The sequence below is a fragment of the Lissotriton helveticus genome, chromosome 5_1 (assembly GCF_964261635.1).
Source record: "Lissotriton helveticus chromosome 5_1, aLisHel1.1, whole genome shotgun sequence".
Classification (NCBI taxonomy): domain Eukaryota; kingdom Metazoa; phylum Chordata; class Amphibia; order Caudata; family Salamandridae; genus Lissotriton; species Lissotriton helveticus.
Window position 1 is genome coordinate 691,162,951 of NC_136065.1, and position 72,089 is coordinate 691,235,039.

Sequence of the window (72,089 nt, forward strand, 5' to 3'; positions counted from 1 at the left end):
TCTACAGAGTAGCAGTCTAATTCTTATGGCAGAAAATTGGCTTGCATATTGGCGGAAGTAGTTTGTCATGCATGCACGCAGTTCCAATATTGGCTAAAGCCATTTAAGTACAGCAGTCGGTGAGGAAAGGTGAGAGTTTGTGGGCTTAGCATTGGAGTGTATTGCAGTATTGTGGTGAGAATATTCTGAGGTGAATTTTGATGGTTTTTTCTTCATCATGGGGAAATATTCATTAAAAAAGAGGCATGCCCTTCCTCTTCTCCATCATCATTGTCTTCAAGGGTTTCCAGGTCTTGTTCTTTTTCACATAAGAGATATTTTTCACATAAGAGATCTAAGAAGAAGGGGAAGAGAAGTCTAGAGAAATGGGCACTCTGGAAACTAATATCTATTCAGATATTTCTAAATTAGAGGACTCTGATGATTCTTCTATCTCAATGTCTGACTTTAAAAGAAATTTTTTTCCAGGGATATGTTGCCGGAAATAATAAATCATGTAAAGGGAAATTTGGGGTTCGCAGTGGATGATATTCCAAGCACCTGTAAGGATATAGTATTAAGATAATTAAAAAAACTTCCATGTACTGGGATGCCTATTTGTCTATGTTATAGAAATGATTTTAAAAGAATGGGAGGATCCCATTAAAATCAACCTTGCAAGATTCATGGTGAAATTATATGGTTTTAATGGAGGGCATTGTTCCTGCTTCAATACATGTGGATTTAGTGGTGGCAAGTCTTGTTGGCAGATTCTCAATATTAGAGGCAAATATCCTGAAAGACCCTGCAAAAAAGAACATTGATGACGCTCTCAAAAAGGTGAACTGAGGACCACATTTGTCATTGTGGGCAGAGGTGTACGCCTCCCAGTCTCTAATAACAGGCTTAAAAAATTTTACTGGAGAAAATAGAACGCCAGATTGAAGACTTGTCAGATATCTCTTTTGATTCAGTGAGAGCTTCAGCATTGGCCTGTGGTTCATCTGTTGCAGCCCGTCGGAAATTGTTTCTCAAGATTAGAACATGGATGCTGCATAAACAGCTACAGCACTGAGAATGCCTTTTGAGGGAAAAAAGTTATTTGGCTCCAGCCTAGAAGAAAAATTGCACAAAATATTTAAAGAAAGAAAACATTCTTATATTGTCTGGATCAGTTTGTTCTTCTTCCTCTTATAACAACAAGGGTTCCTTTTGCCCACAGTCAAGAAGACAGCATTATGAAAGTTCAAACCTTTTAAAAAATATTTTAAAAAGCAGATCAGGTTGGAGGTAACAAAGAACAATGGTCCTGATTGTGCTGAGGTCCAGAATGTATTGGACAGGATTTTCTGGTTGGTGGAAGAATCCACAATTTTCAGGAAATATGGAAAAAGATGACAACAGATACTTGGGTTTTGCACATTGTTAAAAACATAGAATTGGTGCCCAATCCAGAAGATTAAGGAATAATTCTGACTCCTTCCCCTTGATCTCCAAAGATTAGGGGGCCTATTAGGATGGCGGACGGACCTGCGTCCGTCCGCCACCCCGAGGTGGAGGGACCATCCGCAGGGGCAGCGGCGGTCCCTCTGGTGCAATTAGGATGTGACCGCCACCCTGGGGGTCACATCCCGTATCTTTAACCTTGCGGCGGGTGCTGCTTGAAGCAGCACCCACCGCAAGGTTAAAAATGCATGTTCGACATTTACATGCACAAAGCGGCAGGCACCGCGCGGTGCCTGCCGCTTTGTGCGTGTAAATGCTGGGGGTACCATAGGTACCCCCCATGTGCACCCCCCAGCCCCGACACCCTGGGGGCCCGCAACCGGCCCCCAAACACCAAAGACCACATGCTTTTCCACGGCGGAAAAGCCACCGTGGAAAAGCATGTTTCCCTGCACATCGTAATTTGGCTGACGGTGTCTTGCAGACACCGCCACCAAATAGCCCTCCACAACCTGCGGATCAGCGGCGGACGGACCTGCCATCCGCCGCTGGTCCCACCACAACCCCACCGCCATCCTAATCTGGCAGTGGGTGTTTCCTGTGGCCGCGGCGGTGAATCCGCATCCTCCAGGCCGGCGGTGGCTTCCGCCGGCCCGTAGGATGCGGATTCACCGCCATCCTAATCGGCCCCTAAGTTAGCTCTGAAGGAGGGAATTTGTACCCTCCTGGAAAAGAGAGCTATTGTACCATTGCCCACATCCCAGAGGGGGACAGGTATTTACATAATTGCTTCCGTGTTCCCAAGATGACAGGAGAGAGTCATTAATCTAAAAGCCTTGAACAAGTTTATTAGGAAGTTTCCTTCATTAAGGAAATCTTACAGAGAATAATTTGTTAAATACAAAAAGATGATCATACACTAAATATAGACTTCATGGATGCGTATCTGCATGTACCAATGGTGGAGATTCATAAAAAAATATATATATTTTAATTAGTCTTTTTATTAAACATTTGCTCAGTATGCATTAATGATTAAAAATGTGAGAGGCACATAGCGAGTCGGTGTAAAGAGAATCCAATCATATTCCCTTTCAGTTAAGAAAGTAATCATCTATTACGGGGCTGCAGGCACAAAGTAACATGGAGAACAATGCAAAGGAAAGTCGTCCTCCTCCCCCTACTACAGAACCCCTGGGAAACACTCAGGCCTCTCCGTATTGGCTCCTTTGCACCAAATGTTCTTATAGTTTCGAGAACAGCCCAACTCTGATAGACCTCACAATCTGCCAGCTGACAGAAGTCTAGATCATTCTACCAGTCCTGGATGGCCGCGGTTCCACTCACCCCTCACTTTTATGCAATATTTGATTTGGTTACCCTGCTGGCAACATCAACTAGCCCACCAAGCTACAAACACCTGGGACAGAACGTTTGGGATGTGCATTTGAAAGCTAAAGAGAGAGAGGTGTGGAATGTACTTCTTGGTCTCGAAGTGCAGTGTTTTAATCAGTGGTGCTCAAATGTGCTTCATGTTGTACATTGGGAGATGAGGTGTGCACTGCTATAGGCAGTCGTGCATAAATGTGCATTGTGGTGTACATTGGGAAGCATTATGAAGTTCTTACTATTGGCTTTGACATGCCCTCCTGCCATCTTGAATTCTGACTCTGTCTAGCGTATCTATATCATGGGTCCTTCTTAGCAAACCAAGTTCCAATCAACTTGAAGCGTGCCGCGACTCCTTGAAGAAATTACGAGACTCCGTGAAGGGCGCTTAATGATGTAATTGACTGGGGTAAGCTTGTGGAACAGCCCTTGATGTATATAAGGAATACATTATTTATAAGTTGATTGGAACTTGGTTTGCTAAGAAGGACCTGTGATATAGATAGTTTGATGATATGCTGGGATCAGCAATTCTTGCCTCTCAAGTGACTCATCTTAAACAATGTGTTAGAACGCCGAAAAAACGAGTACTTCAACTGAAGAAGTACAAGCTACAATGTTATCCGGGCTTATTGAACAGGATAGCGAAATATGATCTAAAGTCTGGCAAGTCATAAAAGAGGTAGTGTGGTTCTTTTGACTCGTTTTGTGTTGGATATATTTAAAATTGGATGGACCCTCACAAATATTAGAAGACTCATTAGTTGCATCTTTTTCCCTGGTTGAGTAGACGCCCCTTTTTATAAGGTTCGATATCTGGCAGGTCCTGAGGAAGGTGGCATGTCATCGTTGTTGTAGCCATCAAAATGCATCGACCGGAGCCTTGTTAAGATCCTGCTAGATGCAGTTGCTGGACGTGGTCTACTAAACTACTATATCATTCTGTAGCAGAGCTTCCCAGATTAATGTGATGTGTGTGAAGGTTGGTTTGGGATGGTGAGAGTGTGGTATGAAAGGTGTTGTGTGAACTTGGTGTCTGTCTCTCTACCTGGGGTTGTTATTTGTTGTGTATGTAATGTTTTTTGATACTTCCTTTTGCATATGTGTACTTCGATTTTGGATAATCTGTATATTATTGTCTAATAATTGTAGACATTTTTTTTTTTTAAAAGAGAATAAGATGATGAAAACATTTTTGATTAAAGAAATGACTTAAAAGAATATTTTTTTTGTGAACTGATTGTGTCTTTGAATAGTTTCTTGGTGCCTCACATTTAAGAATTGAAATAATGTTAATGTAACAAGATCGTAGGTCGCGAGGGAGATTATTGTTCTGAAATAAGGAGCACAACCAGACACTAGCCTGAGCAGGGGGCCAGATGACCCCCCCCTACCCCGCCGACCATGTCAAGGCCTGGAGCCCCAGATCCTCAGCCATGAGAGCCCAGTGCGGCCCCTGAGCAAGCAGTGAAGGTCCCTGAGATACTTGGCCAGCTCTGACCCAGGATCCGACCCAGTGGCCCCCGCGAGTGGGCTTAATGTGGTAAGGAGAAGGATACGAACTGGGTAACAAGGAGATCAATGCGAGGACCCGGGCCCTGGGTTGAAATGAGACCGTGGGAAGCCTTGTAATCCTGAGGACCCATAGGTGGGATCCAATACACCGGACAATTTGAACACGCTGCCACAAACCTGTGCACACTTGGAGGGCCCAACAGGGAAGAGGTGAAGAACCGAGATCGAACCCCTGAGATGACTCCTTCCTCCACCCTAAATCTCTCCTTAATAGCCTATAAGTAACATAAGATACAGAGCACTGCATATACAGAACAGGGTCAAAGATTGGCGCCTTGATGCCCTTGGGTTAAGTTGCGCGTTACAAGACTCTATTCATTCATTCATTCATTCAAAGATAGTGGCAGTTGGGAGGAGCGGGTTCCAATAAGCTTAAGTAATTTGGGTGTTCATTCCACACACCTCCTCAATATGGAATCAATCAAGCCTTTCCTAACAGTGGGTGCTTGTCACCAATCTAGGTCCAACCACTAATTATAGGCAGTGTGCACGTAGGTGTACGCCAAGAATCAATAGATACCCCCCTTCAACTCTCACCTGGTACACCATATACAGATTTTGGGGAGGCCTGCAGATCCTGGACTGAGACAAGATGCCTAAACAAAAGCCAGGGGGAACACAGCCAATCACTAGAGAAACACCTCAGCACTGCGAGAGGTTCTACAAGAGACAGGAGGGGGGAAAGCACTGGAGCGGACGACTCTCTACATTCGCACTTGGACAGAGTACTGGCGGTCATCGCCAATACTAAAACAGCCCAGCAGCAGGATATTGGGGCGGTCTCCGTGGGCTTCGGCCTTCTACAGGCGGAACACCACAAACTTCAGCAGGAAGTGGAGACTGCAATAACAGAAATGCAACCTGACCAAAAAGCGAACACTTCCCGTATAGAAGAGCTCACCTCCAGAGTGACAGTTTTAGAACGTAGAGCAGAAGACGCGGAGGTAATCGCCGGAGAAATAACATACAAGTCACAGGTGTCCCAGAGAATGCAGAGGGAACACACATGGTGGCCTATCCGGAAAAATGTCTACACTCTGTGGTAGCTCCCGAACAGCTTTCACAATTCTTTGCCCTTGAGAGGGCACACAGGGTCCCAGCTCGCCTCCCGGCTCCAGGAAGACCTCCCCATCCTGTGATAGCAAGACTCCTCCACTATAGGGTTTGTGACAATATATCACAACAAGCCCGCACTCATGGCCCCTACATAATAGACAACAGCAAAGTGTTAATATTTCCAAACTTCACTGCCAAGGTTCAGGCCCAGCGAGATTCTTTCCTGGAAGCCAAAAGAGCCCTCCGGGAGGCAGTGATCCAATACTTTCTAATGTCTCTTGTGAAGCTGAGAATCATTTTAGATGGAGCCACGCACTTCTGCGATTTTCCTGGAAGAGACCTGGTCCTGGCTGGAAGCATATAATGCAGGCACACCTCTACCTAGAAAGAAACAGGGCCCTCAGACACTCCATGTTTAAATATCGATGTAAAAAATATAGTTTACAAAAATATCGAATACAAAAATATCGACTCCCTATACTTAAACAGGTAAGTACAATAATATTGAATCAAAAATATCGAAGTAAAAAATATAGATGTAAAAAATATCGACTTGAAAAATATATATAACTTTACCAAAATATATTAAATAATATTAATATTAAATTACATTTTATATATATATATATATATATATATATATATATATATATATATATATATATATATATATATATATATATATATATATATATATATATACATTTTAGGTAAATATAACAAATAAACTTAATAAAAAAAATATAAACACACACAAATGTGTACATATACACATATTTACTTAAATACATTTTATCAACTATTATCTTTATTTAATTTATAAACTTTTCAAATTATATAAAAATAAAATATATACATATATCAATAATTTAAAATTGAATTAAACATCTTATAATAAATTAACACATTAAACTATTAAAAAAATAAAACATGCATTTCACAACACAATAATTACATAGCAGGAAAAATGCAACAGCCGGGAAAGTGCTGGATATCGGAGGGGTAAAAATGACTGTTCCCACTCCAGTGAGTGCAAAAGCAGGGAAAGTGTTGAATAGCGGAAGGGTAAACATTACTATTCCCACTCCAGTGAGTGCAACAACAGCGAAAGTGTTGGATAGCGAAGGGGTAAAAATTACTATTCCCACTCCAGTGAGTGCAACAGCAGGACAAGTGCTGGATAGCGGAGGGGTAAAAATTACTATTCCCACTCCAGTGAGTACAACAGTAGGGAAAGTGTTGGATAGCGGAGGGGTAAAAATTACTATTCCCACTCCAGTGAGTGCAACAGCAGGAAAAGTTCTGGGTAGCGGAGGGGTAAAAATTACTATTCCCACTCCAGTGAGTGCAACAGTAGAGAAAGTGCTGGATACCACACCAATAAAAAAAATCAACTTTTTTATTAGATTTAATTTCCATTATTAACATGAATAATATTGAAATTTTAATATAATATTATTAAGAAATACAATAAACATTCATTAATTACACATTGTTTAACACTATAATATCCACAATACACACCTAAAATGTATTACACAATTACAATTATTAATGAATAATTAATTAATACAAATTAATTAACAAATAATTATTAATTCATCAATAAAAAATAAATTACTTCCCACCCTTCCCACCACTTACACCTACAAACACAACAAACACCTAAAATTAATTAAACAATTACCGTAAATAATTAATAATGAATGAATTTAAATTAATTAACAATATTATCAAACAATTATTAATAAATTAATGAACACATTTAACTCAATAACATCCCAATTATACAATTATGAATAAATTTAAATTATTGAATACATTTCCTATAATTAAATTACTTTCCACTCTATTCCCATATAAACTCACAACCCGCTCCAGAATTAAAAACGCAAAATTAAATTAAAAAAATTGTATTAACTACTGTAAATAATAAATCAAATCTATATAATTAAATTACTTCCCACCCTATTCCCCTATAAACCCACAACCCACTACGGAACTAAAAACACTAAATTGTATTTAAAAAAAAAAATATTAACTACTAAAATGTTAACACATATACTAAAAATAAAAATAATTCTCTTACAAAATACTAAATACATAACATTAATAATAAATAGATATTTTTAACAACTATGGGGCTCATTAGGATAGCGGTCGGAAAATCACCCTAACCGCCATGGAATGCGAAAAACAACCGCCTGCCGGGACCATGGAAAAACCGGCGGTCAAATTAGGATCATCCACCAAAAAAGACCAACCGCAGCGGAACTGGCCCAAGAAAAATCGCCCGTAGCGGGCGGTGATGTCCAAAATCTGACCGCGGCGGCGGAAACGCAGCGGAAAAACAACAACCCACCGCAAGCATAGCGGAGACATCGCACAGGAAATTAGGATATCCCTGATGGTCCCGCGGTACGTTCTGCTGTTTCCGACCGCCGCGGTCTCACACTGGAATGAATGGTAGAACCAGCTGAAGAGCTGCAGCATAGCCACCGCTGTGGATGATCCGTGGAAAACATGACGGACGATGCAAAAACCCCACAATAAGGCCAAACATTGCACAAATAAAGAAGCCATACCCCCAAATACACAAAATCACATCCCAATGACACAACCATATGCCAAAAAGAAAAGTACAATTCCCAGGGCAACACCACTGACAGGAATACCCCATTTGGACGCACCCACATAACAGTATAAAACCAGCCCCTTCCCTGACCACAATACTCTGCAACTCTCCAGAAGAGAAGGGCATAAACCAGATCTGAGAGGAGAGGCAAAAGAACACAGCACACACACATCACCACCACTACCACCATCACCATCACACCAGCACCACCAACCTCTAGCACAAAACACACCACTCACACCCCTGCACCCACAAACACTATGCACACCACACACCATGTCCACATATAAAATGCCCAAATTCACAGAGAGTGAGTTGACAGTCATGGTAAATGAGATAGTCAGAGTGGAACCACAAATGTTTGGTAGCCTGGTCCAACAGACACCATTAGCTACAAGGACACAGATTTGGCAAAGGATAGTCCAAAGGGTCAATGCAGTAGGGACCACTCCGCGATCCAAAACAGAGATCATGAAGCGGTGGCATGATTTGAAGAGGGTGGTTAAAGAGAGGGGAAGCAAGAACTGGGAGCTGGCTGACAGGACTGGCGGTAGCCCTCCCATTCCACCAAAACCATTCACTCAATGGGAGGAGAAGGTGCTTGCCATACTGCATCCAGAGAGTTTCACAGGAGTAGAGGCTAGTAAGTACAAACAAATGACTACCACCACACTGATATGTACTGTCTTGCACAACTATAAAGCTACACCACCTAGGACAAATACCATTCATCTGCACCACACACTCACAAAAACATGTCTCACAGATCCAACATTCACCCACTCCCATTCACCCCAAACGTAGCCACCAACATCACCATGGGGGCATGTGTACAGGCAGCCAGCACTACAACTGCCACCAGGCGCCCTTGTCCCACAGCCTAGCAGGATGGAGCACTCCACCCACCCCACCCAGAAGCACTTGGAAGCCATTGCAGTACACCAAACGACATAACAGGTAGGTAGCCATCTTCCCTGGGAGAGTGTTTGTGGGTGGGAGGCCTGTACAACCACTCCCAGCATACCCCCTGGCCACACCTGATCAGGAAGGAGCACCAGCCCCACCCAGAAGCAGCATGCAGCCATTGTATGGATCACCCTCACCTAACAGGTAGGTAGCCATTTTCACTGGGAGGGCTGTTTTTGGGGGTGGGAGGCCTGCACTATTACTCCCACCATGACCCCTGTCCCACAGCCTCAGCAAGATGGAGCCCTCCCCCACCCCACCCAGAAGCACTTGGAAGCCATTGCATTGTTCACCTTCACCTAACAGGTAAGTAGCCAGCTTCCCTGGGAGGGTGTTTGGGGTTGGGAGGCCTGTACCACTACTGCCACACACCTCAGCAAGATGGAGCCCCCTCCCACCCCACCTCGAAGCATGTGTCACCCATTACACAACCCACATCAAACTAACAGGTAGGTAGCCATCTTGCCATGGAGGGCTGTATGTGGGAGTGAGGCCTGTACTACTACTCCCACCATGCCCCCTGGCCCATACCCCAGCAGGAAGGAGCACTCCCCCACCCCACCCAGAAGCATCTGGAAGCCATTACAGTACACCAAACGACATAACAGGTAGGTAGCCATCTTCCCTTGGAGGGTGTTTGTGGGTGGGAGGCCAGTACCACTACTCCCACCATGCCCCCTGGCCCACACCTGATCAAGAAGGAGCACCAGCCCCACCCAAAAGCAGCATGAAGCCATTGTATGGATTACCCTCACCTAACAGGTAGGTAGCCATCTTGCCATGGAGGGCTGTTTGGGGGTGGGAGACCTGCACTACTACTCCTACCATTCCCCCTGGCCCACACCCCAGCAGGGTGGAGCACTCCTCCACCCCACCTAGAAGCAGCTGGAAGCCATTGCAGTACACCAAACGACATAACAGGTAGGTAGCCATCTTCCCTGGGAGGGTGTTTGTGGGCGGAAGGCCTGTACCACTACTCCCACCATGCCCCCTGGCCCACAACATCAGCAAGATGGAGCCCTCCCCCACCCCACCCAGAAGCACTTGGAAGCCATTGCATTGTTCACCCTCATCTAACAGTAGGTAGCCATCTTCCCTGGGAGAGGGTTTGTGGGTGGGAAGCCTGTACCACTACTCCCACCATGCCCCCTGACCCACACCTGATCAGGAAGGAGCACCAGCCCCACCCAGAAGCAGCAGGAAGCCATTGTATGGATCACCCTCACCTAACAGGTAGGTAGCCATCTTGCCATGGAGGGCTGTTTGGGGGTAGGAGGCCTGCAATACTACTCCCATCATGCCCCCTGGCCCACACCCCAGCTGGATGGAGCACTCCCCCACCCCACCCAGAAGCAGCTGGAAGCCATTACAGTACACCAAACAACATCACAGTTAGGTAGCCATCTTCTATGGGAGGGTGTTTGTGGGTGGGAGGCCTGTACCACTACTCCCACCATGCCCCCTGTCCCACAGCATCAGCAAGTTGGAGCCCTCCGCCACCCCACCCAGAAGCACTTGGAAGCCATTGCAGTACACCAAACAAACTAACAGGTAGGTAGCCATCTTACCTGGGAGGGTGTCTGAGGATGGGAGGCCTGCACTACTACTCCCACCATGTACACTTGTCCCCCAAGTACAGTAAGATGGGGCACTCCAGACCACACAGATCAATGTTGCATATTATGGTCCACCTCAAGCAAATTACTAGGTAGGTAGACATTTTATTCTGTCTCATGACACCACTGAGCAGAATGTAATGCTCCTCCAGGCACACACAGATGTGCCACGTTACAAAGCCAAATGTGAGCACGTAACAGGTAAGTAGCCAGTACGTGCAGCCAGACATATGTCACACAAGAAATGGTGCCATGTGGCAATACCAGCCCTCTCATTGCACAAACATGCACACCGACCCCACTTGCCACGCACAGTGTGCACACAGATGCGAAAAGGGAACTGACACAGCTACCAAAGTGTGACACAACAATGCACATGTACAAGAAAGACTGGGCACAATCATGCTCAGCACTCACTGATCAGTGCATTGCCACGGGGCCCAAACAACAAGAGCCATTTCAAGAATGAGAAAGCATGTGTGTTGTTATAAATCAAGATATGCACATGACAGGACAAAGGTATGCAGGAGAATACAATGTTCAGTACATGGCCAGATGTGACGTTTGCCTGGTCAGACAAATCATCAAGGAGTCAACAATGAAAATATGTTGTGCTGGTCCCTACATGGCAACAGGTCCCTGTGGACATGATTTCTGCACGAGTTGCATGGTATGCATTGATACCTCACACCATGAACAAGTAATGGATGTACCACTGCATCATGTCAGGAGGCACAGTAGTGCACATAGCAAGCAATGTGATGATCAGTCAATTGTGTACTGTTCTAACAGTGGATGACACACAGCTAACACAAAGATTGCGTACTGTACTACAATAACAATTTCCCATCTAATCCACAGGTGACCAAGAACTTACTGCAGAGGACGACGCCAGCAACCTGCAGAGCCAGTCCCCCCCCCACCCCCCCAGTACATGGACTCTCGGATGTAGACTCCCAGGATTATCTGGACGATGAGCTCGAGGCCGGCCCATCTGGTGTGCCAGGGAGGAATGGGTCCCAGGACCCCATCCTCCCCACCACATCTGCTGCAACACCAACTGCACACAGACACCTGCTGTTACAGCCTGTGCACCCACCGCCACCACCATCACCAGTGCCACCTGCAACACCCTCCCTGTCCCAAAGGATGACCACCCCACACCACCAACTGAGGACGGCAGGGAGAGTGTGCTGGGACCCACAGTGGTGAGGCAACAGGTCCATAGCAGCAGGTTAGGTGGGAGGGCCTGGGTCCCCTCCAGACACCAGGAGGCTGGGACCCCATGCCTCGAACACATCACCAGAGTCCTTGGAGCATACTAACAGGCCCAGGGACAAAGTGGCAGGTCAGACAACCTCTTATGCGAGCTCATCCTGATGATGAGGTCCATCGACACCCGCATTGGACAAATGGTGGACCTCATGGGCCAGCAAGTGGCGTTACTGAGGGACAGGCCTGCGCAACAACCAACACCTCCACCTCCCTCTGGTGGGCCGCAGGATGACAGTTCACCATCCTATCCCTGCGGCCACAGAGAGGGGTGAGTCCTCAGATGCCACTGGCACCACAGCAGGGCCCACTCCTTCCCAGCAACCAAGGGGCTGTCCTAAGAAGAGCCCGGGAGTATCTGGAGGCAAAACACCTGCCAAACACCAGTCACAGAGCCAGCCCGGATGGCAACCCTTTTCACCACTGCATTGACTGTTTGGACTGTTCTTCACCACATTGCCTTGTGAATTGCATCTGTCTGTTGGACTGGGTCACCAGATCAATGTGGTAACTACTCTTTCAACTCATTTAGCATGACTGTCAACTCACTGCTCCAACACCACCTCTATGTAAATGTGCACTCCCCTCACGTGTCAACCTTGTAAATAAAATACCTTACACACATTTTTTTGTGTCAGCTCTGGCTTTAGTGCAGGACGTACAGTCTCCAACATGTCCATAATGTATCAGGAGTATGTACTGTATGTAGGCAAGGATAAGTTTAAGGCACCTAGGGAAACACAACAGAACAACAATCACTGGTCTGAGTGTGGCATCACAGACATTACACAACACCTACCATCTACATAAGCCAACATGCAGACGTCACAATGGGCAGCAAGTGTCAACATACACGTCCCGCATACGGTCACAAAGGACCTGTCCCAGTAACAAAGCCACCCACTGCTGAGTTTACAATGGGCTTTTGTTCCAATTCGCACGTACCCCTTCACAACAAAAGCAATATCACCAGACAATGGATATGTTGTACATTGTCACCCACCTTCAAGTGAAGTAGCGGGTGATGAGCTGTTGACGCATGTCACCACCTTCCTCCTCTCCACTATCCTCATCACTGGACTCTGGTTGGTATGCAGGCTGGGGCTTTGGGTCCTCATCATCATCCAGGAGCAGGGAAATCTCCTTGCGAATGGCCAAATGCAGCATTGACAGGATCGTCAGTAGCACAAGATAATATCAACGCCACTAACCTTTTCCTTGGGGCCAGCGGGGACGATGGTTGCTGATATTTCCCCCAATTCCTTTGAACACAACCCCCAACAGAGGAAGAGAAAACCTACTGCATGAGGTTGTGCCGGGGGAAAAGGGAAAGAATAATAAACTGGACTGCAGGTGCTCTTTTCCTTCCCTGGTCTGGTCTAGGAGCCCGGAATGCGCCCTTCTAGGACAAGAAAGAACACAACAGGTATAAAGAGTCACTCTCACTAGACAAACTCTCTCTAAAATATATAAAGTTTCTGCACTCACTCACCAGAAAGCCTGCAGCCAGATTCCTATGAATAGGCCAGATGGCATAATATACTATGCAAAGAGAATGACTCACAGCGCGAAAATAATACTAGGAGCCAGCAAGTGAGTTAATAGTACCCCACGTAGTGCTTATTTGTCTTACTGTTGCAAGCACAGCATTATATAACAATCCCACCTTGTGGCACTGATCAACGGACACCACAAGACTGTGGCAAGAGGATACCCCTGTACTTTAGATTATGCTGCGTGGTGGAGAAATAAATACTGGAAAACAGAAACAATATATCCAGATAGCAGTACAAAGCACGCTACTAGCCGTGCTAATAATGTTCAGTCCACTTCAAAACTGTGAAAACAAAATCCCTCCGGTAACGAATAGCGGTGACTTGACCGCTGTGCTAAACAACCTGGAAAAGCTCAGAGAGGGGCTGATTGCTCTCAGCACTCTACTATTGTGCAAATTAATAAGCAACGGAAGAAAGCGCTCCAGCGCGTGTTCCGGACTCACGAGTCGGGAAAAAGTATGCAAATGCGCCGCTCTGAAAAGAAACGCTCCGGCGTTCTCGAGAGCTCTGATGGCGCTGAAAGAAACACACAGTACGTAAAACGGAGGGAAGCGCTCCTGCACTCCTTCCGACAATACCTGCGCCTTACCTGACTGCACGGCCTGAGTCCTGGATCGGGGGTCGGTTCCTTCGGCTCTTCTCACGGCAAGGAACGGGCTGGAAATGCTGCAAATGCTTCAAGCTGAATTCCGGCAGGGAGCACCTTCCGCCATCTTAATCCTTCGGACACGGATTGTCAAGCACCTTCTTCATGAGGAGGAGGTGCTTAAGGACCGGGCTGTCCCTGACCTGTTTCTATCGCGCCCCACTGCCTGCTGGGAGTTGTAGGATCTACAGCTTTTTCTCAGCCGCCACCCGGGTGTGTGAACACAAAAACGGCATGGATGAGCCTGTCGGGTTAATACCTGATGGGTGATTGCTACAAGCATGCCACTACGATCTGACACACCTTCCTGGGTTCCTGGGCGAGTATGCCAGTGCACCTCTGGTTTTGTCCAGGCAGCGGAAACGTGACTTCAGCAGACCAAAAGTACGCTCCACCACACAACGGGTCCTCCCATGCGCCTCATTGTAGCGGACTTCAGCCGGGGTCCTGGGATTCCACAGTGGGCTCAGCAGCCATGGACGGTTGGGATATGCAGAGTCACCTAGGTATGACAAATAGACATTGCACCCAGCACGCCATATGACTAGCCATACTCACCCTCAATCCATGCACACTCTGGAAGCAGATTAGCCATCAGCCGGGGCACAATGCTGTTCCGCAGGATGTAGGAGTCATGTGCAGAGTCAGGGAATCTGGCACACACATGTGAGATGATCATATCTGTCAGGCACACCACTTGCACATTAATTGAGTGGTAATGTTTGTGATTCCTGAATATGTGCTCACTTGCCTGTGGTAGCACAAGACCGACATGTGTGCAATCAATGGCACCAACATTGGGGATTTTCCCAAGGGAATAGAAGTCTCCCTTCACAGCTGGCAATTCAGAACCCCTGGGGAAATAGATATATCTGTCCTTGTATATCATCAAGGTAGACAGAACATCATGCAGCACCATGCTGAACATCGGTTGAGACATCCCACCAGCGCTGGCCACTGTCTCCTGGAACAATCCTGTTGCCAAAAAATGTAGAGCTGCCATCACTTTATAAGTTGGGGTGAAAGCTGCTGGATATGTCCGGCGAGGCTGCAGGTGGGGCTCCAACATATCACAAAGGGTTTTCAGGGTGGCTCTATCAAGGCGGAATTTGCTGATGATCACAACATCCTCTATGTCCTCCAGTACTGTCAAGTGACGAGGCAGATTTGGCCTGCTCCCAGTTGAGATGAAAGTGCACACATGTCAATACAATCCATCAGGAGATGTGCACAGCATATCAGGTTCGGGATGACACAGCGGAAACAAAGAGCAACTCAACACTTGAGTGACACACCACCTTACATGTGTGTACCTTTAAGCTACACAAAGGGCACACCTCTCTAATTACAGTACACAAGTACCTCAAACACCACATAGGTCAATGTGAATGCACAATGTGATATGGTCACATTTCACATGTGCACGCCTCGGAGCATGCATCCAGCCAATGTGTAACAACTAAACAACACTGGCTCATACTTAGCTGCTGTACCTGTCACACCTCAATGCATCAATTCAACCTGGCACACACCCACAACACACTGATCACAGTTGGCACTGAACTGACAATTGCGTGTATGAGCAGACAGAAGAGGCCATGCTAGTAATCACATCATACAGTGAGACAAGCATTGCCGTGATTATCACTGCACCTCAACACATTGGCATGTGTAAACATCATAGAGTCCACTACAACACTGTCCTGCCTCATCGACCATCTAATTCATAAGTGACATGTGCGAAAGTACAGGCCAATCTATGACACACATACACAAACATGGCATGTGTAGCCACCAGTGGAGTCAATGGGAAATTGTCATTGTGTGCACGATGATGTGCCCTTGACCATGTGGCCACTGTGCACTGTAGAAGTGTGTCAGATGGCCATTGCCATTGTATGGCCCCCAAATCGCGGTAGCTACCGCCTGTCCCTGGCGGTGTGTCACCGGCATCCCCCAATCACACAGGTGCAGTAGTCATTGGCATGGAGACATGCCCATATGGCGGTTGGCATGCTCCACCACACATATCGCGGTGCCTCATGTCATTGTATGGCCCCCAAATTGCAGTAGCTACCGCCTGGCCCCGACGGTGTGTCACCGCCATGGAGCATGCCCTAGAGCCACTGGGAACGACGATTGGGGTGGGATGATGCAATTTTGAAAATCACGGTAGGCGTGCTCCGCCACCGCGGAGGCGGTCATTGGATGCTTTTGAAAGATCCACCATCGTGGTAGCGCACTCGGGACCCTGCGGTGTATCACCGCCATGGAGCATGCCCTAGAGTCAATGGGAACGACAATTGTAGTGGCATGATGCAATTTTGAAAATCGCAGAAGGCATGCTACGCCACCGCGGAGGCGGTCATTGGATGCTTTTGAATGAGGCAGACCTGGACCACCAATTGCTGTAGCTTGGTACCTTTGAAACGCCCCACGGGGCTATATATGTGTGGGAGGAAGCCTTACATTTCCACAGCTCACAGAGCCGGCTGCCACAGACCTCTGACCTGCTGCTGCTGCCTCCAGGGACTGCTGCCTGAAACCCCTCATCTGCTGCTGCCTCCAGGGACTGCTGCCTGAGACCCCTCATCTGCTGCTGCCTGAGACCCCTCATCCGCTGCTGGCTCCAGGGACTGCTGCCTGAGACCCCTCATCTGCTGCCACCTCCAGGGACTGCTGCCTGAGACCCCTCATCTGCTGCTGCCTCCAGAGACTACTTCCTGAGACCCCTGACCACCCAATCCCACCAGAGTTGTTTCATGCCCACAGTAATGGCAAGGACTGAGAAGATCCGTGCCAGTCCATTCATAAGCTAGGAGCTGCAGGTGCTGGTGGACGAGGTGCTCACACAGTACCCAAGGCTGTATGGTGCCCCAAATGTCGTGGTAAGTCATGAATAGTGGAGGTGTAGAGCAGGGTGGGCACACATGTAGTTTTACTGATGCAGTATATGCCTGAGGGTGTGGGGTTGTGTCATGCACTGCATAACATGCAGTCTCCAGGTGAAACATAAGTGTCCGAATGTGACAGGTTGGCCTGCCGGCTGTTGTGGGTATAAGTGTACTGATTTGCAATGTCAGCCATACAGTGACGCATTATGTTGGTCATGCAGGAGCCAGGACAGTGATTGTGTGGCAGAATGGCTGTGTGTGACCCTGTTGTCCATCTCAGCATGAGCCCAGATGGTCTGCACAGTGCCCGCCCACCAAGAGAGGGACACATCACTTCACTTACTGTGTTATTCCTAGGTTTATTTGCATTGCACTCCAGCTATGCACCATCTCAGCCCATTAGTTTGTCCATGACCGGAGTTGTGTTGAGATATTGCTATTTGTGAGCCTATGTCCCTCAGTGCCACTCACATGACATACTTATCGGATCACATTGCAGGGACATTGAGTGCTACACAGTCTTGCACACAATGAGTCCATTCAAGACACAGAGTGATATGTGATGTACGTGTTGCTCAACCATGCTAGACTGGAGATGTGTGCAGGCCACATAGGGGTTTCAGTGTTGGCACCCTGCATGTGTGTGAGATGTTAGGGACTAGGTTCCCCCTCACAACTGCCTGCAAGCACATCAGCTTATCCCTTGCAGAGTGCCCATGTGAGATATACCCTAGTCTCTGATGGACATATCGTAGAATCTGTGACGAGTCTGTGTCTTGCTACTATACTGATAGATGTTGGTACATGACACTATGTCACTGATCATTTCCCCCTCTTGTCTCCCATGCCTGCAGCTCAAGGTACACCAGCGTAAGGCCGTGTGGAGGGCCATTGCAGCAAAAGTTCAAGCTCTGGGGGTCTCTAACCGACGACGCACCCACTGCCACAAGAGGTGGGACAACATCAGCCGGCTGGCAAAGAACGTGGCAGAGATGACCTTGGGGCTGCTTCCTCGCACTGGGCATTTGGCACGGTGCAGCATGACACCACTGATGGGCCGCATCTTGCCGGTGACTCACCCTGAGCTGGATGCATGTCTAAAGGAGCGTCAGCAGCAAGGCAGGGGTGAGTATTTGGGGAGGGTGACTATGTCTGGGAGCGGCTGCATGTGTACAGGGCCTGTGCCAGCACTGGCCTATGTGATGTTGGTGTAGTGATGCAGTGTCATGTAAATGGCTGCTCTTCTGGGTGCCAGTGTCATGCATTTGCCCAAAATATTCCTACAAAGGTAATTCTCTATGCGGTGCATTCCCATTGCAGTCTGAGTTGTGCTTTTCAGATTTCTTCAGCATTGGGGTAGTCTGGGGAATCACATTGGGAGGGAACAGCAGTGTTCACAATCTGAGCGTGACTTCATCAATGCGTCCATTGCATGCACCCAGAATTTTGAGGCCTAGACATCTGACCACAATGTGCACCAGTCTTTTGGCCCCAGAGTACAACATGGTGGTTGGCATGGGCTCTTTGCCATTGTGGACTGTCATGTTGTAATCGGTGTCTGTGTTGTAACCTCCTGTTCCATCCAAGTCTGTCAGTGGCAACAAGTGGTGTACCCCCATCATGTCCCTGGGTGTGCGCAGAGCTAGTTGTGTGTCTGGTAGACTACACCCGCAGGCCGGGTGTTGTTCTGTGTGGCCACGACATGGCTCAGTCATGACAGATGATCAGGGTTACATGCACTGTTGGGGTCTATGTAGTGACTTGCCGCATTGTGATTGCAGGTTGTGGTATGAAACATGTTGATTTCGTCCTCTTTTGTACTGCATTAATTGCATTGGTTTGTTCTGTTGCTGACACAAACCTGACCCTGTTTCTCTCTCTCATGCAGATTCACCAGTCCGGACACCAGTGGGGGTGATACTACCACTACAGCTGCACAGGAGCCCAGTGACACAGATGTCACCAGCGCCTCAGAGGGGGACCGGAGTCTGCAGGAGGAATCCCAGCCTGAGACGCAAAGTACCATATCATCTTATGCCAGCGGTGATGCATCCATGTTGGCGGGAACAGGGAATAGAGGCTCTGCATCATCATCAACCACACAGCGGCCAGTGCCCACCCTCCCAACCACTTCCTCTGGTGCTGCCCGTGTTCGGGTCAGTAAAAGGGGCCGAGTTTCCTTCACACCTTCACACCTGGCACCGCTGCCCCTGCCCCTGTCCCCCCTGCTGCCCTCAGTGCTGAGTCTGTTGAGCTTTAGCGCCAGCTTTGTGTGGGCCAGACAGCTCTGCTCAATGCCTTCATTGACCATGACAAAAAATTAGCCCAGGTGGTTGCTTACATGGAGAGCTTACATTCCGACGTGGGTGGGCTGCACCGTAATGTCCAGGCTTTGTCCTCCACAGTGACGTCTGCCCTTCAACAGGCACATACTACCAGTCCAGCTCCGGGGCCTTTGTCCACACCCCAGGTTGTCTGACGATAGTGACCACGGTCCACAGTCCTCAAAGTCCCGATACAGCACACACAGCACACAGCAGCAACAACCCAAGCATCCCCACCCGCAGACACCATCCCCACCAACCAGAAGATCACAGCCACCCCAGAACGCAAAGACAAAAGCCCATCAGGCAAAACCAAGGCCCAAAAAGATAAGAAGCAGACCTCGGGCTCACATGCCTCAGAGGCATCCCCAGCTAAGGACTCTCCTGTCCCTAAAGCATCTCGCAAAGAGAGGCATGCAGTTTCTGTGCCCACTAAGGAGGTGGTGCATGGCAAGGGTACACCTAAGAAGGGCTCCAAGGCAGATTCACCCACCACCTCGACTTCCATTCCAAGTCCAGTGAAGCAGGGGAAGGAGGGCACTGTAGGGGGTACACATGGCAAACAAGGAGGGTCAGAGACGAAGCCAGATGAAGCGTTCCGCTGGTTCCAGCATGTCCCCAGAGGGAGTGCCAGTGTCTGCACCTCATACAGCTTTGTTGGTGTGTGTGCCTGTTGTGTCCACACCAGTTCCCAATAATCCAAGTACAGGGAAGCCATTTCGAATCCCCAAGAAGTGAAAAGGCACCCCTCAAACATCTCCCACACACACTGTGTCTCAGGTCTGCATGACTCCACCTCCACGTGCCACTACACCACCTGACCCAAGCAGCCCTCTTGCTTGCCAAGCCACTGATAGCTCTACCTCACCTGGGCCGCTCTCTCCCCAGTCAAGTGCTCCTGCTGTCCCCGACACACATCCAGCTCCCAGTCTGCCTGACAGCCAAGTCTGAGTGGTAGTCCCCCTCACACACCTGTCTCTCACACAGGTGGGCCTGTACTGCCCATTGTTATCCCCCTGACTGTGTTGCTGCCCATGGAAGGGTACAGTCACACACACTCCCTGTGCAGATTCGCATGTACTGGCTCTGCACTTTGCCATGCCCACTGGGCTTCCTGGTTTGCCCTTGCCTGTGCAGATTCTCATGTATTTGCTCTGCACTTTGCCATGCCCACTGGGCTTCCTGTTTTGCCCTTGCCTGTGCAGATTCTCATGTACTCGCCCTGCACTTTGCCCTGGACACTGGCCTTGTTGCTCTTTGCTGTGTTGGACTCTTCCCTGTGCAGCCTCTCATGTACTCGCCCTGCACTTTGCCCTGGACACTGGCCTTGTTGCTCTTTGCTATGTTGGATTCCTCCCTGTGCAGCCTCTCATGTACTCACCCTGCACTTTGCCCTGGACACTGGCCTTGTTGCTCTTTGCTGTGTTTTGGTCTCTTCACTGTGCAGCCTCTCATGCACACGCCATGTACTTTGCCCTGGACACTGGCCTTGTTTTGCTCTTTGCTGTGTTGGACTCTTCCCTGTGCAGATTCTCACGGATATGCTGTGCACCCTGAACTGGCCACTGGCCTTCCTGTATTGAGCTTGCCTGTGCAGATTCTCATGGATATGCTGTGCACCCTGAACTGGCCACTGGCCTTCCTGTATTGAGCTTGCCTGTGCAGATTCTCATGGATATGCTGTGCACCCTGAACTGGCCACTGGCCTTCCTGTATTGAGCTTGCCTGTGCAGATTCTCATGGATATGCTGTGCACCCTGAACTGGCCACTGGCCTTCCTGTATTGAGCTTGCCTGTGCAGATTCTCATGGACATGCTCTGCATCTTGTGCCTTGCTCTTCTCTACTGTTGGTGCCTATCTGTGCAATTTGTAAATAAAGACAGCCGCTCCTCTTGTCTGTATTGTCTGTGTCCTTACTGAATAAAGTAATTTTGGTGTGTGCATATGGTTGATTATGCCCCATGCTCTGTGTGCCACTTCAACTTTGCCAATGTCTTTGCTCGCCTCATCTTTTTTTCACAGGGGTGACAAGGACTTCAGTTCTTCCTGACACTGATACTTGGGGTGTCTACGATGACAATTTAGCCTGCACTGCAGTAGTCATTTTCATGCTTTTTCAGTGTTGGATATTATCTTCAAATGACAGGTTGGGGGACAGTGCCCGCACAGAGTGTGATTCTGTTCACAGATTTGCAGGCAGGCTTGGCAATGTCATGATGTATGTATGTGGTACCTTTATTTGTGCCCAGCAGTGTATGTGTGTGTTCATCTTGTGATGGACAGTTATCTTGGTCCCATGGCCTACCTTATATGTGTGTTCTTGGGTAGTCAAGAAGTGTACAGTGTGAAGGGTTTGACTTTGTAGGGAGTGTTGATGTGTGTGTGCGTCTGTATTGTCAACAACACACATGTGTCCGCCAGGATTTGGGTGCCTGTTGTTTGGCATGTTCAGCCCTGTGGATGTATTTGGATGCACATGTGTGAGTTGTCTGTTGTGCACTGTGCAGTGTGTGGGTGTGGCCATGCAGTTCTGTCTGACTCCTACTTGTTGTTATTGTCACTTGTGAGTATGCAGAGTGTGTGACTGGTCTTGATCTACAGTTGACGGAGAGAGAGGACGGACTCCAAGCCGAGAGCCAGAGCCAGAGAGTAGGGAGAGCCTGGGAAGAGAGGTCAAACGCAGGAGAAGCTGCCGCCGGCGAGCGAGGTGAGTAGAGCGAGCCGAGGGTGACGGGGAGAAAGAGTTAGCACTACCACTATGAGTGCTCTCTGAGCCCTGGGCCCCCTGAGAGGTACCCACAACCCGCCCCCCCCCCCAGCGAGGCGCAAGCTGTCTGCATCAGCCGCCCCAGCCCCAGTCGCTTCCAGCAGCTCCGGTGCAGAGCGTGTCAAGCGTACCGCGGAGGTGCGTGAAGGGAGCTTAGAGGGAGCAGAGAAGTAACTTGGGATTACGATCATCCCCAGCCCCCGCAGCCTCGCCTCATAACTCCCCCAACTTCAGCAGCCCCCATTTAAAGACAGGCTCTGCATTTTCCGCATCTTCACACTAATAACTGATTGGCATTTCCAAGAGGTGATTCCTGTCCGGGTTTTCGAGTTTCGCGTTTTGGCCGCCGCCGCCGTTGCTGCTGCATTCGAGTGAGGAGCAAAGAGGGAGGAATGCAGCGCCTGAGAACATAGTGCCCCGTGAGGGCCGCCATCCTTCAGGGGTGGCCGCTGAGCGTTCAGCGCTTCGGGACTGCCCAGGAATCACCCGCAGTGCTCCGGAGTATCCCGCAGTAGCTCAGCACGCGCAACTTGCAACCTGCTACCCACTGCCCGCAACAACGCTGCCCGCAGCAGCTTCGGTTGGGGTGGAGTGGAGTGGAGCTGGAGCTCTACCCTTGGTCGGGATTCAGCAGTGAGCAGCGGCTGGGAGTGGGAGCAGGAGCGGGGGCAGGCGGGTTTATTGTGACTGCGGGTGAGCAGGAGTCAGCGTGGTTCATCTTCACGATCACGCTCACAATCTAGCTGAGGAAGACTGCAAATCAAATAGCAAATCAAAAGCATGTAAAAACAAAAGCATTCGCCTTTAATTAAACAGAGGATTGATGCCATAAATTGGTTTTAACACTACTGCTTCCTGCTGCCAGCAGTAACCATTAGCTGACTAATGAGCAAACACTTAAGTTAACCTTGCACCAGCTCCAGCTGGATGTGGGAGCTGTAGGTAGTGTTGTCCCCCTGCGGACTGGGACCCCTAAAGCTCACCGAAGATACTGCACACAGGATCCTGTAGAGAATAGCAGGTCCACTAGCAGCACTACTAGCAAGTCAACACCTGCAGAAGCAGCCAGGGAGTACATGGCTTGTGGCTCTGGGTAGCTCTGGGTAGCTGCCCCCACTGCACCACAGCGGCAGTGCACGGAGTACCAGGCGTCCCTCCCGCAAACTTCCATTTGCATGAGCCAGGATCAAATTATGCAGCAGTTTACTAAACCCCACTGAAGCCCAAGACAACCCTCTTATCAGTCCCCCTAGACTAAGGAGCTTAAATCGGCAAACAGAGCAGGCAATGCCAGCAGCAACTCAAGTAATACAGCTAAGCGGAAAGGGAAGCTGAAATCACTGGATTGCACAGAGGGAAAGCCGCAGGTCAAGACCAGACCGGCCACGCAGGTGGAGGGCACCATAATTGAAATAACATCAGACACAAGGAGGCTCAGCAACTTGACGCCAGAATCTGAAAATGCCAAAACACCGCCTTCTTCAGCTGAAAATCGACATCAAGTTTTTTTTTTTTTAAATGCAGCCGATATCCTGCTTTCACGCCCCACCTTACTTGCGGGTCTTCTACCACCACTCCTCCCCAGAGGAAAAAGTGAAGGCGGAAGGGAAAGAAGAGCCAACAGCCCAAGGAGGATGGGGGACAGAACAATGATATCTTTATACGGCCCAGCATCCGCTGCATCCGCTGCAGGCCGGAAACCTCAAAACCCCGGAGACGAGCCCGGGGATAAAGCCTAACGAACTGTACCCAGAGGCGCCACAAATTTCGCCTCAAGTAGGGGGGGCAACGATCGAGCTCAACAACGCATGGGAAGAATGGACCAGAAACACTGCTGCCTCAGGCAATTGCAACCCTGCATATATCCATAACGTCTCTGCGGCCATATTGTCCAGGACCCCGATTCAACACAAAAATTATGGAGATAACTGCGTATCACTAGAGCCACTCACCATCTACGAGCTAGAAAAAATGACAGCCACCCTCCGGCTGTAGCCAAGGCCGACCCTCTAGAGGAAAACTTGGAAAGTATCACAGAGGGAACAATGGCAAAAGGGGGATTAACTCCTGAAAACCTAAAGGATAAGCCGGATACAGAAAACGAAGTACGCCCTGTCCCTACACAAACCCAATGCAAGCCAGTGCTGTCTCAATCCAGCTTGCTGCTGGATGAATCAGAAGAACTAGACCAACATTCATACTTAGACAAGGAGGAGTGGGAAGCACTCCTGGCAGCCTACCGGGGGGACACATCTCAGGAGCGAATCAGAAGGAAACTTCAAAATGGATAGATGCAAGGAGACAGTGGAGGGGTCGCTTGCGCGGCCCACTTGCATAATCAGCGAAATTAGAATACACCATGGGAAAACGCAAAAAACAGACAATGGTAACAAATCCGGCAGTGAGGCTGGCAACCTTAAAGAGGACGAGCAAGAAACTGCCCAAGGGGATGCATGGGCAAGTCTGCTCAAAACTGTACAGTTCGTGGTTGAGGCCTTGCAATACCAGACTGACAAAATGGACTTGCAACTATCCCTATTGAACACCCTGGCAGTATATGTGGTATTGATCGATGGCAAACTGGGAAATCTGAACACAATACTGGAAAGCACTCAGGACCATACCCTAGCCAACCTTCAAAACTGCGAATGCAGCCCAATTGTGGACAAACTGACAACTCTTCCAGCAATGTTGACAGAATTATGCGCACAAGTGAAAAAGGCTTCAAATAACGAAAACATGCAGCCTTTAAATCAGCAAACCCTGCTTGCGCGAAAACTTATCAATTCGCCAGCCTGGGCGGGCCAATGATGAGCAAATAACAATTTTAATTGAACAACCAGAAGGGAACACCAACAGCAAGCAAACAACAGCATTGTTATCCAGTCATAACAACACGCTAGAACAAGCAGAGGTAGCCAAAGGGGAATTGAAACTAAATGCAAAATTAAGACGTGCACAAAAACAGAAAGGCCGGAACAAGAAACAAAGCCTCTCCAGTACTGGATTTCAACGACTCTTTGGAACATCATTAGCGCAAGAAGGAACATCGCCACTGCTCAATGGGACAACGCAACGGAACATCCCTTCATCAGAAGTAATCAACAGTTTTACAATCATGTCTAGCTGCGCCCAAACTCTACCGAGCAGAAAGCAAGAAACCAGTGTATCTAGCGCCATGTAAGTCGGAGTGAGCAGTGCTACGGATTGATTCGCGTAACCCACCCATATGTGCTGATTGATTGGGCATACGATGGGCCATATCTAAATGTTCTCCATCCTTTTTAATTCTCCTGTGGGAATATCCATGCAAGTTCCACGTCATTCCCTCATTCCATTCGTGGATATTTAATTTATTCATTAAATTTTTTACTTACTGCATTCGCCCTTCAAATTTATGATTGGCGTGTTTCATATATTGCTATTGAAACACTCAACTTGTCTGTCCTGATGATGACCGCACAGTTACTTAGCGGTTGAAACGCCGTCTGCGCTTTTTGTGGCCAGAAGTTGTGAAGGACACATTATTTCTGTTTTGTTGTTCTTCCTGTATATGTAATGTTTGTTTACGCAATACTCCTGCCATTTTTACAACTGATCCCCTTTTCCGAACCAAATTTAGTCATCTGGCCACAACCTGCTCCAGACATTGGATGGTCTTGGGAATAGACACTGCCATCGAACATAGCCGCAGGGAACTCCTGGAGATAGCTGATCTGGAAAAACAAATCCTAGAAGATCCATCACTGTCGGATGCAAAGAGTCTTTTAGAAAAAATCAATTCCACTATTGACACCTTTAACACATTTGAACTGAACAAGAAAACTAACAAAATCCAAAAAGACATTAACAACTATAAAGTGGAAAATACCTATCCATACCTGGACGAAGCTTTCTACAATACCCAATATATTCCACCAAAAACCCGCAACTGGGGCCGTTTCAGAAATAATCAGCGCATCACCTTTTCAGATTCATCTAACACCTCAGCGGAAGATTCGGACTCAGATAACCGCCCAGGTACCTCCGCTTCCACTACCAGACCTCCTCCTTTGATTCCGGCTGGTTTTTTAGGGAGAGGCCGCGGCCGCGGACACCAACCACCTCAAAATCGCCCCAACAGAAATCGGCAATATCAGCCACAACTTCCGGGAGAACGTCAAACCCGCAACCGGTTTTGCCAATGGGGACAACAACCACAATAGAGAATGGAAACTCACCAGCAACTACTGATCTACAAATACCAATTTTCAATCTATCAGATCATGTATTCAGCAGTGATGAGATTAACCTTCTATCCCGTGGGCTCACATTCGTGCCAACTGCACGCACGGATTTCCTGGACCTTCAAGCCAGCCTTCTGAAATTCTTTAGACGGATTCGACTAAGACACTACTTTGCAGACAAAACTGACTCTGTACCCTTGAATCCATCACCCTTTAGACCGCCGTCTACTTTTAACCCTCCTTCACATGCCATGCCACCAGAAATCTTGGCTTTTGAACGATTGGTACTGAAAGATGTGATGGACCTCAAAAATCAACCATACTTCACTCCATATAACCTCCCGCTCACTGAGAAACTAGCCCTGAATACACTCAAAGAAAACAACGACATCATCATAAAACCGGCGGATAAGGGTGGAGGTATTGTGATTATGAGTACAAGTAAATACGATCTCGAAATCAAAAGACAATTGGCAAACCAAGAACATTATCGACCTCTTCCCAAAGATCCCCTCGAGGACATCCGAAAGAAAATACTTTCAGTCACCATGGATGCCAAGGACAAAGACATCATTACCAAGAAGGAATTCGAGTTCCTCAACAACGCTAACCCCTGTACCCCGGTACTTTACGTTTTGCCCAAAATACATAAAGACAGGTTGAATCCCCCGGGCAGACCGATTGTTTCTGGTTGCGGATCAGTCCTGGAGCCACTTGGAAAATACATAGACTCCATCATTAAGCCCTTTGTCCCTGAAACCGACACCTACATCAGGGATACGATGGACCTCATTAATACCATCGAGGATTTACCCTTTGACACCAATCTACAAGTGATGGCAGGATTGGACATCGAGTCCCTTTATACCAACATCCCGCATGACGAAGGCTTACAGGTCATCCACAATTTACTCATCACAAGACCACAGCCCACACGTATCCCGACAGAATTCATCATGGATCTTCTACGAATAGCATTAAAAAACAATTACTTCCTCTATCAAGATACATTCTTTTTACAAACCAAACGAGTCTCCATGGGCGCATGTTTTGCCCCAAACTTTGCCATCTTGTTTGTCTATCACCTAGAAAAGACATTGATCTTGACACCAATGAATCCATTCTTCAACAACATCAATCTGTGGCGCAGGTATATAGACGACATTCTATTACTCTGGACTGGCACAGCTGACACATTGCGGCCCTTCGTTGAATGGCTCAACTGCTCCCAGGAACACCTCACTTTCACCAGTGACTGCAAGCAAAATGATTTACCGTTTCTGGATGTTACTATCCATGCTGAAGAAAGGCACCTGGGCACCACCCTATATCGGAAGCCAACTGAAAAGAATACGTTGTTGCTGTACTCAAGCTACCACCCCCGCGGATTACGTGATGGACTACCCTATGGACAATTCTGCCAAATCCGCCGCAACTGTAAATGGAAAAAAGATTATTTCAGGGAAGCGGATGTTCTGACCAAGAAACTAATACATCACGGTTATCCCAAACGGTTGGTTACAAGAGCAAAGAAAAGAGCGTGGTATTGCCACAGGGAGCACCTTCTAACCACTCAACCCAAGAAACCAATGTCAAGGATCCCGTTTGTTTCGAAATTTAATCCCCACAGCAACAAAATAAACAAAATTATCAGAAGAAATTGGTCTCTGTTACGCTCTCATGAACAATTCAAAGATGAACCTTTGTTTTCATACCAACGAGGCAGCAATCTAGCCAACCATCTGGTACATGCCATAACCTGGCCACAAATCCAACAAGACAGAAATACCATCACAGCTGCTTGGGGCCTCGACCCTATAGTAGGACACTATAAATGCCAGTCTTGCAGCGTTTGCTGTCTCACCATCAACACCAAAGATTTTGTTGCCAACGGTCGAACCTACAAGCTCAAAAAACACACGAACTGTAGATCGCAAAATGTAATCTACGCCATCAGATGCCCTTGCGATCTGATCTATATCGGACAGACAACGCAAATGATCAAACAGCGCATCATCCAGCACAAGAGCCGCATCAACTGTAAAACCATGTCAGCCCCTTTGGTTTCACATTACTTACAAAATGATCATCTTGATACAGACATACAATGGAAAGTGATTGAAAAACCTACACTGCCTATCCGAGGAGGAGACATTAGAACCCTCCTTAACAAGGCAGAATGTAAATGGATGACAATCTGTGATTCCATCAACAAAGGCCTCAACACCATTGATGAATGGAACAGTACGGTCACCACCTGACTCCATTTCCACTCCCTCTGAAACCATTGAGAGCTGCGCAGTCCATTTCCCTCCCCTTGATTCCACCCTCTGAGCCATAACCGGCTTCTGAACTGTGTCCCTTCTTCCACATGAATTGGACTAACTTCAGCCTTGCTCTCTTAGGTAGTATAATTAGAAACACATGTAAATATCTGATATGGTCCTTGCTCTGTTTTGTTTTGATTATAATTGCTCAACATGAGGTCAACTGCATATCAGAAATATATGTCACTATGCTAATATTGGTTGTTTAATAACAATGGTTTTAATGTATCTCGGTTTTCTGCCTTGAGATTCCACCCCACAACCCCCCCCCCCACCCTCACCACTCTGACTCCTTCTCCGATTCCTAAAATCGCCCTTCCCTTGCACTCACGGTGCTTACTGGTTTCAATTCGGTGTAGACTGCCCTTTAAGACGCTTCTCCATAGCAACTTTACCAGTCCCGCCCCTCCTGTTGGTTATCCTATCTTAATTGGTTGATACCAACACTCCCCCGCTGACGCCCTGTCCTGCCACGCCCCCGTTTGGATCCCCGCCCCAATGCGGAAATTAAATACTCTCATTCCGCTCAGCGCCGGTCACACCACCATTCCCTCGGTAGTGAAACGGACGCGCTGATTAACACAGGTAAACGCTGCTCCTCATTTTTACACATGCGCTGTGGGCAGGCATTTGGGCGTTTTCTCTAAAAACCTCCCTCCCTTCTCCCCAGCGCTGACCAGGCATGGCTGACTAACGTGGCCGCCTAGATCGTGGAGTTGAATCAGCACAACCCTCTCCAAATCGGCTGAGTTACAGGCAAAATCGATAGCGAGGTACAGTCTTATTCCTACATGACGCTACCTCTTAACTATGTGAAATGTTTTTCTTGCCTTCATTGCTCAGCTAGTTACCACCCCCCTACTTTCTCCCCAGCTTTCTCTGGCCCCATCCAGCGACTCGATCCCTGGTGATCGCCTAATTCATACCTCCCTGCAGTCTACAAGTATTCCAATTCTCAAGGATTGCTCAAGATTTACAATGATTGCGAAAGGTAACCATTAGCCCGCCCCAGTGTGTTTGTTTTTTCCCCCGTCCACTTACACTTCCTCGTCCCCCGCCCTAACACTCCTTCCCTCTCTTCACAGCACTACTTTATTCAGACAACCTGTCCTGATGATGATCCGAAATGGTCCGGATCTAAACGCCATCGACCCTACAGCCTAATTAATAGGCGCACTTCCTCTTAGTGGCTCCAAATCTACCAAATTAATTGTGCCCTATGTGATATCACTATGTCACATACGCCGTCTTCAGCCACTCACTGTAGATAATTTGCACCTCACACACAGTGCGCCGACCACGCTGTTTGCTCTCCTTTCACTTGCGTCGCCACCTGCACTATTTATTCACGTTTGTTGTTGCACCAAGTTTCTTGTGGTTGTCAATACATTCAATGCAGTGCTGTTCTTAACTGTATATTTCCAAACATGAAACGAATGTTACATAAAGATGAATAACTATCTTTTGACTTAAAAAATAAATAATCTCCTTCTTGTCTACTGCAGCAATGCTATGTGAATGCTATGCATAACTGCCTACTGACTTTTACCTTTCAGGACATTGTGTGATAATTGTATGTTTGTTTGTTAGCCACATGTTTGGTAAATGGGTTGTTTTTGTTTTGCCAACACTTTTTTGAAAGTTTTGTTGTTTTTATCTGATTTTCTATGTCTAAAATATTAAAAGTTTTTTTTAAATTTGTCATGAAATATAGGCTTCTTTCTTTTCTTTCTTTCCCTTTTTGATTTTTTCACTTTCTTTGAAATTGTAAATTGCCATTTGATCTTTTTACCTGAACCTTTTGTTAGGTGTTGCTAGCTCTTGCCCTTAGGCATATCAGCTCCACAAATAATAATCAAAAACTCTATAACAGCGCAAACAAAAATCGGATCAATCCCGGCCCAAAACGTCAAGGAAGTCTAGGCCCCACGGAAGCGATCCAAACAGCACTGGGATGCCCACAAAATGAGATCAGCCGGCCCACCCTAAAAAACCATAATGACGTCTCTATCTGGGCAGGGGCGAGGGGAACAAACGCAATATGGTTAAAGCCCGAATACACCTCTAAATGAAGACACGACATTCTGAACCGAGGCAACATACTGCGGTTACTATCTCACATAACCTCATTGGCAGACATAACGACAACAGATTTGGAGTCAATAGAATTCATCAATTGCGGGGACTTAAAGGTAGGCGAAAAAACAAGAGCACCATGGACCTCCTTGACAATAGCACATACAATACTCAAAGAAAGTGACATCTTAAAGACTTGGGGGATAACCATCACCCCTTACTTTAAGCCAGGATATCCAGATCTGTTAATTTCAGAACCCCAGAGGGCCCCTGAGATGGTCATTGGCAGACCAACTACATCAGTGCTGAGAGGAGCCATAGGGTACTGCAATGGCAACAAGAGGCACCAACCTGAGGAATTAAGAAGCAGCAATGACCTCTTCACACCGCAAGCTTGGGAAGAAGACTCAAGATGGTTCGCGAGAACCATAAATAACACAAGAGACTGACAAGACGTTCGCCCACTAAACACAGCAAATACACCAGGGACAGTACGGCTCTGTTCCTGGAATGTAAACGGGCTCGCCAACGAACTAGCGGATTTGGATTTTGTCACCTACGTCAGGGCCTTCGACACAGTGGCACTACAAGAAACGTGGGTGACAGACCCACCTCATCTTCAAGGATTTCTGCGCTTCTTTGTAAACGCCACCCGGGGAGCAAAATATGGCCATCTACAGGGAGGCTTGGTCACATATGTCGCCAGCACAGTCTGCTATTCTGCTCGCATCTTTGGTTCCACAATACAGTCAATTCTAGCAGTCACTATTTCCTTCACCAACACTAAATAAAAGGGAATAGAACTGAGAACAGTCAGCCCAACATCCGAACGCTGCTGGGAGCCCCAAGGATCATCTGTTACCATCAACCTAAGAAGAATTAAATTCAAGATAGCCGCAGGAAGCGAGATGCTTGTAATTGCAAAACAACACTTTACTGCGAGGGTCGGAGAGGGTGAAGTGGAGAAATGGAGAAACTTCCTATTAGCAATGGAGGCACATGCGACTAAAATCAAACCTCCAAACCTCCAAAGATTCAGCGGCACTAAACCAATATCTTTTAGCGCTAAGAAAAAGGATCCAACAATTACTGAAACATCTTCGACACAAGGCCAGCCATGAATCATACTTACAAGAATTACGGAAACAAAGGGCAGCTCTCAAAAAACTCAAAAGGGATGCAAATAGAACTATGTAGGAGGAATTATGAGCTAAACTGCATGCCGATGTCAAACATAACAATAGCACCAGATTCTGGGCTACCATAAACCAGTTCATTTACCATAATCATGACGGCGTCTCCACAAACATTACAGAAGAAGCCTGGGTAAAATACCTTGGGTCTCACTTTCAACAAGGCACTGAACGTAGCGAGAAGCGCCAAGCCTGTCAAATTGAACCTGACTTTTAAACGACACTCAAGGCCTGGATTAAAACCAATCTCGTCGACTCTGGGAAATCAGGGCCAGACCCATCAAATATTGGCCATCAAACGATCCAAATCAAAAGGCAGATAGGAAAGGGGGGAAGAGAAGGTGCTCCTGGCCCAAATGGAATTCCATCAGTGCTTTACAAACAGGAGGCAACCTTCTGGGCAGAAGCACTGGACCCACTTTTCAGAGAAATCAGATCGTTGAACATCTTGCCCAGCTCATGGAGAGGCTCAATCATTTCCCCAATCCATAAATCTGGTGACAAGCTGGAACCTCAAAACTATTGTTTAGTAGCTCTACTAGGCAACGAAGCAAATTTTTTTGCAGGCTTGTTACTGGAGGACCTTCAGGCTTGGGTGAAAGAAAAATCCGCAATTCCTATCCAACAGACTGGCTTCACAAAATCACTGGGGACAACAACCAACATATTAAGCATGGCAATGCTTATGGACAAACAGAAGCTACACGATCGTCACTATACCTCTGCTTTATCGACTACAAGGCCGCTTTTCATCATGTTAACCGTACCAGACTTTATTTATTTATTTATTTATTTCATTTCTAAAGCGCTATGTCACCTAACAGGCATCCTGCCGCTGGCAAACTCAGAGTACATAGTGGGGAACGTGCAAAAGAGCGACGGGGGGAACCGCACAGAAAAACAGCCCCTACATTTTTGGAAACAACCATGTTTTAGTCTCCTTCTGAAGAGAAGGAGATCACTAACTTGTCTTAGTTCCAAAGGGAGCCCATTCCAAAGTCTGGCAGCGGTGACCATAAAGGTTCTGCCACCCGCTTTGACTTTCCTGAACCTCGAGGTCTTGACAAATCTCTCAAAAGCGGAACGGAGGTTTCTGGCTGGAACATACAACTTGAATTTCCTCTGCAAAGAGGCAGGACCCAGCCCATGCTGGGCTTTAAACACTAGGCAGAGGGACTTAAACTGAATTCTCTGCCCCAGCGGAAGCCAATGCAGTTCTGCCAGGGCCCGAGAGGAAGAGGACCTTCTAGGCCAGCCCAAGGCAAGTTTGGCTGCGGTGGACTGAATCCTAAGAAGTCTATCCAAAAGAAATTTTGGAGATTCTAATAGAAGGGCATTGCAATAATCCAATCTTCTCAAGACTGTACTCTGTGCAACTAATGCCCGTGCCTGCGGGGGTAGTAAAGGAAAGATTTTCCGCAAAGATCTGATAATTATAGCGCTACGAGGCCTTCGGGTAGTAATGCGCTTTACAAAACCCATTTTCATTTCATTTCATAATCGCAAGGCAGCTGCCCACCGTTCGGGTAACCTGAGCCTCCATAGTCAACTTGTTATTAAACATATGATATCCAGGTTGCGAAGCGTATCCACTGGTCTCACTGCGGTGACATATCGCTAGGCCAAAAGTTACTGGGCAACACAGAGGGAACCACAGGAATACACAATTAATAAGGGGTCCAAGGGGAAATGCACTTAAATACCAAGTAGTATTTTATCCCCCATCCATAGTATGCCAAAACAAAACGGATACTACTGGTCTGACAACAAAGTAAATACGGCCAAAGAAAAAGAAACTGTAGCAGCTAAACCTGTGTTAGGCTGGAAAGGAATCCCATCAGCCCACCAAATGGCAGAACTTCATCATCTGGGATTTGTGAGACTGGTATATGATAGGCATCTCCCCTTATACAATCGTGAGCTGCCCTAACACAAAACCACCAGTGATGGAACTAGCCATGAATGTAAGTTCTGTGGTGCTGAAAAACTAATTTTACATTGATACTAAATGTGAGAAAAAATCATAAGTGCAGATTAAAATTGACTATTATGATAACAAGTATAAATTTATTGAAGGCTTATCATAGTGTCAAAACTAAAAACAGCGTGTGGATAGTTTGTCAAAATAACTATCATTGATTGCGCATGTGTGGATAGTAAGCAAAACATCCCGGAAACACTCCGTGTTACTTCCTTCTTTCAAACACACTTGCTCAGCGCAAGCGCAGTTCAAGAGCGGACCTAAGAGGGAGCCGCGGTCAGTTTGTAAGAAGTCTATTCGGACCTTATTGCGCATGCATGAAAAATAGGCAGAACTACGTATTGCTTCCTTCTTCAAAACAAACTCGCTCAGCGCAGGCGTGATCCTAGAGCGGACCTAAGAGGGAACCGCAGAACAAAGAACAGGGGTTATTTTAATCCCAGTCACACATATACATTAAATAAGTGAATAAAGTAGGACTTTCCGGAACCATACAGGTTGCTGGCTTGTTATATAAAACACTTACTCAGCTTTTCTTATTTGATGAAGCTGATCCACACATAAGCAATTACACATGTGCAGGTCACTCCGTATTCGGTATTTAATTAAGTACGCTTGCTTGGATCATGGCGGGACGGCCACAAAAAATATATATATTTCAGTCACTGTTTCGACATGGAAACACAGATTGAAGATGAGTGGCCGACATCTACATATGTGGATGTACATCCTCGGACGATACCATACAGTGCTTAATAAGAAGTGTGCATCACTAGATGTAAACTGCAGTGTAGCGGCATTACTATATAAATATCAGTGTAGACTAGGGAAAGACAATACTCTGAAAATATTCCAAAAATACGGGTGCTCCTGTAAAGCGAAGTCAGTCTCCCACTATGCTCGTATACTACATGCTAAACCTGAGAGGTAGTAACTGTACACTTAGGTATTGTTCTAAAAGCTACCCTGTATGATAGATATCATTGATATGTGTTACTGGGCCATGCCACCCTGTAAATCATTTCTACGTTTAGGCCATCAGTGGCATTATGAGCCATAAAATGGTTGACACAGGATACATATCAGCCCTATGCCAAGGCCAACGTGCTCGAGCTTAAAGGCCACAATCTCTTTGGTCATCCGTGTTCCTACTATACGGAGTAAGACCGAGACAATAGATTAAGGGGGCCGCAGGGACAGAAAGCAAGCTGTTTACTGTGTGTGGATCATATCATAACCCATGGAATGTCATCATTCAAGCCCTCTGTGTAACATTTAAGCTTGAAAATCCATTTTTGTTCTTTAAGAAAGAGGTAGCGTCTGACATCAGTGATATGTTGTGGAATAAAGGGCTGTTCCAAAACCACCCATTTCATCTCCTCTGCTTTCTGTTTCATGTTTAAGAAATGGCTGGTTAGGCGTGTCGCTTGTTTGTTACACCTTATAGTACTCATTAATTCTCAGTTTAACCTTTCTGGTCGTCATGCCAACATACTGCAGGGAGCATGGGCATGTGACCATGTAGATGACCCTTTCGCTGTTACAGTTAGTATGTTTCCTCAAGATCCACGGTCTTCTGCTCCCTATATCAACTGCAAGAGTTTTTTGTGTCTGGGGCATGCCGTGCAAGAGCCACATGGGTAGTGCCCTTGGACAGCAGGAAGGTTCCAGAGTATTGGTTGACTTTGCTGTCTTGGTCTTGTATGAACCAGGCTATCCCGCAAACTCAGCCCCCTTTTAAAGGAAAATAGTGGTGTCGGGATAGTTGTCCCAGCCGCATTCAGAATTCGCCAATTTTTACGAACAGACTTTTGTACCTGGTTGGATAAGGTACTAAAGGTGGTTACAAATGTTAGTCTGTCCAAGGCAGGTTTCTCTACTGGAGGACCCAAAAGAGCATCACTGTGATTATTTGAGGCTCTCTTGAGAGCTCTCCGCACTAAGCGTTTAGGATATTCACGTTGTCTCCATTTGATAGACCGATCTCTGGCGTATATGTCAAAATCCTGTTTGTCAGAACAGTTGCGACGGACACGCAAAAACTGTCCAACCGGAAGATCTCCCGGAGAGACTTCGAGTGGTGGCTGTTAAAGGTTAAGAGGGAGTTCCTTGCCATTGGTTTCCTGTATAGTTTGCTGCCCAATCTGCCTTCCGTTGGGAAGATCAAAATATCCAGAAAAGGGAGCTCAGATTGACTATATTCTACCGTTAATTTCTGTGTCCCAGTGTAAAGTGCGTGCGCACTCTGAGTGCATGTTGTGAGATTGGCCTGACCTCCCTTAGGAATGCATGGGGAATATGTGTGTCCATGGTAGTTCCTGATGCGTGGAGAGCAAATTATCTAATGAATAACCCGGACAAAACAAGAACAATGATAATCGGGAATAAAAGGCGACAAACTGCAGGCTGGTTTTGGGGAGAAACCAGACTAGAAGGTACAACAGAATACAAATATCTTGGCGTGAAACTGGATTCCAGCGGTCATTTCTTAGCGCAGAAGAACAGCATAAGGCAAAAAGGTTTAATAATAGCAACTTCCCTAAAAACCTTAAATTCTAAATTATCTGGCCCATCTATCCTGCCACTGGTAGAGGTGGTTCGTGCAAAACGTCTACCTACAATTACCTATGGCAACGAGGTACAGAAAGGCAGGGATGCGGAAATACTCAACGCCACTGTTCCAACTGCATACAGGGTTATTTTTGGGCTGCCGAAATATACTTCACCTGCACAAATCAGATTTGAGTTTGGCGCTTTGAAACAAACAATTGCCAGACAAGGGGTCTTCGTCACTGCATGGGATCAAGTGCAAAAAACTCCTCGGGAACGTTAAACAAACAGCTGTGGAAAGAGCTACAAACACACACTACACTACCAGCTTCAAAATATCTTCACAGCAGGTTAGACAAACTGGGGCTAAATCAACTTTGGGAAACATCGACAACCACCCTAATCTTTAGAAAAATAGTGAGGAAGACGGTGAAACTACTGTCATGGCTGGAGGACAAGGCCGCACTTTCACAGAGAGCTTATAGATGGATGACTTTGAATACATACACGAAGCCGGGTGCTCAAGCATATTTCAATCTGGGTTATGACAAAAATATAAAAGTTGCATTTATGAAAAATAGATTTGGTCTGCTCCCCTGCACCCAGCATCTCCCACCTTGGCTACGGAATAAAGCAGGCTCTGTGTGTCAATTATGTGGAACAGCTCAGGAAGACCTGCTGCATTTACTATTTTCCTGTAAAGAACTCCTCAAAGAACGAAAGAAACTGTTGAAACAATTGTTTAACCTATGAGGGATTCGAAGAAGGAGGCAAGCCCTATTGGCATGCTTTGCACCCAGTGATCCACAATTGAACTACAGAGCAGTAAAGTTTCTGAAACTGTGCGGAAGCAAAATGCCAGAAATTGAAACATCAAGAACCCAGCCAGAAAAGGCATAAGCCAATGTGCAAGGCAGCTTTGAAGTCATTACAAATCAGGAGACAAAAACTGATAATGTATCATGCTGCTATAGTTGTTCAAAACAAGCAAGCTTTATGTTTTAAAGGCATAAGTATTATGATGGAACAAGTTTTGCAACGGTTTTAATCACCTATGTAAATAACATTTACTTACTTACTTGTGTGACTGGAAGATCAGTGTGGTGTATGGTTGTTCATCCAAGTGTCTGGTTTCTGTTTGTGTAGACTGTGCAGGCCTGCTGCTCCACACTGCCATTTACGTTGTGTTTTCTCATGCATTGCTGTCACATGGTGCCTTTTTGCCTCCAGTATGGCATGTTGTGTGTGGTGGGAAGCCATCCCCCATCTGTGCTTAAAATGCCTACCCATTGTGGGTTTGAACACCCTCTGTTTGTGTATGGTGCATTCCTGCCATACCCACTACTGACGTGCAGGACACTTCACTTAGTTGTCAGTTGTCCCCTTGCTTTCTATGTGTGTGTGTGTGCCTCCTCATCACTTCATTTGTGGCACTGTGCTTCGTGATGCAGTTCTTTGGCCAGGAGCTATGTGCCACTCAGGATATTTGCCCAATTGTTTATTTGTGATGTCCCTGTGCTGTTTGGCAAGCATGGTTGCTCATCTGCTGTTCAGCTGTGTGTGCTGCCCAGTCCTCTGGTCAAGATGTTTCTGCCTTTGTATCCCAGATTTGTGCATCTGTTGTTGTGTTGGATGTATGTGTGTTGGCTGTGGTATTGCTTCACTTCCTGGGTGTGCTGTTGTGTTTGTGCTGTGCTGATTTGTGTAGTGTGGGTTGATGTTGTGTCACTGAAGTCTGTGTGTGACTGTTATGCTTGGTATGCACACACTGCTTGTTGAGCGTGCAGTGCTGAGTGTGTGTTGCCTTGTCATTGCCTGGTGTGCATCCCCGGATGTCCTGCAGTGTTTGCTCTGTTATTTTGCTTGTGCATCTGTTGTTTGTTTGATGTGGCTGTGTTGTTCTGTGATGGTGCACTTCTTGTGTGTGTTGTGGTATGTTGTCTGTGCATTGTTCCTGAGTAGTTAGGTTGTGCACTCCTGTTGTGTGTGTGCTCCCATTGCCTTTCCACAGTTTGGCTGCACAGAGCATGTGTGTTTCATTGTGGTTCTGTGTGTGTTTCTGTTTGGTTCTATGTTTGTCTGTAGTTAATATGCAGATATGTGTTGTGGCATACCTGTGTGTGATGTTGGTGGCTACACCCAGGGTGTGTGTTTGTTTGTGGTTGCATGGACTGGCAAGTATTGCCAGCCTTCAGTGTGTTTGGCACTGGTGTTGTGTGCTGCGGGTGTGAGGGGGTATGTGTGTACATTCCTCCTGGTGTTTGGCAGTCATGGAATGTGACAATGGGCCCTATGTGTTGTGCTGCTGGTGGACTCCTGTGAGGTGGTTGTGTGCACGAGCGTCTGTTCCCAGTTTGACTTCTGGGCCTTCCTTTCATTCTTGTGGCTATACATGGTTTGCCTTGCTGTCTCCCTATGTTGTTCCACTGTGATGTCTGTGGTTTGACTTCACTGACTGTACCAGCAATGTGTGGTTTGATGGTCTGGGGGGGTGGTGTGTGTCCCATGTCTTGCATGTGATGTACACATGCTTGTTGTGTGTCTCCATGGCCTTCCATATGTGTGCATCCAACTTTGGCTTCCCTATTTTTGTGCTCCATTGCTGTTGGCATTTGGGGTGTGTATGTGTCTGTGTGTCAGTGTGTGGTATGTATGTGTGACTATGCAGGCTGTGTGTCCATGTGTATGTTTGTTCCTTGTATGTGTTCATTTGGTGTTTGTACTCATTTTTGTTTCCATGTGGGTGGTGTTGTTGTGGTGTGTGTGTTTCCCTGGCCCTGTGCTACTGTGCTGTGTGTTGTGTGTTCCTGTGCAGCCACTCCTTATGTGGCTGTCTCCCTTGTTGTTTGTTGTGTGGTGCAAGATGTGGTTTGACCCGGATTGTTGTTGTGCATGTGCCTTCATCTGGTGTGCTAATGTGTGGTGTGAGGAGGTGTGGCCCTGAGGTGTTTGTGCCCTGCCCATGATTTGGACTGCCCTGCCTTCTGCATTGTGCGCATGTTTGCCCTTGTGTTCTCCGCTGCGGTGACGTGACCGGGACATTGCTGCAAGACACGGTAGATGTGTGTCCAGGATGCAGAGGGGTGACTTGGTGGCAGGTGGGTCGTGTGTGGGTGCCCTTGTGGATGTGTTCCTGTCCCCAGCAGGGTGTCTGATGTGGATTTGGACCCTGTGTCAGCCCGTGTGTTGTGTTTGTGTAATTGCGTACCTGTGGCGGCGTCCGCGGCGGTCCATGAGTTATGTAGCACGTACAACACCGGAAAAACTTGTAGAGCTAGGTCCATGGCGGTGTTGACGGGGTGGTGTGGACCGGGACTCTGGTTTCACGCTACGATGTCTAGCTTCCGCTGTCTCTGGTTGGGCGGTGTCTCCAATGAGGTGCGTCTGCTTGTTTGGGGCATCCTAATTTGTGGAGCGGGCGGACGTCATTCTTCATGGCTGTGAGTCTCAATTGGATCCCAGCGCCGCGGGGGTGGGCGCACTTTGATGGGGACGTGCGTCGTATCGCGGCAGACGGGAATAGGTCTATGTTTGGCCATACTAATATGGAGGACGAGAGTACCGCTGCTCGCGGGCGGAAAAAAGCTTTTTTTGGCACCTACGGCACAGCGGTGGTGTCACCGTCCGACATTCTAATAGACCTCTGTATTTTTATAAACGATATTTAACACTTCGATATTTTTGCAATCGATATTACTTACCTAACAATCGATATTCTTGACCACAATATTTTTTCCATCGATATTTCTATCCCACAATATTTTTACCTCAATATTTCTCTACATCGATATTTATACATCGATATTCTAGCTCTGTACCCCTACCAGGAAGAGGCAAAGGCGCCCATGGAGAAAGACTCAATTGCAGAAACCCACGCTGTAGGAAGGTGGATACCTGACTATGGTTACCCCAGATTTTTTGCCTTGTGTTTAGCTGGTTTTTGACTTAGTTGGCCTGGGGTCCTGCTAATCAGGGCCCCAGGCTATCTGCTCTCTCTTTAAATGGACTCCATGTACTATAGGTACATCACCAATTTGGTACTGGACACCTTGTCAGCCCCTGTACCATGCACCATAGGTGCTCAGGGCATAGGTGCATCCAAGGCCTACCAGGGGCTGCAGCATATCTTTTGCCACCCCTGGCTGGTACTTAAATCGACACAACTGGCTGCTCACACAGCTGGGGCAAGGTGGTGTAATCAACCCTTGCTTAGATATAGTATACCTATATCTAAACCTATATCTGGACACATATATACCTATAAGTCACTCCTATGGCAGGCCTTTACAATCCTGGAGGCAGAGTGCTTGGTTTTATGTGAGATGGTGCTCTAGCATGAGCTGAGCCTGTCTGCAGTGTTCAGAACCATTTCCTTACTGCTGTTCCAGTGATACTGCCATACCATATACTCTTAAGTGCATTATAATCCTCGCGGTTAATGCTAACTTTGGTTTGGCTTTATCAAAACATGTCGTGGTTGGTGTCATACACTTTGGAATACTACCCCCTCGCCAGTTCTGGCGACGGGGGTAGCATTCCACCCTTCTAGAGGGAGAAGACATGTTACTTTACTGAAAACGCGGTAATCCTAACCAGAGCCCCAGCATCACAAAATGGATGCTGCTGCCACAGACACATGTCTGGCCTCCTGCTGCTGACCGCAACTTGGCAGAGGACGCCTGGGCAAAAGGGTTTCCTGTCACAGGGAGGTGTCACACCACCCCAGACAGGAGATAGTGGATTGTAGCAGGGAGGGTTGAAAGAAACTAGACACTGCCTGGGGCGCACAAGGTGTCCCTGGGCAGATTCCAGTCAAACCGGTTCTGGGGCCATCCTGCCCCAGTCCTGGCGGCAAACTGGACAAAGGAAAGGGGTGTAACCACCCCCTTCCCAGGTCCCACCCATAGGAGGGACCTAGCAGGTAATCCAGACCCCAGATTTGGAATATAGGTGGGAGCAGTGCCACTGCACATCAGATTATCCTGACTGAAACTTATGAAATGAAACTCTGGACCCTTCGACATCCTACTCGACGTAGAAGACTGCAGAATCTCCCTTGTGGTCAAGGAGTGACCACCCTGTGCAAACAGGCACCATCCAGCACCTCAATGTTTGCTTTGTTGCAGTTCCCGCGGGAACTCGAGCAACAGAGATCAACAAGATCCAGCGTGCCTGCCTTCTAACAGCCCGATCCACATTCCCTGCAAAGCTGAGACCCGTGGAGGCGACCTGAAGCGTGGGAGCGGCCATCTTGGAGGAACAATGAAGCGCTGACCGTGCAGCACCCGAGGCTCCCTCGAAGCTGTGCATTGGAGTTTAAGAATCTCCAGCCCCAAGCAGCTTTTGCACCAAAGCTCATCCCTCCACACTTGACGAGTGCTGCGTGGGGCCCTTTTGCATTTTCCTGCTCGATGCGTTGGTCCGGTCGCTTGCCCGTTGGCTAGTGGCCCCAGAACCGACAAACCTAAGACTTTACACAGCTGATCTGGTTGCTCCAGACTGGCCCTCGCTCCCCTGAAAAGGAGCACTCGCTCTGAACTTGCTGGTCCGAGTATTAAGCCTTCTTTGAATCCTGCGTGGGTTGCCTTTGCCAAGGTTTGTTGACTCCGATCCAGAAGCTGACACCGCCGACAGCGAGAGCCTTTGTGGGACAGCTCGTGATTCACTCCAGGACATCCTCGGTGCCCAAGAGTCTACGTGGCAGTGGAGACAAGGCACCCGACATCCACCTGATTGCGCCCAACATCGCCTGGTTCCTTCCTGGTTCCTTCCTGGTCACTGGCTAGTGACCCAGACTCTGTCCCCTATGCTTTCAGGTACTCTTCAACTTCGATCCACCCTTGGATCGCACCGGACACTTCTCTTCTGGACGCCTGCAGCATCTTCATCTCCAGGCACCATAGAACTTCGCGACGAACCCCGACACATCTTCGCACCTGTGCACCCGCTTCCTGTGGGTGAGGTAATACTTGAACGCCGGTGCTCCTGTAGGGGTTAACACCTCTAGTGTCTAAGTCTAAAGTTTTGTCCTTCTAGTCCAGTCGGAAGACTCTTAAAACTGTAACTCGATAACTTTTACGCACCATTGACTTTGCATTGGTGCATGCGTGTACTTTCTGCACTGCACCCGAATCCCGCGGGCTACTCCCTTCCTAACTGCTGTTAGTCCAGTGTAGTCCCAGCGATTCCCAAGGCCCTAGGCCTTACCCCCGATCGATTAGTGATTGTTATACCACTTTATTGATATATGGTTTGAGTGGCCACCGGCCTCATCCATAAACGTGCAACTTGTATATGTTATATTGTGCTTTTGTTTAAACGCTTGTGCTTCATTGCTCATAAAGAGTAGTGGGGATTATTCTGAGAATAAATACATATATTTTTATAGTATATAACTTGTGTGGTGTCCTTTCATTTGATATTACAGGATTGCATATGGTAAAACAGCTGGCTTCACATGTCCTCTTGAGTTAAGCCTTTAGGCTGCTTAGTCCATGCTACCTCTAGGATAGCTTGTCTTTAAGGTTGACTTACAACCACCACCATAAGGGATTGTTTGGACTGATACAGGGTGCCCACAGAACTGTGGACATCATACATCAGGCCAACTTCTCACATTGGTGAGCAGCGGTACGGATTTGAGCTTGCTGTTGTTTTACCTTAGCAATCTTTTTATCAAATTGAAAGATCACATTAAGTACCATAGGTACATATAAACAAAGCTTAGTATATTTAAGTTCTACTGAACTTAGTAGTTGTAGATAAAAGGGCTTAGCACACCCTGACTACAACTCACTAGTAGGGGATAGTAGGAAAACACTTAGTGTAGGTAGGTGCATCACTTACACCACACTAGAGTCATGTCTACCACAGGTGAAGCTCAGAGCTATCTACCTTTGGTGGTTGACCCTCCACAGGCAACCTCAGACTATGACAAATTCAGCCATAGAGACCTGAGTGCCCTATGCACTGCCAGGAAGCTGAAAAAGGGTCACAAACCTACCATTCCTGTCATGATAGCCATCCTGGTGAAGGATGACCTTGAGAAAGGCAGAACAGTCCCCTCAGGATCAGGAACAGGAGTGCATCCCCCAGACAATAAGAACACCACCCCAGAAGAGGAGGAGGAGGACCCAGAGTCAAGTGATGATATAGACAATCATCCAGGGGATACCCAGGTCCCAGTGGCAAGGCTTAGCCAGGCCAACTTGGACCTACATGGAAATGGATAGGGCCAGCACCTCCCCAGAGTACATAACAGGATTCTCCCAGGCAATAGGAGAGAGAGAAGCCCTTCCAGGGATTCTCACATTTCTAGTGCCTCCAGAGAATCTCAGAGAGGAATGACTTCCCCTCAAAGAAGAGAGCATAAGGCCAGGATGAGAGCAGTTAATCTCCAAATAGAAAGAGAGGAATTAGCCCTGGCCCAAGCTAGATTAGCTTTTGCAAGAGAGCAGAAGTTGAGTGGTGAAATACCCACTGGTGGCAGCAATATCCCAAAGGATAAAGACAGGTCCTATGACCATAGAAACCTGAGTAAGACTGTGCCCCCTACAGAGATGGGGATGATATCCACAAATGGATAACTGCTCTGGAGAGGGCCTGCATGGTACAGCAGGTCCCCCAAGATCAGTGCTAGGAGGAAGGGGTCCCAGTGTGTACTAGAATTAATAAACACAAATCACGGACTGAAACTCACAAAACAAATCATGCATCCACACTGTTTTAATTCACAATGGGATAAAGTATATTCAATACACCAAGCAATTTTTCATGTAATATAGGACGGTTGCGTGGTGCCCAAGTAGGAAACAAGGGAAAGGAGGTGATAGTCAAGTGAGGATGTGAGGATAGAAGGAATTAGTGACAAAAAAATTCAGACAATTAGCAATATTATGTTTACGAATTAAATACGAAACAAAAATTACCGGAGGTTCAGGCAATTAAATGAGATGGCATACTCCACATAGTACAATTATTGTTACAATGATGGCGTGAAGTTGACAAAAGGAAGGTAGCTGTCGACGTTTCGACCCTCTATTATATGCAGGGATCAGTTGTGCCCTTGCTGTGGGATCTTCTTCAGGACCAAAACGGGGGTGGGGGCAGGCAACCTGCGGGTCTAGAATCACACGGTGATACGTCATGACATCACATAGGGTTGTTTTACTTCATCCGTGTCGACTGCCTCAAAATGGTGGTGGCAATTCAGTTGTTAAGGAAACGATCGCACCGTCACCTATGCGGTCCGGGTCAGAGCCGCCTGAGAACCTCGGGTTTTCAAACTCCTTGGTATACGCGCCGAGTCAATCGGGACAGAAGCCGCCAAACGAGTTCGTTCGGCGGCTTCTGTCCCGATTGACTCGGCGCGTATACCACGGAGTTTGAAAACCCGAGGTTCTCAGGCGGCTCTGACCCGGACCGCATAGGTGATGGTGCGATCGTTTCCTTAACAACTGAATTGCCACCACCATTTTGAGGCAGTCGACACTGATGAAGTAAAACAACCCTATGTGATGTCACTACGTATCACCGTGTGATTCCAGACCCGCAGGTTGCCTGCCCCCACCCCCGTTTTGGTCCTGAAGAAGACCCCACAGCAAGGGCACAACTGATCCCTGCATATAATAGAGGGTGGAAACGTCGACAGCTACCTTCCTTTTGTCAACTTCACGCCATCATTGTAACAATAATTGTACTATGTGGAGTATGCCATCTCATTTAATTGCCTGAACCTCCGGTCATTTTTGTTTCGTATTTAATTGGTAAACATAATATTGCTAATTGTCTGATTTTATTGTCACTAATTCCTTCTATCCTCACATCCTCACTTGACTATCACCTCCTTTCCCTTGTTTCCTACTTGGGCACCACGCAACCGTCCTATATTACATGAAAAATTGCTTGGTGTATTGAATATACTTTATCCCATTGTGAATTAAAACAGTGTGGATACATGATTTGTTTTGTGAGTTTCAGTCCGTGATTTGTGTTTATTAATTCTAGTTCACACTGGGACCCCTTCCTCCTAGTACTATCATAACCCAGGTCCCAGTGACTATGTTTGGGTAAACCCCCTCATATATACCCCAAGATCAGTGGGCAGCAATCTTGTGGCTCTCATTTTCTGAGAAAGGGAGAGATAAGCTCCTCACTATTAGAGCTGAGGGTGCTAAAAATTACACTGTCCTGAAGAGTGCTCTTATTGATGGGTTTGGCTTAACCGCTGAACAATCAGGTTGTTGTTCAGAGACACCCAAAAAGCTCAGACTCAGGACTGGACTGATTTTGTAGATTGTGCTACCAAGGCTCTGGAAGGTTGGCTACATGGCAGCAAAGTACATGACTATACAGGATTGTATAATTTGATTATGAGGGAGCAGATCCTAAGTAATTGTCAGAACCAGCTTTTACACCAGCACCTGGTGGACTCAGATCTGACCTCTCCACAAGAATTGGGTAAGAGGGCAGACAAATGGGTCAGAACCAGGATTAGGCCTAAGAATCAGGGTAATGACCAAAAGAAGGATACTTCCAAGGCTCAAGAGAAGGGTGGGGATAAATCTAAAGACAAGTCTCCCACAGGGCCCCAAAACTCCAAGGGTGGGGGTGGGTCCCAGAACACTTCCTCTGACCAGAAGAAACCTTATTGCCATGTCTGTAAATAGCCTGGCAATTGGAAAAAAGATAGCAGTTGTCCCAGGAATAACAATAAGGAAAACATACCTCCAAGTAAAGCTCCAACACCTCCTGTTACTATCAGCAGTAATCCCCCAGGTGGTGGAACCACCCCCAAAAATTTGGGTGGGTTTACTTTTGGAGCTCAGGTGGATTCTGGCCTAACCAGGTCCCCTAATTCAGATACTCTTGTCTGTGAGAATGGCATGGGGTTTGCCAACTTCACTGATTGCCCAAACACTTTGAGCAAGTATAGACAGGAGCCCATCATCAATGGTCAAAAAGTTGAGGCCTACAGAGACACAGGGGCTAGTATCACTATGGTGACTGAGAACCTAGTCCCCTCAAGGCAACTTTTACCTGGTGCCACATACCAGGTGACAAACATTGATGGAGTTCTGAAAAATCATCCCATGGCCGTGGTAAATCTCAGCTGGGGAGGTGTCACTGGCCCCAAGAGAGTGGCAGGGTCCCCAAACTTGCCTGTAGATTGTCTACTGGGGAATGATTTGGAAATCTCAGCCTGGGCTGAGGTTGAACAACAAACCCATTCTAGAATGATAAATCTCCATGGAAAGGTTAGTGGGGCTGTGATGGCCACAGCCCCAATCCAAGATGTCCTTCCTGAAAGGTTGGTAGGGCTGTGCAAGACTCAGCCCCATCTTCAGTAGAATCCCTTCCTGAAAAGGTTAGTAAAGCTGTAATGGTAACAGCGCATACCCAAACTGAGTCCCTTCCTGAAAAGGTTGGTGGGGCTGTGATGGCCACAGCCCAAACTCAAACTGATTCATGTGTTGTGAAACCTGAAACTATGGAAACTAGGAAGAGAAATCTCCCTCCCACCAGACACTAGGAAAGGATCAGCCTCCTCAGGGAACTGATCTTACCACTTGTGAAGGAACTGCCCCAGAGGTAGTCAGGCCTATCCTGGCAGAGCCCCTGATGTCAGTGGACCCTTCCAAGGTGGGACCCAGTCTGGAGCAGGTAACCTGCCCCTTTCTCCCCTGCCTCAGTCAGCCCAGGGCTACAGAGGTCAAGGAGGTCAGTGAGCCCCAAAGGGCCCCCTGTCAAATAAAACAACCCCATCAGCAGATTAGGGGCACCAAAGCTAGCAGCCCTAGCAAGGTGAAAAAGTTAAAAACTCCTGAGGGATCCCCCTTACCACTAGTTAGGGACCTCCCAGAGATGGAAACTGTTGGGCACAGCCAAACCTGGGACCTAAGGGCCCCAAACCTGACCTGTCCCTCCAGTAAGCCAACAGAAGGGACCCAGCCTCCAGCTGTAGGCAGCCAGAGGTTGACCCTGAGAGCACAGTGCGACTCAGTCAAGGAAAGAAAGGCACACATGGTGGAAGAGGATTGGAGGAAGCTGAGCCCTAATTTAGTGGAGCCTCACTTCAGTACTCCATCTCAACACCAGCCTTTTACTTTGCCAAAACACACCACAGGTAGTGATTCCCTATGGTGGAGACCCTCTGATACCCCTAGGGTGAGGGATTGCTTAATGGACCATGAGACAGGGGGTAACCATGCTAGTGCAGGTACTTCCTTATATGGCCACTTAGGCAATATAGGCTTACCTGGTCAAGGATAGCCTTATCTCCTTTTGTTTGGGGGGGGGGGGCTATGTAGGAAGGTGGATACCTGACTATGGTTACCCCAGATTTTTTGCCTTGTGTTTAGCTGGTTTTCGACTTAGTTGGCCTGGGTTCCTGCTAATCAGGGCCTCAGGCTATCTGCTCTCTCTTTAAATGGACTCCATGTACTATAGGTACATCACCAATTTGGTACTGGACACCTTGTCAGCCCCTGTACCATGCACCATAGGTGCTCAGGGCATAGGTGCATCCAAGGCCTACCAGGGGCTGCAGCATATCTTTTGCCACCCCTGGCTGGTACTTAAATCGACACAACTGTCTGCTCACACAGCTGGGGCAAGGTGGTGTAATCACCCCTTGCTTAGATATAGTATACCTATATCTAAACCTATATCTGGACACATATATACCTATAAGTCACTCCTATGGCAGGCCTTTACAATCCTGGAGGCAGAGTGCTTGGTTTTATGTGAGATGGTGCTCTAGCATGAGCTGAGCCTGTCTGCAGTGTTCGGAACCATTTCCTTACTGCTGTTCCAGTGATACTGCCATACCATATATGCATTGATGCTTTAGCCTTACAACGCTCTGCAGCTCTAAAACGCTTAGCGCGCAGCACGCATTTTAAAAACTCCCTTTTTGTATTTAATTTATTTCTTTGTTTGGAATTATCCCCTGATCTTAATTGCGCCATTCAGGGCCCCTTACCTGCACCATAAAGGAATATTCACCGCGTTTTCGCGGGTCCGGTTCCCGGGCGGTGGTTAAAGGACGGGCGCCATCTTGGAGTGGGCTGGACACCGAGTCACTCCAGGAGGGAGCGGTCTAGCGCTCCTCACGCCCTTGGGGAGTCCTATTTAAGGCGAGCACTTGCCGGTAAGCCCTCGGCATTGATGCTTTAGCCTTACAACGCTCTGCAGCTCTAAAACGCTTAGCGCGCAGCACGCATTTTAAAAACTCCCTTTTTGTATTTAATTTATTTCTTTGTTTGGAATTATCCCCTGATCTTAATTGCGCCATTCAGGGCCCCTTACCTGCACCATAAAGGAATATTCACCGCGTTTTCGCGGGTCCGGTTCCCGGGCGGTGGTTAAAGGACGGGCGCCATCTTGGAGTGGGCTGGACACCGAGTCACTCCAGGAGGGAGCGGTCTAGCGCTCCTCACGCCCTTGGGGAGTCCTATTTAAGGCGAGCACTTGCCGGTAAGCCCTCGGCATTGATGCTTTAGCCTTACAACGCTCTGCAGCTCTAAAACGCTTAGCGCGCAGCACGCATTTTAAAAACTCCCTTTTTGTATTTAATTTATTTCTTTGTTTGGAATTATCCCCTGATCTTAATTGCGCCATTCAGGGCCCCTTACCTGCACCATAAAGGAATATTCACCGCGTTTTCGCGGGTCCGGTTCCCGGGCGGTGGTTATAGGACGGGCGCCATCTTGGAGTGGGCTGGACACCGAGTCACTCCAGGAGGGAGCGGTCTAGCGCTCCTCACGCCCTTGGGGAGTCCTATTTAAGGCGAGCACTTGCCGGTAAGCCCTCGGCATTGATGCTTTAGCCTTACAACGCTCTGCAGCTCTAAAACGCTTAGCGCGCAGCACGCATTTTAAAAACTCCCTTTTTGTATTTAATTTATTTCTTTGTTTGGAATTATCCCCTGATCTTAATTGCGCCATTCAGGGCCCCTTACCTGCACCATAAAGGAATATTCACCGCGTTTTCGCGGGTCCGGTTCCCGGGCGGTGGTTAAAGGACGGGCGCCATCTTGGAGTGGGCTGGACACCGAGTCACTCCAGGAGGGAGCGGTCTAGCGCTCCTCACGCCCTTGGGGAGTCCTATTTAAGGCGAGCACTTGCCGGTAAGCCCTCGGCATTGATGCTTTAGCCTTACAACGCTCTGCAGCTCTAAAACGCTTAGCGCGCAGCACGCATTTTAAAAACTCCCTTTTTGTATTTAATTTATTTCTTTGTTTGGAATTATCCCCTGATCTTAATTGCGCCATTCAGGGCCCCTTACCTGCACCATAAAGGAATATTCACCGCGTTTTCGCGGGTCCGGTTCCCGGGCGGTGGTTAAAGGACGGGCGCCATCTTGGAGTGGGCTGGACACCGAGTCACTCCAGGAGGGAGCGGTCTAGAGCTCCTCACGCCCTTGGGGAGTCCTATTTAAGGCGAGCACTTGCCGGTAAGCCCTCGGCATTGATGCTTTAGCCTTACAACGCTCTGCAGCTCTAAAACGCTTAGCGCGCAGCACGCATTTTAAAAACTCCCTTTTTGTATTTAATTTATTTCTTTGTTTGGAATTATCCCCTGATCTTAATTGCGCCATTCAGGGCCCCTTACCTGCACCATAAAGGAATATTCACCGCGTTTTCGCGGGTCCGGTTCCCGGGCGGTGGTTAAAGGACGGGCGCCATCTTGGAGTGGGCTGGACACCGAGTCACTCCAGGAGGGAGCGGTCTAGCGCTCCTCACGCCCTTGGGGAGTCCTATTTAAAGCTCCCACCCTACGCGCAGCGGTCGCGCGCAGCGGCCGCGCCCTCCCTGCGCCTGAGTCGTGCCAGAGTCCTGCCCGTCTGCGCTCGTCAGCGTCTCGGAGGCGTCCGAGGCGGGACTCTGGACGACATTACAGGTATAGCAGGGCTAACTGTTTGTTTGGGGGATGTGTCGTGCACGACTATCCGGGGTGCTGTCTTACAGCGCAGATGTATTGACATCCTTGCGCGCTCTTCCATCGGGGTGTAAATGTCTATTCCCCGGAGGGCGTCTTTTGGGGAAAGGCTGTCCCACCTGTGGATGGCGCCCTTTGCACTCGCCCACTCCTGTTCGTCCTCACCTCACCCAGAACCATCATTGTGCTCTTTTGAACACAAGGTCTCTGGCGTGTCATGCAACGGATATTTGGAACCTGCTTGCTAATTCTGATATGTCATGTCTATTTTTAACGGAGACATGGTTAGGGGCAGGCTCCGAACCAGATGTTGTCTGTGCTTTGCCGCCTAACTATACCATCTTGAGGAAAGACAGAGTAGGGGGTAGAGGAGGAGGAGTGGCCTTGATAGTGGATAAGGCCTTGGACTGTTCCTCCTTTCCTGTGGAGAACATTGTAGGCTGTGAAGCTTTAGGCTTCACTCTTAACCTCTCGGCCTCCCAGACGTGTACCGGGATTCTTGTATATAGACCTCTCGGCCCGATTGGTTCCTTTATTGAGGATCTGAAGGCAGCCCTTTCTGTACCCTGTCTGCGCTCTGCGCATTGTATGCTGTTGGGTGACCTAAACCTACACTTGGATTCATTATCCGACGCTAATGCATCAAAATTACGGGAAATAACTACAACCTTGGGACTCAAAGGTTTTATTGATAGCCCCACTCATGTCAAAGGACATATGTTAGATGTACTTTTTTCCACGGCGCCGATAGTAGTAACTCCGCCGCTTCCAGTCCTTTGGTCTGACCATTTTTTAATAAAATTTGATATGTCTTATGAGACTAGGCCTAGGCAAAGAATACAGAAGGAGGGGTCTCGTCAATCCAGAGCTTTCCACCTAGTGACAGTGGATATGTTATCCGACGCTCTCTGTCAATATCCCTGTAACTTGACAGGGACTTTAGAAACTGATCTAATTTTGGTCCAGGAATGGCTTCGACTGAGATTCATGGAGTTGGCTCCTGTGAAGCTCACGAGAACTGCTCCTCGTCACGACTCTGCTCCTTGGTTTACGGCTTCATTACACTCCATGCGCCAAGACTGTAAAAAGGCGGAACGTCTTTGGCGCCGTAAATATGATTTATTGGAGAAATCCAAATACCGTGTGGCCATTAAAGGCTACCATAAAAGTATTGCTGAAGCCAAAAAGGAATACCTTGAGCGTAGGATTGACCGAGCGGACAATACGAGTAGGGAACTCTTTAGTATTGTCAAGGAGTTTGCAGACCCTGCTGTAGGAGCTCTCCCACACTCTCACACCGAAGGGTGGATAAGACAGCTTGCTGATTTCTTTGTCACAAAGATTCAAACCATTCAGGACTCCTTTCCCCCTGTGGACTTATCTGGGGCAGCTGATTGTGTCGCCCAGACTGGACAGGTACCATCCTCAGAAGCCGAAAGTGTACCCATACTATCGGTTTTTCCGCAAATGACTTGCGCAACCTCCCTGGAACTACTGACCCGGCTTCAATCTGGCTCGCCTCTGGACGTATGTCCAGCAAGATGTTTGGGCAGGGTGGCTCCGGCACTTAACAACTTGCTGAAACCCCTGCTCAATCTATCTTTGAGTTTCGGAGCGGTGCCGCGAGAGTGGAAACATGCACTCATTCTGCCGCTTATCAAAAAGCCTCAGTTAGATCCGCTGCAATTGGCTAACTATAGACCGATCTCCCTCCTCCCTGCTCTGGCGAAGGTAGTTGAGAAGCATGTTCAACTCACACTTACCACCTTTATTGAGAAGAATAACATTCTGCTGATTCTCAATCTGGTTTCCGTGCGAACTACAGCACGGAGACAGCCCTCGTGGAGGTGACCGACGCCATCAGGGAGACGCTCGATCTTGGGGGTAAGGCTATGTTAGTCCTGTTGGACTTGTCGGCGGCCTTTGACACCGTCCCTCATGCTGGTCTCCTTTTAAGACTCAGGGAGATCGGCTTGCGGGGGACGGTGTTGGACTGGTTCCATTCTTTCCTTTCGGACCGCCGGCAGGTGATCTGGGCTCCCCCGTTCTCCGCCGAAATGCAAGCGCTAGAGGTTGGGGTTCCTCAAGGGTCCATTCTGAGCCCCACCATATTTAATATCTATATGGCCCCTCTGGCGCTTGTAGCGGAGGCTTATGGGGCCCGGGTCATCTCCTACGCTGATGACACCCAGCTTTTGTTCACCTGCAGCAAAGGTGAGGCTTTTGACGGCGACAGGATTAAGGGTTGTTTGAGCGCAGTATTTGCGTGGTTTCTGAGACACAGCCTGAAGTGCAACTCAGATAAATCTGAGTTGCTGTTCTTCGGCTGTACTCCTGATCCGGACTGGAAGACCTGGTGGCCCCAGGATATGTTTCCCCCTGAGCAATCATCTTCCCAAGTGAAAAATCTGGGAGTGATGTTTGATGATGCTCTTTCCTTCAGCCCCCATATTATGGGGATATCCGGGAAATGTTTTGGCATCCTCAAGATGCTGAGGAAGTTTCTTCCTCTACTGTCTCTACAATACCGGAAGACAGTAGTCCAGGCGTTAGTGGGATCTAGGTTAGATTACGCTAATGCGCTCTTTGCAGGTCTGCCCAAGTATCTTTTGGCCAGACTGCAAATTGTCCAAATCTCGGCGGCCAGAGCTATCTTCGGCTTGCCAAGGAGAGCCAGCGCTCAACTACTTCTGAATAGGCTGCATTGGCTGCCTATTTCTAAGAGAATCAGATTTAAGATTCTTACGCTGGCCTTTAAAGCCCTTCATTCCATCGGTCCCAACTATATTAGGAAGCGGATTGCTTTCTATGTGCCGCGGAGGGTGTTACGATCTGCCGATTTGGCTAAATTGGAGGTGCCCCGGGCTAAGCGGGTCCGGATGGGAGAACGAGCCTTTCAATTTGTGGCAGCCCGTTGTTGGAATGAGCTTCCTCTCCCTCTACGCAAAGCTACGAACCTCCTGGTTTTCAGGAAAGAGTTGAAGACTCTCCTCTTTTCTGTGTAAATTTTGTGATAACAGTGCTGTTTCCTTTTGTGTTTGTAGATCTCAGGCCTCTTTGCCAAAGCGCCGGGACGCCCCTTTGGGCAGCCGTGCGCTCTAAAAATATGGCCTTAACATAACATAACATAACATATACTCTTAAGTGCATTATAATCCTCGCGGTTAATGCTAACTTTGGTTTGGCTTTATCAAAACATGTCGTGTTTGGTGTCATACACTTTGGAATACTACCCCCTCGCCAGTTCTGGCGACGGGGGTAGCATTCCACCCTTCTAGAGGGAGAAGACATGTTACTTTACTGAAAACGCGGTTAATCCTAACCAGAGCCCCAGCATCACAAAATGGATGCTGCTGCCACAGACACATGTCTGGCCTCCTGCTGCTGACCGAAACTTGGCAGAGGACGCCTGGACAAAAGGGTTTCCTGTCACAGGGAGGTGTCACACCACCCCAGACAGGAGATAGTGAATTGTAGCAGGGAGGGTTGAAAGAAACTAGACACTGCCTGGGGCGCACAAGGTGTCCCTGGGCAGATTCCAGTCAAACCGGTTCTGGGGCCATCCTGCCCCAGTCCTGGCGGCAAACTGGACAAAGGAAAGGGGTGTAACCACCCCCTTCCCAGGTCCCACCCATAGGAGGGACCTAGCAGGTAATCCAGCCCCCAGATTTGGAATATAGGTGGGAGCAGTGCCACCGCACATCAGATTATCCTGACTGAAACTTATGAAACGAAACTCTGGACCCGTCGACATCCTACTCGACGTAGAAGACTGAAGAATCTCCCTTGTGGTCAAGGAGTGACAACCCTGTGCAAACAGGCACCATCCAGCACCTCAACGTTTGCTTTGTTGTAGTTCCCGCCGGAACTCGAGCGACAGAGATCGACAAGACCCAGCGTGCCTGCCTTCTAACAGCCCGATCCACAGTCCCTGCAAAGCTGAGACCCGTGGAGGCGACCTGAAGCGTGGGAGCGGCCATCTTGGAGGAACAACGAAGCGCTGACCGTGCAGCACCGAGGCTCCCGCGAAGCTGTGCATTGGAGTTTGAGAAGCTCCAGCCCCGAGCAGCTTTTGCACCAAAGCTCACCCCTCCACACTCGACGAGTGCTGCGTGGGGCCCTTTTGCATTTTCCTGCTTGACGCATTGGTCCGGTCGCTTGCCCATTGGCTAGTGGCCCCAGAACCGACGGACCTAAGAATTTACACAGCTGGTCTAATTGCTCCAGACTGGCCCTCGCTCCCTTGAAAAGGAGCACTCGCTGTGACCTTGCTGGTCCGAGTATTAAGCCTTCTTCGAATCCTGCGTGGGTTGCCTTTGCCAAGGTTTGTTGACTCGGATCCGGAAGCCAACACCGCCGACAGCGAGAGCCTTTGTGGAACAGCTCGTGATTCACTCTAGGACATCCTCGGTGCCCCAGAGTCCACGTGCCAGCGGAGACAAGGCACCCAACATCCACCTGATTGCGCCCGACATCACCTGGTTCCTTCCTGGTTCCTTCCTGATCACTGACTAGTGACCCAGACTCTGTCCCCTCTGCTTTCAGGTACTCTTCAACTTCGATCCACCCTTGGATCGCACCGGACACTTCTCTTCTGGACGCCTGCAGCATCTTCATCTCCAGGCCCCATAGAACTTCGTGACAAAACCCGACACATCTTCGCACCTCTGCACCCGCTTCCTGTGGGTGAGGTAATACTTGAACGCCGGTGCTCCTGTAGGGGTTAACACCTCTAGTGTCTAAGTCTAAAGTTTTGTCCTTCTAGTCCAGTCGGAAGACTCTTAAAACTGTAACTCGATAACTTTTACGCACCATTGACTTTGCATTGGTGCATGCGTGTGCTTCCTGCACTGCACCCGAATCCCGCGGGCTACTCCCGTCCTAACTGCTGTTAGTCCAGTGTACTCCCAGTGATTCCCAAGGCCCTAGGCCTTACCCCCGATTGATTAGTGATTGTTATACCACTTTATTGATATATGGTTTGAGTGGCCACCGGCCTCATCCATAAACGTGCAACTTGTATATGTTATATTGTGCTTTTGTTTAAACGCTTGTGCTTCATTGCTCATAAAGAGTAGTGGGGATTATTCTGAGAACAAATACATATATTTTTATAATATATAACTTGTGTGGTGTCCTTTCATTTGATATTACAGGATTGCATATGGTAAAACAGCTGGCTTCACATGTCCTCTTGAGTTAAGCCTTTAGGCTGCTTAGGCCATGCTACCTCTAGGATAGCTTGTCTTTAAGGTTGACTTACAACCACCACCATAAGGGATTGTTTGGTCTGATACAGGGTGCCCACAGAACTGTGGACATCATACATCAGGCCAACTTCTCACACACGCCCTCCCAGAGTGAACAATAGACAAGCAGCGCTACAAGCCATAGCACAACTTATAGCCTCACAATCGTGACCGAGATACAGATGCATCTTCTGGATGCAAATATGCAGCCTCTGAGTCTGCGACTCAATCGGAAGTGACTCTCCACTGCCCAAATGACCCCCACGGTCAGCAGATGACAATGTTTAGACCTACTAAACCCAAGACTACACCACAGAAGGGTGCAATGGAGGCCACGAATTGGGCCTCATACCGAGAGTAGAGGCCTTTGGGAACGCCCACGCTGGCACTGCAGTAGAGGGCACCGAGAATCCTTGGGGAGCAGCTGACTCGGTAACGTACAGTAGAGGTGGACTGGGATGAGGACCAAATGCTACATTAACATGACTACCCTCCCTTGCAGAGTGATCTGCCTGATGTATCGGAGGCAGCGGCTACCTTAATGTATTGGTTTGTTTACAGGTTTGAGCGATTCGCGGTTGCGCTGATGCCCTTGGGTAGGGGAGTTGGGTTTAAGAACCTTAAGATGAGCACTCGGGGGTCTAGGCATAGTCTTACCCTTTTACAGGGGCTAGATTATACCATAAGATTCACATGGTAATTCACATGGCAATTACAATCCCACATAATAGAGGGAAAAACGTCTTATCTTGTAATGTCAAGTGAATGGGATCCCCCACAAAATGCCACAACATACACAGTTATATTCGGTGTAGAGAAGCACATTTAGTAATGCTCCGAGAAACACATCTAACGGAAGAAGAGGGGCATCGCCTCCGTAGACGATAGAGGGGACAATTGTTTGCGACAACATACTCTGAATACATACTCCCGGGGGGCATTAGTTTGGATATGTCCGGGGACCCCATTAGAGGCGACACAGACAATTGTATACCCTGAAGGTCAATACGTGATTGTTAAAGGCAGGCTTCTGGGCAAAGAGGTGACAGTGGGTAGTATATATGACCCTAACCAGGACCAACTACAATTCCTACACAAGCTAACTGGTCCACTAGCGGGGGCCGCAGCACATGACCTGTCACTGGGGGGTGACTATAACTGCGTGGTTGATAAAGACCTCGACAAATCCGCTCCCCCATTGCACGGAACAGCAGCGAGGACGAACCCAAAAGGTCCCCGCCACTGGATGGGGCATTGAGAGTTGGTCGACATATGGCTGCTACAACATGAATACACACGGGATTACTCACACTGCTCCCCACTACACCACCTGCACACTAGATTGGATATGTTCCTGTGCTCTACGCAGCTGAGTCCAGTGGTAACTGACACTGTGTACCTGGGACGTACTCTATAAGACCATAGCCCATTACTCCCGTCTCTGTCCCCAGTCCCTGAAGGCAAGGCCATCCCGGTTTGGTGACTAGACACTGCCATGTTGGAAGACATCTGTTTCCAGTACACATTAAGTACCTCTATTTCAAAATACTTCCAAGTGAACCAGGGCACTGCAAGTTCCTCCCTGATCGAATGGGACGCATTTAAAACAGTCATCCGAGGCCAATGCATGGAGCAGACCATACGGGCGAGGAGGAAGAGTGAGACTGAGCTCCGATATCATAAAATGAGATTCACTCCTTAGAAACCAGACTTGGGGAGCAAGATGACATTCAGAGACAACTGTCTGAAGCCAGGAGTAAACATAACATAACACTGGATAAACTGCGGGTGCTGGATCTCAAAGCCTACCAGCAAAGACAGCATATTGAGGGCGGGAAATCAGGGAAATTGCTGGTATGGATGATTAGGCCAGAAAACAGGGGCACTCCTATCATTAGGTTGCAGGCTAAGGACAGGACCACTCTATACTCACCCAAAACAATCAATACCACTTTTTTAGAATACTACACAACATTATATGAGCCGCCAACAGAACTGCCAAGCAAACACATAGACAGATACCTTGACACACTACTTCCAAGTGAACCAGGGCACTACAAGTTCCTCCCTGGTCGAATGGGATGCATTTAAAACAGTAATCACAGGCCAATGCATGGGGCAGACCACAGAGGCAAGGTGGGAGATTGAGACTGAGCTCCGGATATTAGAAAATGAGATTCACTCCTTAGAAACCAGGCTTAGGGAGCAAGACGACATTCAGGGACAACTGACTGAAGCCTGGAGTAAACATAACATAACACTGGATAGACTGCGGGTGCAGGATCTCAAAGCCTACCAGCAAAGACAGCATATTGAGGGCAGGAAATCAGGGAAATTGCAGGCATGACTGATTAGACCAGAAAACAGGGAAACTCCAATCACTAAGTTGCAGGCTAAGAACCGCACCACGCTATACTCACCCAAAACAATCAATACCACTTTTTTAGAATAGAACACTATATGAGGCGCAAACAGAACTGCCAAGCGAACACATAGACAGATACCTTGACACACTACACTTGAATAAAGTAGACCCTGACACGCAGAAAAATCGATAGGTGCCCCCGAGATCTGAGCAGCTATTAAAGACATGGATAGGCGAAAGACCCCGGGCCCAGATGGGCTTCCGGCAGAGTTTTTTTCCACCTTTAGTTCTCTATTAGCCCCCAATTGGAGAAGCTGTATGCCGACTCATTACGATCGGGTCACCTACCGGCCTCAACAAGAGAGGCTCTAGTGGTCCCACTTCTCAAAACCAAGTCTGGAAATCTCCTGGTCTCCGATTTTCATCCGATGTCCATGCGTAACATGACTTTAGAATTTTTCGTAAAATATTAGCCACAAGAATACTCCCACTTGTGCGTACATTAGTCCACACTGACCAAAATGGATTTATTCCAAACAGATCGACATCTTGAAACCGTAGAAGACTATATTATTTACTGTACCATCACAACATTGCTGTAAAGCCTAAAACAGTAGTAATGGCGGTGACCTAGAAAAAGCCTTTCATTCCCTGCAGTTGGACTTTCTGAGGCACGTAATGCAACAGATGGTAGTGGGGTGGATCAAATTGGTGAGGTTGCTCTATACCTGCCCCACAGCCAGGGTCAGAACAGGTGGAATAGTCTTGGCACCATATAATATTCATAGAGGAACCAGGCATTGTCCCCCCTCCTGTTTGCTTTAGCCATTGAACCGCTGGCAGAACGGTTTAGGCAGGAGCGAAGGAGGCACGGTCTGCTACTAGATGGGAGGGAGTTTATAATATCCCTAAATGCAGACGGCATACTCCTATACCTATGTAAAGGTGACCAAGAGGTCAAGAGTGCTCTGATCATACTGAAGGAATATGCCTACCTGACGGGTCCGTGGATGAAAACATCTAAAACACATGTTTTTCCACTCACTCCCTCAACCCCCCGCCCATCAAATTTCCCATCAGACACCAACTGGGCTCCTCACTCATTTAAATACTTGGGAATACAGGTATACCATGAGCAACAAGACCTTCTGGAAGGCAACCTGGGACAAGCAATATGCTCCCTAAATCAAAGATTTTGTTCAGGCGCTCCCTTAAACTTCCCACTATGTACAGGGTGGCTCTATCCAAAATGGTGGTATTGCCAAGACTGTTATATTATTTTGTAAATCTTCCGGTAGTGATGCCAAAGAAATGGTTTAGTTACCTAGACACATTGCTAAGAGAGCTGATTTGGGACGGGGGCCATCATAGGGTGCCATTGGCTAATACGCAGAGATCCCCAACAGGAGGAGGACTGAGAGCACCTGACTTCAAAGCTTATTACTTGGCAGCTCAACACAGGTTGTTGGCCCAATGGTTAGATGGGATAGGATTAGAGACTTTGGATATCTTGACACAAACAGACAAGAATGGGAGACTACTCGCAAAACTTCTGTGTCTGAAGGTACAGATCCAACCCTAGGGCATCCTTTTCAAAGTAGCGCTGAAATGTTGAGACAGAGGTATCCAGCGGGAAACAGGGATTCCATTACACGCACCTGACCTTCCTTTGGTGAGCCTCCCGTGCAGTGACACTTTCCCCTTCTTTACTGAAGCCCACCTAAGATAATGGACTGTTGCAGGTATCCAGGTAACCAGTGACTGCTACAGGAGGGAGAATTTATCCTAGTAGATAACCTAATCACTCAATAGACCTGCCACCAGGCCAAATTTTTAATTACCATGGTTGACAGAAACCTTTTAGTACATTCTGGGGGGTAGGTAACCAAGCACACACGCACAGTTGCAAGCGATGGCAACATTGGGCTTGGCAAGACATTGGTAAAAGGGTTATGCAGGGCTATCAGGGAGACATCCGAACAGCCGCTGCTTGCACTACATAGGAAATGGGGGGATCTGCTAGGTAGAGAAATTACAGAGACAGAATGAAATACAGCACTGAGTTTGCCAATAGACGATCTCTAGAAGCTCCAACTTTAAATACACCCAGTTCAAACTACTGTATATATGACCTACCTCACCCCACACAGACTCAACATAATGCTAGGAATCACAGACAAGCAATGCACAAGATGTGTGATCCTAGGTGCCTTGGGCCTTTGGAATGTCAGTCAGATCACTGTGATATTACATGATACTCTGCCACACACCCTGCCCCTTACAGCAGAGGTCTGTTTGCTAGGCCTCTTCCCAAGGCCTAAGGCCAAAAAAGTGGGTACCAGATTTATAGACCTAACCTTAGTTTTGGCAAAAAGGCGAATAGCCTTAAGGTGGCAATCTTCAATAGGCCAAAAATATCTGATTTGGGAAAAAGATGTCAAAGCCTGGGTAAGGGCAGAAGAGCGGGCGCTGATAGAGGAAGACAACAGAGGCAAGAGACGACGCCCTATAGCAGACCTGTGGTCGGAGGTGTTGCAGGAGTGGGATACCAGGGGAGCGGGCGTGGAGAGGGCCCTTCCGACGCCATGTAAACCACAGAACAAGGATACTTACCATCACCTACCCCCATACGAGAACAACATGGGAGAGGAGTTGGCCTAACGGCTAGGGAGGTCGACCTCGAATCTGGGGAACTAGGTTCGAATCTCGGCAAGGACACTTAACATCCTGTGATTGTGGGCGAATCACTTAATCTCTCCGTGCCTAAAAAAAATGAACGTGTCCTAATGTAACGCAACAGGTGCTATGTAAAGCGCTCTGCTACCCGATTCGAGTCAAGTTCGAGCTATATAAAACTCTACAAAAAATAAAAACATGAGGAAAGGAACGATCTCTCTGAAAGTCTCATCCCCCCTGTCTTGACACTAGTGATTGACCGACCCCCATCCATAGTATAGAACACCAGTTATTACAAAGTGTTTAGTAGCAGCTCGAGAAATCTTATAACGAACCCCTGAGTTCTCCTGTTACTCAAAAGTTCTACATGTAATTGTTGTTTAATTATAACATATTGAAATATCGAATTGAGGACATCATACAAGACTCCCTTAAGACATTTGTGGCCAGATCTAGGTGGCCATTTACCGACCGGTAAATGGGTCATTGGTATGTAGGGGGCTAAATTTACCGATTCTGTAAATTTACCGAATCGGTAAAATACCGAATCGGTAATTTTAACGATTCGGTAACTTCGGAATGTAGGTGGGACTCTTCAGAGTCCCTAAGGCCTTACAGATTCGGTATTTTACCACCCAATCCAATTGGGTGGTAAAATACCGAAACCAGGTGTGCATGCACATGTGTGCATGCACACCTATGCCATGTGACAGACAGACATGCCCTTAGGGCATGTCTATCTGCCACATGGCACACATGCCAGTATTTGGGGTGCTAGAGGGTGTCAAAGTGACACCCCCTGCACCCTTGCTGGAATCGGTATTAACTGAATCGGTAAATACCGATTCGGTAATGCCCATTGATTCCTATGGGCTTCAATGCCCCTAGGAATCAATGGGCATTACCAAATCGGTATTTACCGATTCGGTAAATACCGATTGTTACAGAATCGGTAATTCAATTACCGATTTTACCTACATCTCCCCCCTTCTATTTTACCGATTCATAAATACCGAATCGGTAAAATTCGGTATTTATGAATCGGTAAAATAGAATTACCTACATCTGGCCCTCGGTGACAATTGGGCTCCGATGATTCAACCATATTAATAATGTGATCTGTTAGTATGTAACATGACAGGCTGCTCGACGAGAATCTGTAACTTCTGCTAAACAGTATGCCTACTGATCACTTGACATTGTATCAAGTTTCTTAATTATATATGCATTATTTGTAACAGAATATATTACTAAAAAGATATTTAAAAAAAGAACTGGTAACCCTCCCTGACGCACTGAGGTGATGGTAATCATGCGTAGTGTGCCCACTAATGTAATCTTCAATTATTTAATCACTATTATAACACTAATAATAGTAGCTCGGGATGATTTCATTAAGCATACGTTTCAATTACAGAAAGGGCGGGAGGCCCCTGCTCTAAATAATTACATAGTTACTTGCTCACTAAGGTTACCATTCTAGTGAATTTGTGTTTGCCACTGACTCCCAGGAGGTTTGTCCTTTATTACACTGTAGCGTGGGACCAGAAAGGGAACGTAGACTAGATCTGGGTATGTAAGGTTTTATTTTTGTTAAGGTCTTTTTATATATTGATGACAGTCTAACTCTTTGGAAGTCCCCAGGATCCGTGATGGCGTAGGGTGCGGTCCTGCTATTGCTCTTGACAGGTTCTCTTTAGGTAACCCCTCCCGTACTCAGTCAGGGCCAGCTTCACTCTTCCGGGGAGGGGGTTCTTCTCGGTCTCAGCCGGGCAGAGAAAGAAAAGGACAGACTGTCAGAAATGGGGCCTCTTTTAATATTTGCCCTTCGGGAAAACCAGGGGAGTGCAGGGGACACCAGTGCTACTGTGCTGTACAATCATTTTACACAGACGGTAGTGACGCGGTGTGCTGATATAGTGAGGGGGGATATTTACACTAGATTGGGTAAGCGTAATAGCGGTCGGTTTATTTAAAGGACTAAACGAGGTCTACGAGGCAGAAGAACCCCGTCTCCCGACCCAACACGCCAAACGCCTCCGTACCTGCTGCAGCCACACTCCTCCCTCGGGAGTGTGGCACGGCGACTCGTTGAACCGTGGGCCTCCTGGCTTACTTCTCGCGTCTTCTTCTTCACCGGTGATCGCTCCTTCTCTCGAACCTCCGCTCAACTCTCCCGCTCTCCAACCTCCTACGGGGACATCACACGCCAGTAGTTCTTCTTCCTCGTATTTACCCAATGGCAATCCGCCTTCGTCATCGGTGGGCGGAGTCACGTTATCCCGTGTCTTCCAGTTAAAGCTGTAGGTATCCTCTTCTTCACCTGATACCGCCCACGGACCGTCCTCGCCGCAATTCCAGTCATGCTGGTAATGGGGTAGAGAGGGAGGGGACGTCAATTCCACATGCCACCAGTCTGACTGTAGAGGTTCTTTACCTCCCGTCCTAGTCCCCGTGTTACATTCCTCCCCCCCCTGGTTTCTGCCGATCGGGAAGAAGGGAGTGTCTGGACAGGTAATCCGCATTGCTATTCTCAGGGCCCTTTCGGTGCTTGATGGTAAAGGAGAAGGGCTGTAGAAAAAGGAACCACCTGAGCACTCGTGGATTGTGAGCTTTGGTCCTATTCATCCACTGCAGTGGGGCATGGTCTGTATATAGCACAAATGATTTGCCTTCAAGGTAATACCGTAATTTGTCCACTGCCCACCTTATTGCAAGGCATTCTCTTTCTATCGTGGGATATTTGCACTGCCTAGGGTGTAATTTCCTACTCACGTAGAGGACCGGATTTCTATTCCGTCCTCTCCGATTTGGGATAGTACAGCTCCTAATCCGGTGTTGGAAGCATCAGTGGCTAAGGAAAATGGTTTGGTAAAATCTGGCGGAATCAGCACGGGACTTGTGGTAATGGCCACTTTGAGACTATTAAAGGCTTGTTTGGCTTCCTCAGAAGGAGTCAGAATGGCGGAGAGTTTAACTTCCTTTTTTAGGAGGTCAGTGAGAGGACTTGCTCTGACTACGAAATTATCAATGAACCTCCTGTAATAGCCGATAAGGCCTAGGAAGGCTCTTATTTCTCTCTTCGTTTTGGGAAAGGGAGTGTTCATAATGGCCTTTATCTTTTCCTCTTGAGGGGCTATGACGCCTTCCCCCAACCTATACCCCAGGTATTTTATTTTTGTACACGCGGCTCTGGAGTTTTGGGCATTTATGTGCAATCCTGCTTCGCGTAAGGCTCTCAGAATAGCAGTTAAGTGGGCTAGGTGGTCGGACCAGGTTTTACTGAAAATAACAATGTCGTCAAGATAAACGGAACAGAAGGAAGAAAAGGGATGTAGGATGTTGTTCATTAGCCGCTGGAATGTAGCGGGCGCCCCATGTAGGCCAAAGGGAAGGACGTTGAATTCAAATAAACCATCTTCGGTAGAGAAGGCAGTTTTGCATTTATCCTCTTCCCTAAGGGGTACCTGCCAGTACCCCTTTGTGAGGTCTAGTGTGGTTATAAACTTGGCTTCCCCTATCCGCTCTATTAAATCGTCTACTCTTGGAATGGGGTAGGCATCGAATGAGGAAATACTGTTTAAAGCTCTGAAGTCCATACAGAACCTGGTTGTTCCGTCTGGTTTGGGAATCATTACTATGGGGGATGACCAGTTACTCCTAGATGGCCGTATAACCCCCAATTTGAGCATGTCTTGTATTTCCCTTTTTACATCTTGTTTTTTTTGCGGCTGGAATCCTATAGGCTCTCTGTTTAACACATTTCCAGGATTCAGTCTCAATTTTATGCTCTATCAAATGCGTTCGGCCGGGAAGGTCTGAAAACATTTGAGAGAAGGGCTGTAGGGTCTCACTAAGCTCTGTTTTCTGGGAATCTGTGAGTTCCTCATTGACCGGTAGCTGGTCTAAGGTACTTTGACCTGACCCTGTGGGCAGGCTGAAATGAGCGGCCTTGGGCACAGGGCCTATCCATTTTTTAAAAAGATTAATATGAAAGGTCTGCCTCCTAGCAGGGGAGATCTGCACTTTGTAGGTGGTTCGCCCAATGGTATCTATAATGGGATATGGGCCCATCCATTCACTCCTGTTAGTGGAGGAAGGCAATAGAACTAAGACCCAATCCCCCTTGTCCAGTGTTCTCCATTTTTTTCCTTTATCATAGTATCTCTTTTGCCTGTTCTGACTGTTTTCTTAGTTAGAGTAGGCCAGATCTCTCAATTTGCTGAGTTTGGCTTTCAGTTGTTGTTTATACTCTAGCAAGGATTTCTGCTCTTGGTGTCTCTCCTGTTCCCAAGCGTCTTTAGTGATCTTTAGTAGGGACCACGGCTGGCGGCCATATAGTAACTCAAAAGCAGAGCATCCTAGGCTACTTTGTACTTGTGCCCTCAGTACATAAAGGGCTAATGGGAGAACCTGAACCCAGTCTTTGTGTTCGACAGAGAGCATTTTTTTTATTGTGGTTTTTAAAGTTCGATTGTACCTCTCTACCAGCCCATCCGTTTGAGAATGGTAGGCGGAAGTTTTGATGTGTCTCAAATCTAGTAGTTTACAAACTTCCCTCATTAATCGGGCTACAAAAGGGGTCCCATGGTCAGTCAAGATTTCCTTGGGAAACCCCACCCTTGAGAATAACTCAATCAATTTCTCGGCTATGGTTTTAGCGTTAGGGACCCTTAAGGGAAAGGCCTCGGGAAATCTGGTTGCATAGTCCACTATGACTAGGGCATAGGAATGACCTTTGGCCGTGCAGGGGTGGAGGCCCTATAATATCCATGCCGACCCTTTCGAAGGGATGCCCCATAATGGGGAGAGGTTGAAAGGGGACCGCCGGGGGTCTATACATGTTCCTTTTTTGGAATATATCACATTGTTTGCAATACTCTTCTGCTTCCTTATAAATTCCTGGCCAATAAAAAAGTTTTAATAGGTTTTGTGTCGTTTTTTTCAGTGCCTGAGTGTCCGGCCGTTAGGTGGGTGTGGGCATAAAAAAGGATTTGCTCCCGGAATTCCCTTGGAACCAATAATTATGGGGCATCTGTGTCCTTACCCAACCTATAGAGTAGATCATTTTGTATCAGAAATTTAGGAAAGGTGTTACTAGGAAGGGATTGTTCCACCTGCGCCATTTCCCAAGCGTTGAATAGGGATGCATCATTGGCCTGCGCGAAGTGAAAACTACGGTCTAGCAGCCACGGTTCTGTAGTCAAGAGGGCTGGGCAGGTGATGGGCTTCTTTTGTTTGTGCTCCATAATTTCTCTCTGAAATAAGGCCAGGAAATCGGTGTTGTCTACCCCTATAATGAGATCTTCAGGAAGAGAATCCACTGATCCTACTCTCACTGTGCAGGGTGTTCTCCCAGTGGGGGTGATGTGTAATGTGTGCCAAGGGATATGGTTTCACGTCCCCGTGTACACACCTAATGTATACTACGGAGTTGGGGATGATCTGCTGGGGAAGCACTAGGTTCTTTCGAATGACTGACTCTACACCCCGAATCCAACAGAGCCCTTATTTGATGATGGTTGACGATTACCCTTACATAGAAGGAAGGTCCCATCTCCGCGGTGTACATCACAGCTTTAGGTATATACCCCACCTCCATAGGTTCTTCGGGGGGTTTCCTTCTAGGACACAGACGTGCGATATGGCCCCATTTGCCACATTCGAAGCATTAGGGGCCCTTGAAGGGAGGATCCATTCTAATCGGTTTCACTTTTTGAGGTTCTCTCCTTGTATCCCTTTTTCTTTTCGGAATCGTACACGATACGCCTCGGCGTCTAACCTTAGGTGGTCTAAAATTATTTCATTTATCTCTGAGTAAGGCGTATTCCCGGTGGCATTGGCCACCTGGTATGCGGCTGAGCCTCCCCTGTTAACAATGGGGCTAGAAAGAAGGGCCATTTGTCCTCAGGCCAACTGTAGGCCCTAGCAGCACGTTAAAAGTTAGTCAAAAATGCATCAGGGTCCTCCCCTGCGTTATACCTCTGCAATGATACTTCTGACGGATGTGCCAGGGGTCCTCTTCTTTCCCCACTAGGTATGGTGCTGGGGCTTTGTACAGCTTTGGTTAGGCCTTCCAATTGAGCCATGATGGTGGTTTTGAAAACCTCTCTGTCGGCTTGGGCTGATGTCATTTGGCTCTCAACTGCCCATTCTAGCTTTTCTTGTCCCTTTATGAGGTGCTGAATTACTTGGTCCATCTTCTGTTGCGGGATGGAAGTGGCTGATCCCACTTCTGACACCACTGATAGCGTGGGACCAGACCGGTAACGTAGACTAGATCTGGGTATGTAAGGTTTTATTTTAGTTAAGGTCTTTTTATATCTTGATGACAGTCTAACTCTTTGGAAGTCCCCGTGATCCGTGATGGCGTAGGGTGCGGTCCTGCTATTGCTCTTGACAGGTTCTCTTTAGGTAACCCCTCCTGTACTCAGTCAGGGCCAGCTTCACTCTTCCGGGGAGGGGGTTCTTCTCGGTCTCAGCCGGGCAGAGAAAGAAAAGGACAGACTGTCAGAAATGGGGCCGCTTTTAATATTTGCCCTTCGGGAAAACCAGGGGAGTGCAGGGGACACCAGTGCTACTGTGCTGTACAATCGTTTTACACAGACGGTAGTGACGCGGTGTGCTGATATAGTGAGGGGGGGATATTTACACTAGATTGGGTAAGCGAAATGGCGGTCGGTTTATTTAAAGGACTAAACGAGGTCTACGAGGCAGAAGAATCCCGTCTCCCGACCCAACCCGATGTTGTTCCTCGGAAAGGAGGAGCGAGACGCAAGAGCAAAATGGGGACCCAGCGTTCTCAAAACCAAAACCTAAGGGAAACACAGCTGTAAGCTCAGAGCACCGGCGGTCAAAGCGTCTGCTGAAGGATGCGAGCAGCTACCAGAAGGTACGCTATATCTCTCTTGCTCGCTTTGGGTGGGGGGCTCGAGCGCTCAAGAGGATTATGCTAGGGCTCAGCAACAGCGGTTAGTAAATATAAATGTAAATGTAAATGTAAATGTAAATGTGGGTGTACTTGTAAAGCGCACTGCGACTCCAAGGAGTATCCTGGCGCTGAAGACCGCTGGGGAACCCGTCCTGGTTTTCTCTGTGAGATGGTCCCTTTCTGGGTATCTCCAAGGTGAAACCAGGCATCCCCAGCGTCTGTGGGGGGCCGTTGTAGAGATGAGGCAAGCTTGATGCCCAGAGTTGCCGAGTGTGCTCCCTGGTTAGAGTAGGCACCGAGGTGAGAATTATCGAGTCCGATTTGACCCTGGTCCACGACCCTAGCCTGTTCTCTTGCCAGAACAAAGTCTGGTGCTGGAAACTGTCTCTCGCTAAGGTACCGCGCACCACAGTAGAGAGAGAATGATAATCATTGGTGCAGAGGAGATACCATGCACGCCCAGCTGACTCTACCTTGACTCTACCCGGAGCAGGTAATGGCAGGCAAAATGGTGGCTAAGATCGTTTAAGCTCTGCACTGCTACACTGCTACAAAGCGCTGATGGGGGCTGCTGAAAGCGGTTGGGTGCCATACGAATACAAGCAACACAGGGCGGTAAAAGCGGTGCTGCGCGATCGGGGGCTCAGAGATATTTAATGTTTTTCTGTGGTCACCTATTAAAGGGAAAGTGAAATCGAAAGTGAAACTGCCGGTCGCCGGGGGACTGAACCTCAAAATGGCATCTACCACACAGCGTCACTGATAAGGTCCGAGCCTCCAGCACGCCAGACCACGCAAGTGACCATGCAAAGTGACCAAGGGACCTGCCGGAATATTGTCACACTGGCGAGTTAGCACCGGGTCGACCCTAAACAAGTACCGCTAGCTGGACACTCCGTGTTCTCTCCAAGCATGAGTGTATGCTGACTGATGCCTGCTACCAAAGGGGCAGCCGCTATGACACTCTGACTCCTGGCAGAGGTTTTCTCTGCCAAGGGGAATAAACTGAAGCATATCAGGGCGTGCAGGGGTTAAGAGGTAGCGACCCACAGAAAACCCAAAGAAAAACCCGCCAGAACACAAGCCATCACGAGGGAACCACGAGGACCGTCTGGAAGATACCAGCAGGAAGATATCTGCAGGAGGTATTGGGAGAGCCCAGTAGACTTCAAAGGGGCACCAAAAAAGCACCAAAGAAATCCCACGGAAAGCAAAAATGGCGGACAGAGAATCTAGACTACTTCAACAACAACAAAAAAGAGTAAGGGGGAGCCAGCAATCTCAGACTCCCCTCTCAAAATAAAGCCGGACATTAACAGCACCCTGGACATGATACTAAAAAAACTAGCAGATGTCCACGACTTAGCTAAATCCACAAAGCATACCACTGACGCTATTCAACTTAAAATAGCGGCATTCAGGGCTGACCTAAACACAGTGAATAACAGGCTAACAGCAGCCGAGCAAAGAATCAGTGATATAGAGGACAACACCGTCAACTCAAGCCATGAGGTGAAGGCCTTGACAAAAATTACCTCAACGCTACAAAGACAAACAGCGGAGATGGAAGACCGTAATCGGCAGGGAAACATCCGTATTCTGGGAGTCCCAGAGGGCGCGGAAGACCCAGGGGCTCCTGTCTAGCCTTTCTTGAGGACTGGATTCCAAAACTCACCAATGTAAAGTTCGACTGCCAGTTTGAACTAGACCGTGCGCACAGAGTACCCCCTTGAAACACATGGCAAGACAAACAGCCCGGCCTATTATCTGCAAACCACTGAGATCCCAACACACGGAAGCAATCCTTAACCACGCACAGAAAAATCACCAGATTATCTGGAATGGACATAAGATCATTTTCACACAAGACTACTCTAAGCTTACAGTGGACACCAGGAAGGGATTTCTTGCCCTACGCGACAAACTCAGAAGTAAGAACTTGCTGTTCTCCTTCGTTGGCCCCACCAAATTCAGGGTAACCAATGGCGGTAGACAGCACTACTTCAATGATCCTAAGGAGCTTGCGTTGTTTCTGGAAGGCCCAACAGTTCACGACATGGAGGCTTCCCAATCTGCCTCTAGCAAGAGCAGATCTTCTACAGACCCTGGCACGGTTGAGGAGGTAAGCCAGTACCTCCTTGGGCAGGCTAAGCTCTCTTAAACAACTAATAATAACCGCAACTAATAAGGAAACTTATCCAAAACCTACCACATTATCTACCTCATGCTAACATACATCCTACGATGCTGGCATCACGACAAGCGAAGATATCAAATATTCTATGGTCCCATATGCATATCCTCTAATTTCATTACAAGTGACTCTGACTATGGACACAGTAATTGAGATGAGATGTGTCAAATAACTTTAGACTCAGGGCCAGAGGGCCTACTTCTCTTTCTCGTTCAGTGCCTTGCAGGTAACTAGGCCAAGTATACTCACAGGGAGATTTACGATACAGTTTTATTGCAACAGTAGATCTCCGTGAGACGGAATGATGATCCTGCCGTCGCACCTCCTACATACGAGGTTTGCGGGGATGGGGGAGGTGGGAGGGGGGAGTGGGGGGGGAGAAACCCCAGAGGTTGCAGAATGCTCCCTGTAGTGACTGGATACCCACCTCAGGGTTTCTCAGTATTTGTTTTCTCTATTTTCTAGCTTCTTTTCCCTTTTTTACCTCTTTTTCTTCGAAAAACAGTGTTTGGCACTTCTTGTTGCATGACCAATCGGTGAGTTCTGGAACGCAAGTGTACCGGAAAAAGCTGTGTAGACTGTATTCAAGGCACATGGAAAATTCAGACGAACTATGCCTAGTGGGGAGGGGGGTAACGGCCAAGCTCCTGTCATTTTTTCCTCCTGGGTCAGGGTAGCAATCTTTGGCTCCTTAAGATTAGAACTGATGTGTCTACCACATAACATCCTAACTGATGGCCTGCAATAACACACTCACCCTGGCATCTGACCTCAACATAGTGTCCCTAAATGTCAAAGATCTTAACCACCCAATCAAGCGCCGAAAAAGTCTGGACTACCTAGCCAAAACTAAAGGGGATATAATCCTACTACAGGAAACAAAGCTGTCTTTGGACGATGCCAAACTCATTAGAAGTAATTGGATCTCACAGTTGGCTTGTTCGCCTGCTGATAAAAAGAAACGGGGTAATTACTCTAATATCAAAAAGATCCAACATCTTGCTAGACTCCCAATCTCATGATAACAAGCGCAGAATCCTGGTCACACATCTGAGAAGGTGGAAAGAGCTAATTCATGTAGCAAACATATACAGACCCAATACGGATGACCCAGCCTTTTGGTCTGAGGTGTCCAGCATGCTGGAAGGGTTCCCCCAAAATAAGCTCATGGTAGTAGCGGGAGAGTTTAACATCCCATTAGACCACATAACGGATAGACTATCCACCTGTCAATACCACCCTATGAGGTCACATGCTGTATTACAAAATATCTGCTCAAAATGTAACGTTAAAGACGTGTGGCGGCTCCAACATCCAGACACTAGAGGCTACACCTTCTACTCTAATCCCCACAACTCATACACCAGGAAAGATTATATCCTCATCTATGGCTCCCACACATGACTAATCAAACACACAGACATAGCCCCAAGGCTAGTGTCGGACCACTCGTGCATTAGCTTAAAACTGGCTGGATGTCACAATGAATCTGAGCCAAAGAGATGGCGCTTCGACAGCGATGTACTTTCAGACCCTGCAGATAAAAAAAGATTGAGGAAGCTATAATAGACTACCTTAAACATAATGACACTCCGGAGACTAGCACTAATACACTCTGGGATGCACTGGAAGCTACTATCAGGGGTACAATAATTGAAATCAAGTCAAAAATCAAAAGAGTACAAATCTGAGATTAACCTAGCTTGAACAGGAGATCAAAAATTTAGAACAGACCCATGCTACTTCCTTACACGATAGCAAGCTCCTCGCATTACTATCACAAAAGAAATATGAATACAACAAAATCCTAAGTGAGAGGCCAGGGTTATGGATTAATAAATATAAAGCGCTTAACCTATGTGAAGCTAACAAAGCAGGGAGACTTCTTGTGTCCTATCTCAAACACAAACAGAACCAGTTTGTCATCTCATCCATTAAATACTCTAACAATAAAACCCGTACCAAACATGAAGACATCCTTAGGACCTTTAAAGAATTCTATCAGGAACTCTATAAAAATTATCAGACCCTAAACTTAGAAGAGTGTACCAAATACCTCGAAAAACTCAACCGCCGCAACTAAATATATAAGAGAAACTTAGGTTAGGACAGGAAATGAGCTGCACAGAGATTGAAATGGCAGTCAAATCTCTAAAAGACAACGAAGCCCCTGGCCCGGACGGGTTTACAGCCTCTTCCTACAAGACCTTCTTAACCACTTGGATGCTAATGACAAGGGTAACTCGTCATGGAGTTTCC